Source organism: Zootoca vivipara, chromosome Z1 (assembly GCF_965207765.1).
Source record: "Zootoca vivipara chromosome Z1, rZooViv2.hap1.1, whole genome shotgun sequence".
NCBI lineage: Eukaryota > Metazoa > Chordata > Lepidosauria > Squamata > Lacertidae > Zootoca > Zootoca vivipara.
This window is the reverse complement of record NC_142583.1, coordinates 53603867-53675955: the sequence shown is the minus strand read 5'-3', so window position 1 is coordinate 53675955 and position 72089 is coordinate 53603867. Positions and strand designations below refer to the sequence as shown.

Below are 72089 nucleotides of genomic sequence, written 5' to 3'. Positions count from 1 at the left end.
CAGGAGCTGTGATTCTTCAGTGGAGGTGCACTGCATTGTCCTCCTCCTTCTCCTCCTCCTCCTCCTCTTCAGAAATATTTATGATTTTCAGTTATATGCATTTCAATAGTTTTACAATCATTCTAAAAGGTATTGTTTTGGTTTCTGAAAGACGGTCTTCGAAATCTTGGCATGACAATGGAAATGCTGAACCAATTGGGGGGAAAAGACTTAGGGAGAGGAGATGGAACGTAAAAAAGAAAGGGAAAAAAGTGTTATGTTTCCTTAAGGGAGTATAAGAATGGCTTGGAAAGAATTTTTAAGTTACTGTAAATTATTGCAGGTTAAGTGAGGTGTTTAGGCAGAAAGCTGCCTGCCCCCCTCTCCTTACTCTGAGGCACTCAGTGGCAGGGGGTGCCCAGAGGGGTGAGGAGGAAATGGAACCTTGGAAGTGCTGTACCCTGCAGGCACCTCTTGTGGCAGGAGGGGACCTGTGGGAGGGCAGCATGAAAAAGGAGGAGGATTGAGTTAATATTATAAGATTAAGATTTGAAGCTGAGTTGGAAAATTCGCCACAAGTAATTAAAATTTGCAAGGAAAACCATGAGGAAGACAACCGAGGGAGTCGCAATTAAGATGTCAAAATAATAAGAACTGGGAAGTTTGAACTCTTCCCAATTTTCTTTTTGTTTTTTTTTCTTCTTTCCTTTCTTTCTTTCTCTTTTTTTTTTCTAGGTTTATTAATATGATTATGAAAGAGTTGGGGGATGCAGATCCCCATAACTCCTTCCTCCCTGTTCTCTCAGTGGCAGGGGGGGGATATGGAGGGAGGAGGGAGGGGGGAAGCAGAACTCAACTCACAATTGGACCCCTTTGTTTCCTAAAGCACACGGGCCCTACTGGTGGCAGAAGTGGACCGGTGGGTGGAGGGAAAATGAAGGGACAGTGTTATATTATATGTCTTGTTTGTGTATTTCTTGTTTGAAAAATTAATAAAAATCTCTTTAAAAAAAAAAAGTTTTACAATCATTCTAACATTTCAAAGTTCAACTTCCTTCCCCCTCTTTCTGTGGTTCCCTAAATTTATTGTTTTATATTGCCTGCATATTCCAAATTAATTTCACTTATTCATTTATTCATCTACTTTAAATATACTGTATACTCTTATAAAATGGCAGGTTATTACAATAATCCTGCCAATGTTCTTATCTGTTTGTTTGTAAATATTCAATAAACCATTTCCATTCTTTTATTAAAATGTTTGTTATCTTGATTTCTTATTTTTCTGGTAAGTTTCACCATTTCTGCATATTCCATAAGTTTTTGGTATCCATTCTTCTTTCGTCGGGACTTCTTCTTTCCATTTTGGGGCAAATACCATTCTTGCCGCTGTAGTCACAAACATGAATAAATTTCTATACAGTTTGGGTAGTCCTGCCCCTATAATTCCCAAAAAGGGAATTTGCATTGTCATCTGAGACAGATGGATGCTGACATAATTTATTTGAAGTAGTCTTTTAAACATTGTATGTTGAGAAGGAGCATAGCCTTGCTGTTCCATCCAATGTTTAGTGGGTGCTGTTTCCTCTGTATGCAAGGTTATAGACTTTTATTCTGAAGTAAATATATTTAGGACTGGAACGCAATACTTTTTGTTCCACTCAGATCTGGAGCCTTCTCTTACCATCATCACCACTATATTTCCTGGTATGCAAGGAATGAGAATGCATAGGCCACTTCCAAACACACGGTAAGATCAACAAGCTCATCATCTGTTCCTGCCTCAGCTATACTTGCACATATTTGCTTGGGGACAAAGAACTGCAAGCAGAAGGGAAGGTTATTACCAGAGTTTTTCTGGGAAAAGTTCATGGGAAAGGGTGTTGACAAGTTTATCTGTGTATCACTGGAACTTACAAAGCTGCCTCATACATTGGTCCATCTAGCTCAGAACTGCCTACATTGACTGGCAGCAGCTTTCCAGGGCTTCAGACAGGGCTTCAGACATCTCCCAGCCCTACCTGGAGATGCCAGGGATTGAACCTAGGACCTTCTGCATGCAAAGCAGATGCTCTACCACTGAGCTACAGCCCTTCCCCAAAGTCATATTTTAAAGTAAGCTTGGCAGTAGCCTCAGTGATAGCAAGCAATGTGAATCTGCATCATTCGAGTTCAGGCTGTTGGTCCCAGTATTATCTGTTCCTGAAGTGGCTCCCCAAGCTTTGGGCAGATGTCTTTTCCACTGCGTTCCAAGGTCCTCTGACCCTGCAGTTTCCAGAGAGCAATTAACCAGACAGGACAACAGCATATAGTTTTAGAGTAAAAGAGACCACAACTTTTAAAGGTAAAGGTAAAGGGACCCCTGACCATTAGGTCCAGTCGTGACCGACTCTGGGGTTGTGGCGCTCATCTCGCATTATTGGCCGAGGGAACCAGCGTACAGCTTCCAGGTCATGTGGCCAGCATGACAAAGCCGCTTCTGGTGAACCAGAGCAGCACACGGAAACGCCGTTTACCTTCCCGCTGTAGCGGTACCTATTTATCTACTTGCACTTTGACGTGCTTTCGAACTGCTAGGTTGGCAGGAGCTGGGACCAAGCAATGGGAGCTCACCCCATCACGGGGATTTGAACCGCTGACCTTCTGATCGGCAAGCTCTAGGCTCAGCGGTTTAACCCACAGCGCCACCCGCGTCCTTGGTTACAAATGTGAAAGGTTTAGCATAGGCATTGGGTGAAGCCACATTATTCCACTCCAGCCTGTCTTCTTGGGAGTGCATCTAAGGGCAAACTCAACTTGGGATCCCCTCTGAGGGATCCCTGTCAGAGAAGTGCTATGGCCCTGGGCATTGGACAGAAGCCATTCCTCCCAGGTTCTTTTAACAGGATACCCTTACCCAAGGAGGGACAGGCAGAGGCTACAACCTCCTCTCCAGCCCAGCCAAGGCTTACCCAATGCCTAACCTCACAAAGTTGTGATGCTTGCCATGAGGCAGGCGAAAACCAAATGGCCAGTGTCAATTTGCCAAGTGGAAAAATTCCTGCTCGGCCCTGAATACAGCAGCCAACAATGTCCATAGCATAAGTCGTATGCATAAGTAAAAGCAATTAATTTAAGGAAGGGAGGGAGATCTGGTGAAAAAATTGGGTGGTTCAGGGGGAGAGCCATGTGTGGCCACAATTTATTCCCCTGGAAGTGGGCCTGGCTGGTGCTCATTGGCCAGCTAGGTCCACCCCCTAGGTAATACCCCTGCATTACCTGCCGGTACTGGCCAATCACCGGCAAGCATCCCCACCCTGACCCAGCCAGCTGCCAGATCACATGGTTATGGCTTATTGTCTGGCCACAGCATCACTCATCTTTGAATGTGATGGGACTTAGCTTTCAACTGCAGATACCAGGGATTGAAACCTGCCTCTTTTGCATTGCAAATATTGTGATCTACTGCTAAGCAAAGGTCCTTCCTCAGACCTGCTCTATTTCATACATAAACAGATACCAAATGACTTGGTACCTGCATGATATTTTGCATACTAACAATGGCTCATTGATTGATTCAACTCTCTCTGAAATTACTGAAGAGGAAGGGGGGGGGGGAAATACTAGTCAACAATAGCCACAAATGGAAAGCTTATTATTAGGAGGGCATGATTCATTTCCCACTTCTACATACTTAGGCAAACTTTGAAGTTTCCAAGTTCTAAAGGTAAGCTAAAAATAGACACAGTGCACATTGAGACAACATAAAGGAATTTGATGGTACATTCTGTGCAAGATGTTGTGCTCTTGTGACAGAAGTTCATGAAGTACAGATATGTTCTTGTTCTTTGGAAATAGTTATTTTATTTATTTTTACATTCATACACCACCCAAGGAGCTCAGTGTGGTGTAAACACTTCCTCTCCCCTCTGTTTATCCTCACAACAACCCAATGTGGCAGATGAGAGGCATTTTAAACCCGATTTGGTGAGTTGATGGGGTGGGTGTAGGTGATTTGGAGGAGAGACACAGGATATGGGCAAAGGATGAAACGCCTTCTTGATTCTCCCTTTTGATCGCTCAATCCCAAAGCTGCTTCCCCTTGGGTATAACACACTTTGGTGGTTTGTTACACAGGCTTAGGTGTAGTTGAAGCATTAAACATTTCCCAATCCCCAATCCCCAAATGCTGGAGGGCGTTTGCATGAGGTGGAGGTATCCCTCTGAAATGCACAGTTCAGTTCTGCTGCCAGAACTCCTCACAAGAGGAGCCCCACTGGCGAGGAGCATCACAACGCACCATCCCACACAGTAGAAGGGCAGATCAGTGGACACTCTGAAAATGGGGCCTTCTGAAGGTGTGGGAGGGATAGAGCTGGGCCAGCATTCTGAATCCTGAGCCAGACTTGCTGCTCTCAAAAGACAGCATCGGGTCCCATCTGGGCCTCTTTGCTGCGCCATCTTGGTAGTTGACTGGTGCATTTTCTCCTGCTCCCTGGCCAGAATGAGCAGTGGCTAAATTGCTCCAGCAAGTCCCCTTGTTGCCAGACAAGCATTTGCAGCCTTGGTCCTTATGCTTCTGGCTGTTTTAGATTAGTTTAGATTAATGTCACAGGGAACCTGTTTTTGAGATTCCGACACTGGGATCTCCAGTGCTGTGATTTTATTTCCCTCTATGTACTTTTCTTTGTGGTTGAATCCTGATAAGACAGAAGTACTGTTTCTGGGGGAAAGGGTGTGGGTGGGTGTGGGGGACTCCCTGGTCCTGAATGGGGTAACTGTGCCTCTGAAGGTGCGCAGCCTGGGAGTCATTTTGGACTCACAGCTGTCCATGGAGGCGCAGGTTAATACTGCGTCCAGGGCAGCTGTCTGCCAGCTCCATCTGGTACGCAGGCTGAGACCCTACCTGCCCGTGGACTGTCTTGCCAGAGTTGTGCATGCTCTGGTTATCTCTCGCTTGGACTACTGCAATGCGCTCTACGTGGGGCTGCCTTTGAAGGTGACCCGGAAACTACAACTAATCCAGAATGTGGCAGCTAGACTGGTGACTGGAAGCGGCCGCCGAGATCACATAACACCAGTCCTGAAAGACCTACCTTGGCTCCCAGTACGTTTCCGGGCACAATTCAAAATGTTGGTGCAGACATTTAAAGCTCTAAACGGCCTCAGCCCAGTATACCTGAAGGAGCATCTCCACCCCCATCATTCTGCCCGGACACTGAGGTCCAGCGCTGAGGGCCTTCTGGCGGTTCCCTCACAGCGAGAAGTTACAGGGAACCAGGCAGAGGGCCTCCTCAGTAGTGGCACCCACCCTCTGGAACGCCCTCCCATCAGATGTCAGAGAAATAAACAACTATCAGACTTTTAGAAGACACCTGAAGGCAGCCCGGTTTAGGGAAGCTTTTAATATTTGATGAATCATTGTATTTTAATATTCTGCTGGAAGCCGCCCAGAGCGGCTGGGGAAAACCGGCCAGATGGGCAGGGTATAAGTAAATAATATAAATAATAAATTATTATGATATTATTATTCCAACTCTACAGGTGTAACAGCTTACCTAATGGCCAGCTTTCCTGGATCACTGCAGACCAGGGTCTGTGGCTGTAAATTGTGAGGTAAACATGTTTGTGGCTGCTTCTGTTGTGACAAATCACACAATTCCCTTAAAAAGAACAAAACGGAACCAATTTTAAAATCAATCTCCATTGTTGTTCTTTGAGCCTTGGTGAGCTGCTGGTTTTGTTTTGAAAGGTGTCTAAATCATCCACTCTGCCCACCGGATCTTGCTTTTATGGCTTACGGGTCAGCTGAAATGTCAAGCAATCAAGCTGTTTGATAAGAGGAGGGATTGAGAGCAAATATTAAGGATTCATTTATTTTCCTAGTCTCCTTTCAGTCATTTCCAGGCTGTTTCTCTGTTAAGAAGTCAGCTGTGGTCATGTTTGGTAAAATGGAGAAACCGTTCATCTATGTTAGCAGGGGCGTAGCCAGGATCAAAACTAGGGGGGGCAAGCCATGGTCGTTCAGGGGCGGGGCCAAGGCATAGAAGGGGAGGGGCCACAAAGTGGGCAGGGCTAAAGGGCCAACGGGCCTGATAACATCGTGGTGGTGGCAGCAGCGGCCACCTTGTGCTTCTGGGGCTGGTAGCGTTGGCGGCTACCCTGCTTGGCTGGAGAGGACGGGAGGGTCGGGCAGGCGAGAGGGGGTGGCAGGGCGGGCGAGGGCGAGGCAAGACACGGCCGCAGCCACGACGGCTCCGAGGCGTTGCTGCATATCAGCATAATATTTCAACCATGGTTCAAGCCCCACCTTAGGAAAAAAATCCTGCATTGCAGGGGGTTGGACTAGATGACCCTTGTGGTCCCTTCCGACTACAATTCTATGATTCTATTGATATATTACCATAGCATATGCATCATTCTGCTTTCTTGAATTGTCCTACTCCTAGGCATAGCATCCAACTCCTAGAGGCCTAGGTGCCCCCCCCCCAATTACTGGTAAATACCGTATTTGAAAGAGTCATCCCCCCATGTTTATGGGCTTTCTATGTGGGGCTTATCTGCCCCCCCGTATTTTATTAAGGATGGAAGAGGGAGGGAAGGAAGGAAGAAATAGAGAGATAACTCATATTTGTGGGTGTCTCTGGATGACGCTGTGATGCTGGAACTCTGCAGCAAGAGGACAGGAGGGTCGGGCAGGCGAGAGGGGGTGGAAGGGCGGGCGAGGGCGGGGCAAGGCATGGCCGCAGCTCCGACAGCTCCGAGGCGTTGCTGCATATCAGCATAATATTTCAACCATGGTTCAAGCCCCACCTTAGGAAAAAAATCCTGCATTGCAGCGGGTTGGACTAGATGACCCTTGTGGTCCCTTCCGACTACAATTCTATGATTCTATTGATATATTACCATACCATATGCATCGTTCTGCTTTCTTGAATTGTCCTACTCCTAGGCATAGCAGCCAACTCCTAGAGGCCTAGGTGCCTCTCTCCCCCCCCCCAATTACTGGTAAATACCGTATTTGAAAGAGTCATCCCCCCATGTTGATGGGCTTTCTATGTGGGGCTTATCTGCCCCCCCCCCCCGTATTTTATTAAGGATGGAAGAGGGAGGGAAGGAAGGAAGAAATAGAGAGAGGGATAACTCATATTTGTGGGTGCCTCTGGGTGACGCTGTGATGCTGGAACTCTGCATGTACAGAAGCCTTGTAAGCAGCTTTCTCTCTGCTTGATTTACAGCAGGCACGTCCAACAGGTAGATTGTGATCTACCAGTAGATCACTGGGTGTCTGTGGTAGATCACTGGTAGGTCACTGGCACCCCTAAAAAAAGCTCACCCAAAATTTTCCTCCTCCCTCAAAAAAATTGAACTATGACCTGAAGCCCTAAACAAAAATGGGCCTCCCTCCCTCCTAAAAGAAGCTCAACAAGTTTGACCTAAACCCCCCAAAACAGGGCTTCCCTTCCTTTAAAAAAAAACTCAACAGCTTTGACCTGAACCCCCCAAAAGGGGGTAGATCACCCCCAGTTTTAAACTCTGAGTAGATCAGAGTCTCTTGGGAGGTGGCCACCCCTGATTTACAGTATACAGATGCAGGAGGAGGGGCAGACTGGAACACCAATGTTTTTATAAACATCACTGTGTCTGTCAAAGTTACAGCCCCCCCTTTCTTATTCACTTCTTTTTAGCCTTGCAGAGCCACCTTAGTCAAATTGAATCCTCTGAGTCTGCACCCTCATTAAATCGCCAATAGAACTCTTAATGCTCCTGAATGCTCATTAACAAGTCCCACTTAAGAACAATAGGGTGAAATGGTCAGCTATCAAATCTTGCCTGGGGATATATGCTCCATTGTCTTAACTGCTTAACTACTGGTAGCCACTTTGCTTTATTTATTTGATGTGTTTTTGTTACTGCTGTGTCCCCCCCCCCCAGCAAGCGGAGACTTAGCTGCTCTTGCTAAAGCAAAGCCTTTTCCACTTCAGTTTTTGGAGGGGAAAAGTGCTGGTTATGGTCTGTAAAATACATTAATTTTTTTGCTTCTAGGGGGGGCAGCTGCCCCCTCCTGCCCCCCTGCCTACGCCCATGTATGTTAGAGTTTCCGATACCAAATGTCCCTTAAAATAACATCAACACACACACCAGTGATGGGGCAGAGTTAGCAGCCTCAACCCATCTCATGTGGAATTTCTACATTATGATAACCACTGAACAGGGCATTTGCACCTATGGAATATGGTAGTGTGCTTTGCACTGATATTTCAGAATATTGATGTGCATTTAAATCATTTTGAATGGGTTCCTTGCTTTTTTAACACTAGATTCAAGTAATAAACATGCAAAGAATGAATGGGTCCTTTTTTTCTTTTCTTTTTTACTTTAGCTACAGAAATCTCTCATAAATCAAGTAGGCAAGTCTCAGGATGCAGTGTTCTTGCTTCCTAGCTGATTTCCCTCACTCACAATGGCTTAATGTGCTGGTGCAAGCACATTGAAAGATCAGGATGTGGGAATTATCCTGCCTGATGCCCTGAGATTTCACACTCTCTCCCCTACTCTCCTTTTCCTCACGTCCCCTAGAGAAAGCATTTGCTAGGGGGGGAATCTAATGTAATAACCTCCAAGGATAATAATGTTGTTCATCATCACTGATTACAAAATATTACCTCACTGAACTGAATTTAAGACTGGAAAGAAGAGAAGCCCAGAGAAGCCAAAGATGACAGATTCGTCAATCTCTAATGTCAACTAGAAGGGGAACCATGTTGAGACTTGGTGTCACCTAGCAGCAGCACATTAAGAAATGTTCTGTTTAAAGGCTAAGTTTAGCATATGTATTCCTTTTAGTGTGAGCAGTCCCTGTTAAAAGCTCAGTGAACCATTGGTGTGGAAATGATAAATCCCGCTTCTCCAAAAATGGTGTGAAAGAAATAGAAAGAGGTTTACATTCCCCTTGAGCAGTAACAGAAATGTGGATAGATTCCTTTTGCACAACAGAACATTTATTTTTATTTTTATTTATTGTTGCAGTTATATCCATCCTTTTTCTCCAAGGAGCTCAAGGTGGCATAAACAGCTCTCCCCCTCCCCACAACAACACTGTGAGGTAGGTTAAGCTGAGAGACAGTGACTGGTCCAAGGTCTTGCAGTGAGTTTTATTCAGGTCCTAGTCTGACATGCAAACCGCTATACCATCTTGGCTGTAAGTCCTGGAAGACCTGCTTCCCTGCCTTGCAGACATTTCTCACCTGGCCTGGGAGGCTGGCGCCCCGACTGACTCCAACTACAAAAGCTGAGACACTTGGGCTGTGGTATTGTTTAGGGATTTTATTGGGCTTTTTAAATGTGTGCTGTTATTGATATTCCTTTTTTTTGTTTCTTTACTTTTAATACTTACGGTATTATGATTTCTTGGAATTTTTTAAAAAACTTTTCATCTACTTTTTGATGTTTTATTTATGGCTCATGACTAATTTTTACGTTTGTAATTATGATTTTTTTAAAGCTGCCTTGGGCAGGGGTCGGCAAACTAAGGGCTGCGGGCTGGATCCGACCCAATCACCCTCTGGATCTGGCCCGCAAACGGTTCTGAAATCACTGCTTGGATCGGCGTGATCGCCATTTTGTCCAATTTTTTTTGGGGGGGGGCACAATTTTTTGCAATTCCCCCCTCCCTCCCTCACCACGGCGGTGTCTCCTCCCTCCTCCCTCCCTCTTCCTGGCTTCTCCCTGCCCTGCGGAAGAGGGCTGGGTTTTGATAGGAAGTATTGTATTTTGATTTTGTGTTTTTAATGTATTTTATATATTTAATGTTAGCAGCCCTGAGCCCGGTCTTGGTTGGGGAGGGTGAGGTATAAATATAATAATAATAATAATAATAATAATAATAATAATAATAATAATAATAATAAACTTGTTCTTTAGCTTGCGGCTTTCCCTCTAGACATCATGGCAACTTTCCACTCTCCACTCTGGCTTTGTCTTTCTAATTATCCATGAAGTGAGGGAAGGGCCTTGCCCATTTGCCATCTTGCACAAAGCCCCCTTCCTTTGTTCCCCTTAATGGCCCATCACCTAGGCGATCTCTTCACCAGCTTGGCTTATATTTTAACACTTGCTGGATTCAGGTGTTAGAAGGGGCTCAGCATACAGACTACTGTCCCCCACCCCATAACAATCCATCATTGTGCATTGTGAATCACTGAGAGGATATTTACTGAAACCTTTTCTGTATGTGCTACTGGTGCCCATGGATGCTGTGCAGAAACTTTTGTTTACACAAAAGGATAAATGGACACGAATAATAATAATAATAATAATAATAATAAATTTATACCGTGCCCATCTGGCTGGGTTTCCCCAGCCACTCAAAAGCGATAAAACATTAAACATTAAAAACAGGGCTGCCTTCAGATGTCTTCTAAAAGTCAGATAGCTGTTTATTTCCTTCACTGGTGGGAGGACGTTCCACAAGGCAGGTACCACTACCAAGAAGTCTCTCTGCCTGGTTCCCTGTAGCTTCACTTCTTGCGGTGAGGGAACTGCCAGAAGGCCCTCGGAGCTGGACCTCAGTGTCCGGGCAGAATGATGGGGGACGAGACTCTCCTTCAGATATACTGGGCTGAGGCCCAGTACATGAACCTGAGATCAGAAATGGCAACATCCATAACTCAGTGGAGGAATATTACAACCACCCAGTATACTCTCTAACTTACCTGAAAGCAGTCATTCTTGGACAAAGGAGCTTATCGGGAAGATGGCAATGTTAAGCTACTGAATTAGAATTCATTATGAGGCTGCTGTTCATAATCCCTGTACTTATGTGTATACACACCTTTGCATCCCAGGATAAGACTTCATGCATCTGCTTGCAGTCTACAAAAAACTTATGCCATAATAAGTGTGCTGGTCTTTAAGATGCCACAAGATCCTTTGTTGTTCTGTGACAAGAGGGGATTTAGTCAAAGGTGGTTACATTTGTAATCTGCATCTGCCAAGGAAAGCAGAACAGAATTACCCCTGAGAAATGATGACTCAGCTGAAGGTACCCAGTAAGGCTTCTGACATTTTAAAAGGTGGATAAAATACAGAAAGCTAAAAGTATACAAAAGAAAATCATTTAAAAATAACCAGACTTTAATTAAAACAATATGAAAAACAGATCTATTAAAGTACAGGTAATTAAAACCATAAGATACACTTATATGTGATTTTGCTTGAAACACACATTTCTGCAAAGCACATTTACCCTAATATAATATATATTAATGCTATTTTCACTGATACATGCATTTCTATGGGTTTCTATGGGTTGCCATATTTCAAAAAGTGAAAATCCGAACACAAAAGTTGTTGAACTATTTTTTAAGGAAATTCACAAAGATTTGAAGGATAGCTGCATTTTCGTTTTTTCATGGGTTTTTTTTTTTAAAAAAAATTGCAAATCAGGCAGGTTTGCCTTTAAGTGCAAAGTGAATGAAACTTCTCCTCCATCCATCCATCCCTGCAAGTCTATGCCCTCTTACTTGGGACTAAGCTTCACTGAGCTTAATATTCCATGATCAGTCACAGGCCAGTGCTGTATGTTAAACAATAAACACTCTACAATTATATTGATTGCACAAGTCAGCATGGAAATGTCAGTGGAATTATCCTGAAATCAGACTGCAAGTGAAGGAGCCCAGGTCCCCAGAGGGAAGATAGATTTCCAGATGAAGATATTCCTGATTCTGTGCCTAGTGAATGTTGCAAAATGGATATGGTTTCATATGCTAGGAGGTGAGAGGTTGTGAGAGCAAAGTCTGCCTGTATCCTTTATATCCTTTTTTGATTTTTAAAGGGTGTTTCCCAAGCTGCTTTTCATATTTGGAAAAGCAGACCTAGAGGAGGCAATCTCTGAGCAACCCCTGGATGCAGATGAATAATTCACGGTCTAAATAAATGTATAAATATAATATATTTCTGAAAGATTGAGGGCACAAGGAGAAGGGGACGACAGAGGAAGAGATGGTTGGACAGTGTTCTCAAAGCTACGAACATGAGTTTGACCAAACTACGGGAGGCAGTGGAAGACAGGAGTGCCTGGCGTGCTATAGCCCATGGGGTCACGAAGAGTCGGACACGACTAAACGACTAAACAGCAACAATATATTTCTATCACCTAGCTATGCAATAATTTTAAAAAGTGTACACCCCCCCCCCCCCGATCTACAGCTGGTGGCCAATCGAATGCCTGACAATAACCAAATAATCTTATGTGGCTTCACAACTTCCCAATGCAGGCCCAGCATGTTGGCTTTCAAATACTAACGGCGCCACAGCAGTGGAATACAAAAGTATGATTGCTCCAAACCTTGAAATCCAGAACATGAAGTCTATTTTCAGATGTATTTCAGAAAACATGCCAGATGTGTTTTGACTTATAAAGTCTTCTTCAGTGGCATGTAGTTCAAGGGCATTCTCTTGTGTGTGGTCTCACAGAGTCAATTCATATACAGTAATTCACCGGTTCAGTGAATCAATTCAAATTCACCGGTTGAGAAAAATGGTATTCTGCTTTGTAGCAATATCCAAGCCCCAATGTCTCTTATTTTTCACTTTTCTCATAGAGAGACGCTCCGTGCCACTCTCATATTTGGAACAGCAAATCCTGTTGGCCCACTGATGTAGCTCACTGCATATTGTCTGAAGAGATTAGCTGCTCTACCTTGCAAAACACCCCAGACCACAAGAAGTTATATTTAGGAGGCCTCAACAATCGAGCCAGCCTGATTTTAGCCAGCCAGCTGCACACAGTCTTCAGGCAATTTCAGCTTCTTCAACCACCTCTCCTGTAAAAAATAACACCATCCAGATATATTCGACACACAGCTTGCTGTATCGTTATGCTGCGAAGGGTACCAAAGGGTGCTATGATGCGTTTATATCAAAAGTCCAGGGCGTGACAGATTTTTGTCAAGGAAGCAAAGGTTACCTGCTGAGGTTTGACGCTTAGGCAAGCCCAAATAATCAAGATGAAGCTCAACTTTACAACCTAACTGCAAAAAGTGCATGTTGGGTAAATTTTCTTGCACCGTAAAATTTACTGAATGTGAACATGCTCTGGGGACAAGAATTATATTTTCCAGATACAAAATAACGTACTTCCAGTACACATATCATAATATTCTTATCAGAAATGTTCTGCCTCTAAGGAAGAAGAAACTTATTGGCAAAACATTGATCATCTGGAGGAGTCATTAACCTGCCCCTTGGGATCATCAAATCATAGGTCACCTCGGCATCCACAGATGTATCCTATGGTTTTTTTGGGTAGTTTTGTCATCATCCTGTGCAAAATTAATGAAGGACCCATGCCTTGAACCAGTTTTTGGTGGTGCTCACAAGTACTGAAGCTATGATTTTCATTGTGTGGTCTACCATTGAAAGCTTTAATTTGATGATATTTTCTCCCAGGGAGACTCAATGTAAAATCAGGGCTTTTTTCAGCTGGAAGTAACCATAATTCATTTCTGGCACCTCTCATGTGAGTCCCGGCACCTCTCAGGTGGGCACCATTGCCATTCTAATAGAACGAGGGAGGCATTCATGATGAATTCTGGCACCTCTTTTTCTAGAAAAATAGCACTGCATAAAATCATGCAGAATCATAGAATCATAGAGTTGCAAGAGACCACAAGGGCCATCCAGTCCAACCCCCTGCCGAGCAGGAAACACCATCAAAGCATTCTTGACATATGCCTGTCAAGCCTCTGCTTAAAGACCTCCAAAGAAGGAGACTCCACCACACTCCTTGGTAGCAAATTCCACTGCCAAACAGCTCTTACTGTCAGGAAGTTCTTCCTAATGTTTAGGTGGAATCTTCTTTCTTGTAGTTTGAATCCATTGCTCCGTGTCCGCTTCTCTGGAGCAGCAGAAAACAACCTTTCTCCCTCCTCTATATGACATCCTTTTATATATTTGAACATGGCTATCATATCACCCCTTAACCTTCTCTTCTCCAGGCTAAACGTACCCAGCTCCCTAAGCCGTTCCTCATAAGGCATCGTTTCCAGGCCTTTGACCATTTTGGTTGCCCTCTTCTGGACACGTTCCAGCTTGTCAGTATCCTTCTTGAACTGCGGTGCCCAGAACTGGACACAGTACTCCAGGTGAGGTCTGACCAGAGCAGAATACAGTGGTACTATTATTTCCCTTGATCTAGATGCTATACTCCTATTGATGCAGCCCAGAACTGCATTGGCTTTTTTAGCTGCTGCATCACACTGCTGACTCATGTCAAGTTTGTGGTCTACCAAGACTCCTAGATCCTTTTCACATGTACTGCTCTCAAGCCAGGTGTCACCCATCCTGTATTTGTGCCTTTCATTTTTTTTGCCCAAGTGTAGTACTTTACATTTCTCCTTGTTAAAATTCATCTTGTTTGCTTTGGCCCAGTTGTTTAAACTGTTAAGGTCATTTTTAAGTGTGATCCTGTCCTCTGGTGTATTAGCCACCCCTCCCAATTTGGTGTCATCTGCAAACTTGCTCAGGATGCCCTCAAGCCCATCATCCAAGTCATTGATAAAGATGTTGAATAAGACTGGGCCCAAGACAGAACCCTGTGGCACCCCACTAGTCACTACTCTCCAAGAGGATCCCTTTCAATTTATTGCCTCTGACTTTTACCCAATCCCTTCGGAAGAGCAAAGTGTATCAGCCCAGCCTGCTCTTCAGGTGTTAAAGGTGGATGGGCGTCTTCAAGCCTCTACTCTCCTTTCTTACTGTTTGCTATCTTTAAACTGTACTCGGGCATATGATGTATAACCAAAGTTTCCCGTAGTTGATTTCTGGGCTTGTTTCAACATGTTGGTGCTTACCCGTGTAGCCTTGTGCAGTCCCAGAAAACACTTTAGGATCCCTCCTGCCCTTTAACATAATCAGTTCCATCTGCTACACAAGTAACATCACAAGCGGGATAGAGCAGGGCATCACGGTACTGTACTGGCTTCTATGTTATGGTGTCTATGTCTCAAAGAAATCAGAGACTGCCAGTTCTTTAGAAGATAATATTAGCCTTTCCCATAATATTTCCCATGATATTAGACTTTCCCATTCAGAAAGGATTTGGATTGGAATAGCTGGATCTGTAGTTGGATTAGAGTTCATACACACCGTACGAAGAATGCTGGGAGCTGTAGTTTACCACCTTACAGAGCTACAGTTCCTAGTTCTCTTAACAAACTGTATACTATACACAGATAAGACATTAAATGTTCTTGTCTTTTAATATTATAACAAGCTGCAGCATTTGTTTGGGTTGCTCGGTAGTTTCAAACACTTTCATACTGTCCTGTCCTGTGAACACACACATACGTTTTGATCCATTTGGGAGCCCATCACTGCAGCCTTGCCTTTTCTGTGGGCTTTCCTGTGGTGCTCACCTCCTCAGAAGTGTGGGTCCTGCCTGGGGATGGGCAAAAAGTAATTCCTGCTCAGTGGTGTGTTCTCACCAGGCCACCTCCATCAGAGCATCCTTTGCTGTGTGAATCCATATGTGACCCCAGAGAAACTGTTTCATTCTTACTGTAAAAATATTTTCCGGAAAGCTTCAAATGGAAATTGATCTCTCTCCTTTCTCATGTTGTAAACCTGGCTTTTAAAAATCAGACTATCCCTTCACGGGCTTCACAGCGGCAAGGACTTCATTTCCTAGTGTGCAGCTTGATGATTCTGCAGTATTGTGACATTTCATTGAGTCAGTAATTATGGAAATTACTCCTAATGAAGTGTAAAAGCAAGCTGACAATTGCCACGGGGGGGGGGGGGTGGAGGAAAACAACCTCCAATCTTTGATTTGTTGAACAAAGCAGCAGAGAGTGACCTTTGAAGGAAAAGGCAGGGCTGATTTGAGATTCGCCTGTAACTTTTCCAACCTGTGTTATGAGTAAGTTAATTGACCTATGAATTCCCTGCTCTTCAGGTACATTCAAGCTGCTTTACTGTTTGTTTCTCAGTGAAATGGATTCTCCAGGGTCATAAAAGGACGCAAGCTCTGGTCATTAACTACCTATGGATGGTGGCCTAGGATCAGGAGTGTGGAATCTTTTGGGCTCTGGGGGCCAAATCTTTATCTGGCCCCATCCTATGCATATTGGAAAATAATATATGATAAGAATAATATTGGAGAAAACTGGATATTGAAACCTGCTTAACCTAAATCATATATCCCAGTTTTACAGCGGCCCTTTAAAGTACGCTTCACGCAGAGTATATGCAGTCAGAAGTTGACCTGGCTAAGAAAACACCACCAAGAACGTAGGGTATTATTTCCCTTATATGAAACCCCTTACTAGCTGCACACTTGTAAAAGTATGCAGATGAAAATACAAATGGTTGGGTTTCTTTAACTGAAAAACAAACTGACTCTAAAGAGACTTTAAACTAAAGATAAATGCTTTCTCTCTTAGCAATGTTATTACCCACTTTCCAAAACTCCCACAAAACTACCCAAGAATTAACAGCAAACTAGCATTATAACTAAGCAACTCTCATACTAAGATTCAACTAAGGAATCTCTTAAACTGAGAACAACTGAAAGAGTGATCTACTAAGGCAGGGGTGTCAAACTCAAATTCATCGGGGGGCCGCATCAGCAGTTTGCTCACCCTCAAAGGGCCGGTTGTATCTGTAGGACTATGTGTCCACTCTTTATTATTATAAATTATTGTCACTGCATTCAATTATTACTGTTTTTTGTAATAATGTAAGTAATAACTAGCTCTGAAAGCAAAAACATAGTCAGAATAATGGCAAGTAGGTATTCAAATGTACAATTATTGTACAATTTATTGAAAAATGATTTTTGGTAACAGAGAGTAATTTTTTAAAAAAACATACAAATATTGTCAAACACTGTTTATTACACATATGGCAAACACAAGGCATAAACTTTTTTTAAAACTTTTCTGACTAGATTTTACTCGCTTGCGGGGTTCTTCTCTCCTCTTTTATAATGGGCTAATTCTTGTTTTGTTTTTGGAACCGAGAGGAAATGCCTCTTAGACATTAGCTCCCTCCCTTCTTGGGTTAGAATGGAAAAGGTGGGGGAGGACTGCAGCTGACAAATATTATCCCTCCTTGCCATCGATCGGAGAGTGTATAGATGTGAGATCTTGAGGCCGGCTGCAAAGCGGCTGCTCCCCGTTGTCTCCTAGCTCTCTCGCTCTCCCCCTCAGAGGCTCCCGGCTTGTCCTCCTCCCCTCCCTCCCTCCTTCTCTCCCTCCCTCCCTCCTCTCTCTCCCTCCCTCCCTCCCGCCTTCTTTCCATCCATCCCCGCTTGTTCTCCTCCCCTTTTCCTCTCTTTAAAATTGATTTCAAGGCGCTGCCAGCCCGATAGCAGCTGTTGAGCTCTCCAGAGGGAAAGTGAGCGCTCGCTTCCCTGTCAATAGCCTCCCCACTTCTCAAACAGAAAACAATCCTCCGTGAGCTGAAACTGCCCGACCAGCCATCCCTCTCTGGTGCCAGCAGAGATCTCTAAGAGATCTCTTTCCCCGTCCCCAGCTCCTCAAGCCCCTTCCTTTGCATCAGCCTGCAACTCCAGCCTTGCCGCCTAACCGGACTTCTCTCGAAAGCAGCGGAAGAAAGGCAGCGGGTGAATGAGCTGATGGTACCCAGCAGCCCAAGGGTTAATCTGCCCGGGTGGGCTCCGGCTGCTTCTGAGAGCCTCCCTCCCTCCCTCCCTGCGTCTCCAGCGGCCACTAACCTTGCTCAATGGCTCAGGAAACGACCCACTCTTGCCGCCGCCATTCATTTCAGGGGGCTTTGCAGGGCGAACTCCCATGGAAATGAATGGCACTTGCGCAGTAGGGTCGATCTCTCTCTCTCTCTCTCTCTCTGTTCAGCTGGGGGGGGGGTCCAACAGGAACCCCCGGCACTCACGCGGCGGCGGTCTCAGTGGCTTAGGAGCCTTTTGGGCAGCGCGAACACGCTGGCTGCCCTCAGGAGCTCCGTGGCGCGCGCCGTGATGCCTCGCCGGAAGCCCAGCAAAGAGAAATTCTCCCGCTGCAGCTGGACTCCGCCCCCCTGAGCCCTATTGGCTGGCAGAGGGTATGATGCGGCGGCGGGGAGGGGCTGGTGCAGGGGGCCAACTACGCCCCCCTGCAGACGCGGGAGTCGGCCCCAGGCAGCACAGGGCGGCGGCGGCGGTGGCAGTGGCGGCAGCGGGCGGCGGGCGGGCTGCTCAGCGCCCCCTGCATTCTGGCGCTCTAGGCCACATGACGAGGTCTCGCGGGCCGCATGGCGAGGTCTCGCGGGCCGCATTTGGCCCGCGGGCCTTGGGTCTGACACCCGTGTACTAAGGGATGAATCAAACTGAAAGATCTAACTAAGAGATGCAGAAGTCTTTATGGCAGAGCCTTATATACAAAAAGCAGAGCCCACGCCTGTGAGCAATTAACAGAAACACTGGCACCTGTTTCTCTTAAACAGACAGTATTTACATTAGACCGGCTCTAAACTTCTAAAGTAACTTGACTATTCAAAAAATCCAACAATGCATGGGGTTCCCAAGTGCCTGATAGGCAGCTGACTGTCAGGGTCTTGGGAACCTCAGTGCAAAGGGCATTGCACAGTCTTTCATAACCTGGCATTTTCCACATGTTGCCAGACCTCAGCTCCCATGATCCCTGACCATTGGCCATGCTATCTTGGGATGATGGGAACTGGAGTCCCAAACTCTGGGAGGGCACAAGATTGGAGGAAATGTGTACTACATATTCATAGTGTTTAAATAAAATGTACTGGGACACACCACCCTTTCATATTTTTGTCTAAGCTCTTCTTACACAAGTGGTATAAATAATGGACTGGATCCAAAGCAAATTAGTCACACCTGTATCCCATTAAGACCAACGTGAAAAGTTAGTCATGACTAACAGAGGCCCTTGAAATCAAAGGAACATCCTTGTGACTACTTGCCCTGGATCCAGCCCAATATTCTTGTGATGCAAAAAGCATCGTTTGTTTCTCAGTGACTACAGTATTAGCACCAGGCATGAAGAGCTACACATTTGGAAAACCTGGGCACAATCCAAATTGAGTTTAACCCCTTTCCTCACTTTTAAGTCTACTCACAGCCTTGCCTCACTGTATCTATTTTCTCTGCTTTCACTCTAACCTTAAAAACTAATCTCCTGCTAGACTTCCACTGCTGTATACTATTAGTGGATGCCAGAGGCTGATTGGTACTGATGGGGTTGGTTGGTGCTGTGGAACTGGCCTCATAACAGCAGCATCTGTGCCTCTTACCAGGATGGTCTGGGGTGGGTGGTGCAGAGAGCGGGCACATTGGCATAGCCAACCCACTGCCCCACCCGCTGCTCCTGCTTGTCTTCGCGCTCCTTCATGGAACTGCCTCCATCTGGCCTTCTCTTAAGGAATGTTTAAACATTCAATCCCCCCATCCCGCTTGTGAGTTTTTCTCAATATTCATTGTTGACTAACTTGATACTTTTACCATTCGTGTGATGATTATGGTCCTGGTTTTTAACTTTTCTGTTTCCGTAAGCTGAAGCCACAAAAGGTATCTGCTATCTGCCCTTGTATCCCTGTTCTGGTCAGGGGGTCTTCCAGAATCACATGGGATTTGATGCCAGGAGGCATAGCTAGTGACAACCTTTTCCTTTCCCACTTTTATTTGACCTTTTTTTTAGAGTGTGAGCTTATGACCAGGGATGAATTCATTTCATTCCCGCATAGCGTTCAATAAACCATGGCAATGAATCCAGGTAAAGTAATGCCATTTAAATTCCCAATGATTTCTGGAGCAGAGTCTTCAACACGCCAGTGGGACCTAACATGTCCTTGGCTGGATGGTGTCCCAAGGTCCTCCCCATCTTAAATGTGCATCTCTATAGCAATTAGCAACTGAACAGCAGAACACTGGTAAGTGACTTTCATGGTTGCCATGACACCTGGCATTACAGATCTCGCCAAAGCAAAGCAGGGACATTCTTCTAATAAATTTCAGCATGCAACAGAGACACAAGGTGTTGATTCTATAATATTTCAGCAGCAAGAAAACATTTTCAAACATTTTCGTTTTCTCTCTCTACTTTTTTTTTACATTTGATCACGTGCCATCGCACATTGGTAAAGACATATACTTTACAAAATATTACAATATTAAACCTGTACAGACAAAACTGGTTTGAATTGAGTGGAGAGAGAAAAATGTCCTTGCAATGTACTGTACATTCCATTTTTTGTACAATCTTCACAGTTCCTTCTAAGTTAGTGTTCCTTGGACACTGAGCACTGTTATGGGACTGTTTCCGTCAACCTCCATGTTCTGTTCAGGAATGAACCAAAGATGGGCTGGGCTGAAATGAAGGACTCTTTCTTGATTTTGTACAGTCCTGTGGTTGATTCTCTATGCTTGGCCTTCTTGCCAGGTCTTGTGGTCATGAAGATCCAGAAAGCCTATTGATTGGCTCTCCAGGGAGCTGGGTTGCAATAACAGTAGAAAGGTGAAATGATTGTTAAACAAAAGGATACCAGATGAATATTTTTTCCCACCTAAAAACCCCTGCATTGAACTCTGGAGACAAGCTTCCTCCATCAACCAGGGAATTGTATAGGCCAGGTGGAACAATAGCACCTGAAGGCATGGCATCATGACTCAATATTCAACTTCCATTTCACCAGTCCCCTCATTTTGAGAAGGTCCCTCCTTCGAGGTCAACTATGACTGCATTTCATTTCCTTAGCAATTGTCCCTTTACTTGTCACATATTATACAATCTCAAAATCACCCTGAGCATTTGGGTAATCATTTATCTCCGGTATGAAAACTCTTGGAAGAAGATTTCTGTGACCTTAAATTATGAGGTATGGAATTGAGGTGAATTATTCATTTTCTTGCATCATCCTGGCTTGAATGGGGCTATGAAGTTACCGACTGAGAAATCCTGGAATTTTTCAGCAAGGGAGCCCACCCATCTGGCTAGGTTTCCCCAGCCACTCTTAGCTGTCATACAACACATTATTTGCATGCAGAACATTGCACCTTCAATTTACAATAACTCCAAGAAGGTTGGATGAGACCCCTGCCTGAAGTTCTGGAGAACTACTGCCAGCCAGTGTATTTCAGAGGTGGGAAAACCCAGGGGTTAATGTGGCCCTATAGGCATCTCTGCCTTGCCTTCAGGACTCACTCTAGGCCATGAAAGCAACATTCCCCCTTTTAGGCCATGCCCCTCCTGCACCCTTCTTTGGCAGGCGCCTTCTGTGCCAACTTTTAAACACCTGCTGAATACTCTTCTGTTCCACTGGGCCTATGCAGGCAATTAAGATTGCACCCTCCACTTAATGTATATAATGGGTAAGATTAAGCAATATAGCATACCCTCCAACATTTCTCTGATGAAAATAGGGACACCCCATTCCATAATGATAATTTTACTATTTATGCCCCACACATCTTACTGGGTTGCCCTAGCCATTCTGGGCAGATTCCAACATATATAAATAACATAATAAAATATTAAACATTTTTTAAAAAACTTCCCTATACGGGATTGCCTTCAGAAATGAAAATAGGGACACTCTAAAGAAAAGTGGGACATTTCGGGATCAAATCAGAAACCGGGACGGCTTCTCTAAATTAGGGACATCCCTGGAAAATAGGGACACTTGGAGGGTTTGATGTAGCAGCTTTCTATGATTAAAAAAACCACCATGGAAGGGTGAGTGGGAAGTCAATGGATAATATAAATGTTGTTTAAAAGAATTTGTAAATTCTGAAAACTTAATAAAAAGGTTCACTTTTAATGGTTTTATTGTTTGATTTATGTTTTTATATTGTTGTAAACCACTGTGATATATCCTTATGATACAGTGGCATATAAATATTTTATAAATAAATAAATAAATACTGTAGTGCTTTTGCCCGGCTGGAATGTGTCCCTGAACTGTGATAAGCTATCTTGCTTGTCTGGTTAGAAAGATATGCATATGTAAATGTGCACGTAGAAGCTTCTGACTATTGTATGAAATGAAGCTTGGTCTGTCCTTCCGCCCTTCCTTCTTTCCGAAGTAGCAAATTATTTTAGTTGTGCTTTTTATTTTTAATTACATCGTACAGTGGCTGGACTTGTTACGCTGTTCCCCACTCTGTCAAGAGGAATGGTGGCATAGAAATAAAATCAATCAGCATTTGCATCAGCGTCATTATCTGAAGAAGGGAGTAGGTGATGAGGTAGGAACCTGCTAGCCCTATACAGAAGCCCTTCTCTTGAAAGGTTAGCTGTCTCCAGCTACATAGTGAAGTCTAGACCAGGCACCGTCAAACTTCGGCCCTCCAGATGTTTTGGACTACAATTCCCATCTTCCCCCACCACTGGTCCTATTAGCTAGGGATCATTGGAGTTGTAGGCCAAAACATCTGGAGGGCCGCAGTTTGGGGGTGCCTGGTCTAGATCCATCCAACAATGCTAGGTGGAAGATTAGCAAAATCTGAATTTTAACCAGTTTTTTTTTTAAAAAAAGTTCTCGCCCATCAAATTAAATAGTAAAACTGAACCAAATGCTGGTAAAGGTTTTGTGCCATTGTAAATGCTAGCGTTTACAAGTCAGCAAGTTAGAGAAGAGCCACCAGTTGCCTTAATTTTCAATAAAATGTCTGCACGTCATGTGGATTGGAACCAGATGCACTGGATTGAAGGATTGTCACCAGAACTCAATGGATTGTCACCAGAACTCAATGGGACTTAAGTCAGTGGAATCCAATTTGCTCCAGATTCAGCCTGTTTTTTTTTAAAAAACCAAACATTCCATTTTACAATATGGAACCGTGCCATTAGACTGATGTAAACAGGTATCACGTCAGCATTGTATTTTCCAAAGCACAGAGACAAGTTGAGCTCAAGAAGGCTTATGATGACAACATATTTATGCACACACACATGCAATCAGTGCTTGGGATCTGTAGCTTAGTTGCCTTCCGGAAGTTTGGATGTTTAGTTCTAAGGCAGGCATGGCCAAACTTGGCCCTCCAGATGTTTTGGGACTACAATTCCCATCATCCCTGACCACTGGTCCTGTTAGCTAGGGATGATGGGAGTTGTAGTCCCAAAACATCTGGAGGGCTAAGTTTGGCCATGCCTGTTCTAAGCTAACACAGCATTGTCCTATGAGCTATACTCCTTTCTCCCACATCCACCTAAGACTTTAGGAATACTCGTCCACCGATGTATATGGGGAGTTGATATAACTCGATGCTGTTGACATGCCTTTGGAGCTCCTATGTGAGCAACCATTGAAGCTGGGTTCCTGTGAAGGAGCTCTTTTCTTGTGGCTAGACTTGGTGGTTTCTCCATCGCTGGGGTCAAACACCACCGACATGCTGGATTCCATTCTGGAAACTGTGTACAGGCTACTTTGCCTGGTAGGGTGGAACCTGGTCGTCTTGAGTTCCAGCTCATCGTAACTAGATACTTCGATGAAAGGACACCACTTGAAAGCTCTCTTGAAACCAGCTCTGAACCTGAAAGCAAAGAAACCCAGTCACTCGCAATGTATTTGTACTGCGGGAGATATCAAACAGCATAATGTTGCAAGCTTAGGCGCCTAAAATGGTGGGGAGAGGTGGCGGCATTTCAACATGTACCGGTAGTAGTGATGTATGGAAGTGAGAGCTGGACCATAAAGAAGGCTGATCGCCTTCTTTATTTTCCCAGTAGTGATGTATGGAAGTGAGAGCTGGACCATCAAGAAGGCTGGTCGCCGAAGAATTGATGCTTTTGAATTATGGTGCTGGATGAGACTCTTGAGAGTCCCATGGACTGCAAGAAGATCAAACCTATCCATTCTAAAGGAAATCAGCCCTGAGTGCTCATTGGAAGGACAGATCCTGAAGCTGAGGCTCCAATACTTTGGCCACCTCATGAGAAGAGAAGACTCCCTGGAAAAGACCCTGATGTTGGGAAAGATGGAGGGCACTAGGAGAAGGGGACGACAGAGGATGAGATGGTTGGACGGTGTTCTAGAAGCTACCAACATGAGTCTGACTAAACTGCGGGAGGCAGTGGAAGACAGGAGTGCCTGTCGTGCTCTGGTCCATGGGGTCATGAAGAGTCGGACACGACTAAACAACAACAACAACAACAACAACAACAGTTACTATGGCAGAAAATGTAATCAGGCTTGTGGGATGAAGGGGGAGTGGAAAAAGGGGAACAAGCAGCACAAAGGGATGTATCAGGGAACAAAGAAGTGTTTAACTGAGAAGGCACTCTTCACATGGATGTGTGTTACATGACACATGCACACTCATCAATGGGAGTTAAACATCTAGGGACCTGTTAGCATATTTGAGAAATGAACAGGACATGTGGAGGACACCTGGGGTGTACTTGTGCAAGACATCTAGAGTGCCAGAGGTAAACACTAAGGGAAAAGAGAGAAATTAGGTGAACCAATTAGATACTGAAGTGTCTATCATTAGCTTTTAAGGAACCCCAGTGTCTTAAGAACTGTATAAATATGAGGTATGTGTGATTTCATGGACTTGGTCTCCTGCCCTTGTGCTGGACAGGAGAGCACGGGATCCCTGGCTGGCAGGTCACCTCCACTGGTCAACTGTTTTTGATTGGTCTGCCACCACAGAAAAGTCTTCAAGAAACAATTCTGTGAAGCTAACCAGTTGAGTTTCTTAGCTTTAAGCTTTTAACTTGATTATTCAATTTACTTCTAAATTGCCTGTTTCCTGGTATAAACCTGCAATAAGCTTTAATAAATTCAATTTCTTTTGGATGCATGCCAGGGCTCCAGGTGTTTGTCTGCCTAGTTATGTGACCTGGACCCTGTGATCATCATCTGAGACCCTTCTTCGTGTGCCTCCTCCACAGGAGGTCTAGAAAGTGGCAAAACAAGGACAGACCTTTTCTGTGGTGGCTCTCCACTTGTGGGATGCTCTTCCCAAGGGAAGCTCGCCTGGAATCTTCATTACATATCTTTAAGCACCAGGCAAAAAGATTCTTTTTCTTCCAGGCCTTTGGCTAATTAAACAATCTATCACCTTTTAAACAGAGGTACTGTTTTTGTTTGTTATTATGGTATGCATTTTAGTGTTTTTATATTGCAAACCACCCTGTGATTTTTGCATGAAGTCCAGCTACGACCAGCTTAGCTTCTCCCCTGCAATAAAGGCTTAGGTTAGCTCTCTGGATTTGTAAAGAAGTGCTGATAAAAGTCAAAGGATTATAAACTGTGTATGTTTGATTCTATGTTTACAGATGTAGGCAATAAAAGAAGCTCTGGAGAGGGACAGATGCATTATTTTCTGTATTAATAATGCCATTCATATGTTTCGAGACTGAAACAAGGTGAGAAATGTAGTTCAGCTGGAGTGTTCCTATAACCACCAGAGGCAAAATGCTTTGTTTGAGTTAAAGCAGGTGAATCAAAGTCAGATGAGAATTAAAAAGCAGACCAGTGCCTTAACAGATGAATCGAAAAGCATAGTTCACATTTCAGGCTGAAGGGAGCAGAAAGTAAACGACGTTTTCTGCTACTTCATTTTGTGTCCCAAGTTCAACATCTACACATCTTGCAATCCGTTGCATCTTGCATAATATCGCAGGGGTGAGGGAAGCCGTGTTAGTCTGCTACAGTAAACACAAGGCGGAGTCTTGTAGCACCATATTGATGAACAGATTATTGTGGCATATGCTTGTAAATCTGTTAGCCTTTAAGGTGTGATCAGGCTCAGTCATGAAGGGTTGCTAATTAAAGAAATAATTCCATCCGTTCCTGGTTGGCATTTAACAGTATCGCTAAAGCAAAATGGGCTCCCATGCCATTAAAAACTCATGGCAGGCAGGAAGTCAACTGGTGAACTGTTTCCTAGCATTAGTTTGTAACATTTATATACCGTGTTTCCCACATTATAAGACACCGTCTTATGTTTATTTCACTCAAGAAAATAAGCCTATGGCTTATTTTCGGGGGGTGTCTTTTTTATTGTTACTATAAGTACGGTACCTCCTTACTGGGTCCTGCTGGCTCAGGGCTCGGGACGCGCAGCAAGCCGCCTCCTGCTGCTGCCAGATCCCGGAGGCGGCCTACTGGGTCTGGTTGGCCTGCATGGCCTGAAGCTGAGCGGCGGCAGGAGGTCCGCGGGTCCTTCCCTGCCACCAGGGCGCCGGCGGAAGCGCTGCTGGTCCCTTCCGTGCCGCCGGAACGTCGTGGGCTGCATGGCCCGAAGCTGAGTGGCGGCGGGAGGTCCGCGGGTCCTTCCGCGCCGCCGGGATGACGGATGGCAGTGGGAGCACTGCTGGCCCCTTCAGCCGGATGAAGGAAGCGGCCTGCCGGGTCGGTGCCCAGCAGCGCTGCGCGGAGCACCAGATCGAGTCAGTGCCCAGCAGCCCCGAGCTGGATTGAGGAGGCGGTGCTCCGTGCAGCGCTGCTGGGCGCTGACTCTGCAGGCCGCTTACTCGATCTGCTGCTCCGCGCGGCGCTGCTGGGCACCGACCCGGCAGGCCACTTCCTTGATCCGGCGGAAGGGGCCAGCAGTGCTCTCGCCGCCCGTCACCCCGGTGGCGCGAAAGGACCTGCGGACCTCCCACCACTGCTCAGCTTTGGGCCATGCAGCCCACGACACTCCATCGGCACGGAAGGAGCCAGCAGCGCTCTCGCCGGCGTCCGTCGCCCCTGCGGCGCGGAAGGACCTGCGGGCCTCCCGCCGCCGCTCAGCTTTGGGCCATGCAGCCCACGACGCTCCGTCGGCACGGAAGGAGCCAGCAGCGCTCTCGCCGGCGTCCGTCGCCCCTGCGGCGCGGAAGGACCTGCGGGCCTCCCGCCGCCGCTCAGCTTTGGGCCATGCAGCCCACGACACTCCGTCGGCGCAGAAGGAGCCAGCAGCGCTCTCGCCGGCGTCCGTCGCCCCTGCGGCGCGGAAGGACCTGCGGGCCTCCCGCCGCCGCTCAGCTTTGGGCCATGCAGCCCACGACACTCCGTCGGCGCAGAAGGAGCCAGCAGCGCTCTCGCCGGCGTCCGTCGCCCCGGCGGCGCGGAAGGACCCGCGGGCCTCCCGCCGCCGCTCAGCCTCAGGACATGGAAACTGGCAGGGATGGGGGATGGGGGAGCGCTTTCCCTCCTCCGCATCCCTCCGTGTAACTCTACCCTGCCAGGCGAGCGCTTGCGCTCTAAAGGAACGCAACAAGGTATGGCTTATTTTCAGGGGGTGTCTTAGATTTCACAACTGCTTAAAAATCCTGCCCTGGCTTACTTTATGACTACGTATTAAAAAGGGGGAAACACGGTATTCTACCTCAGAGGAGCATTTCAGTTTCATAACAGGCCTATGGGACCCAGGTGGCGCTGTGGTTTAAACCACAGAGTCTAGGGCTTGCTGATCAGAAGGTCGGTGGTTCGAATCCCTGCAACGGGGTGAGCTCCTGTTGCTCGGTCCCAGCTCCTGCCCACCTAGCAGTTCGAAAGCCCGTCAAAATGCAAGTAAATAAATAGGGACCGCTTTGGCGGGAAGGTAAACGGCATTTCTGTGCGCTGCTCTGGTTCACCAGAAGCAGCTTTGTCATGCTGGCCACATGACCCGGAAGCTGTCTGCTGACAAACACCGGCTCCCTCGGCCTATAGAGCGAGATGAGCGCCGGAACCCCAGAGTCGGACACAACAGGACCTGATGGTCAGGGGCCCCTTTACCTTTTAACAAGCCTATGAAGTAGATCAGAGTAGAAGATACATTTCACAGCTGAAGACGAATTTGAATTTTGATTTCCCAAGTTAATACCCATCACTCCCTGCTGTACTGCGGTGGATAGATAGTGTTTTAGGTGTCATGTTGAGCAAACCTTCATCAGCTGAATTTCCAAGTGTCAATGTGCAGGTTCCCCCCCCCCCCCCAAAGATGGCAATGCCATGCTGTGTCTGAGGATTCAGCTATACAGCTACAAATAAAATGTTTTAAGTGTGTTTTAAGTGCAATATGCAATGTGATGCTAGATAGCAATGGTGAGCCTTATGGAAAATTCAATGTATTTTTAAAAATGCTTTTAAAAAGCATTTTCAGAACAGTAATAATAATAATAATACCGTAATAATAATAATAATAATAATAATAATAATAATAATAATAATAATATATTTATACCCTGCCCATCTGGTTGGGCTTCCTCAGCCACTCTGGGTGGCTTTTTATATGTGTGTAGATTCCACCTGAGTTCAATGAAATAGGCACACGGTTCCTACTCATTATGTAGACAGAAGGAAAGTGGCGATAATGTGAAACAGCATGAATCGGATTCTGCCTAGCAAATTCAAAGCTACTTTATCATTCAGTGGGTTCCAGTGGCATCTCCTCCCTAGAATGTACTGTATAAGGCAGAGAGACGACTCAAGAAACCAAGGTCATCATGTGCTCTACTTTGCAGAGGCCTGCCCTCTGTTTGAAGGAGTCCTCTGCTTGAAACATAAAGTACCGCAAGATTCAAGGAAAAGTAGGAGGATATCTTGATTTGAAAATGTGAATAAGTGAAATGAAAATGACCACAATTGTCCGACAGGTTATTCCTAAATTGCAGCCACAAACGCCTCAAGGAATTCTGAGGCATTCTTACCTTTTATTGAGGCAGCAGTAGATAATCGGGTTGTACATGGTGGAGCTCATAGCAAGCCAGAAGGTGGCTAAGTAGACTTGCTGAATGTATTTCCAGCGGCCCAAGTTCTCATAGATGCCAGTAGCTATAAAATAAATGTGGTACGGCAACCAGCAGACTGCAAATGTCAGGACGACGACAATCATCATTTTAACCACCTGCAGAAAAGGAGAGGAGTTTTGGGAAAATGTACGGACATGAATGTCTTTTAATCATGGAATTTTATTTTTTAAATAGAACTAAACTAAAATACAGGGAACACACACACACACACACACACACACACACACACACAACAAGAACACTAAAATAAACAAAGAAACTCAATAATAATAATAATAATACTGCCCATCTGACTGGGTTGCCCATAGTATATCATGTTTGTGGGATAACAAGCATACAAATTGGTATCTGAAGAAGTGTGCATGCACCTGAAAGCTCATACCCATGACAAACTTAGTTGGTCTCTAAGGTGCTACTGGAAGGAATTTTTTTATTTTTTTGTTTCAAGCACACAAATGATAGCATATAGCAGTGGTGCCTCACTAGACGAAATTAATTCGTTCCACGGGTCAATTCGTGAAATGAAATTTTCATCTAGCGAGTCCCGGTTTTCCATAGGAATGCATTGAAACTTAATCAATGCGTTCCTATGGGCTCCGGGGGACTGGCGGCGGGGAAGGCAGGCAGGCAGGCGCTTGCTCTCTTGCCTGCCTGCCTGCCTTCCCCACCGCCTGTCACACGAAGATCAGCAGGCGCTGCTTGCGGGGCTTGTCAACCCCGGCAAACAGCGCCCGCCGATCTTCGGCTCTGTCCCCCAATGCGCTACGGCTCAGGGAAGCAGGAAGGGAGACGGCAACAGCCCGCAGCTTCCCGGGCTGTTGCCATCTCCCTGCCTGCTTCCCCAAGCTGAAGCGCCCGGGCAAGCCCGACACAGCAGGGGATCCCGCCTGTCACACAGGCGGGGATCGTAGGGGCTTCTCAAGCCCCTACGATCCCCACTGTGTGTTGGACGGGATGTGGGGGGAATGCAGGAAAAATCCTGCGTTTCCCCCGCATCCCGCCTGTCACACAGCGGGTATTGTAGGGCGCTTGAGAAGCCCCTACGATCCCCGTAGTGTGTCGGATGGGATGTGGGCGGAACGCAGGATTTTTCCTACGTTCCCCCCCATCCCTCCTGTTGCGTTCAGTGCCGGCGGAACACAAAGGGCCAAAGGATAGAGACTGAGTTAGTTTTCATCAAGTTACAGTCCCTGCAAGGCTTAGTGTGAGCAGCTGTTTTTCTGCAGGGCACTTTCTCCCTGGTGTGGCAAACATTGTTTTTTTGAGAAGGGAATTGCCCACACACAATTTACATTTGAATCTCAAGGCGCTTGATTTAGTGACCTCTAAAGCAGTGTTTCCCAACTTTGGGTCTCCAGCTGTTTCTGGACCACAACTCCCACCATCCCTAGCTAGCGAGACCAGTGGTCAGCGATGATGGGAATTGTAGTCCAAAACCAGCTGTAGACCCAAGGTGGGGAAACACTGAAGTAGGGCAACAGCAACTGAAGGCCACTGGGCCAAATCTGTCCGCCCTCTATGATGCCATCAACACATAGTCCACCCAATTTTCAACTGAAGCAAGGAAAGAGAGATACAGATGAGTATTATTTATGTCAAAATAAATTGACAGTAGGCAATTTTTTTTTGGGGGGGGGGGTAACAGGGAGCTTTGGGTCAGCAACCTCCAAGGTGGCTGGAGGGTAAAAAAATAGTTGTTCCCATCAATGAAAACATGAAAAATTAGTTATAGTGGAAAAGTTTGGTTTTGAGGGCTTACTATGTGTCAGCCATGTAAACATTCATCCTTAAATATTTATCTGGAAGTGCAGTTGCACATCTTAAGCAGTAATATTTACGTGCTGCTCAGCAACACTTGCTCTCCGGGTAGTTTGCAGTGAACAGCAGCAGCAGCAGCAACAACAACCACAACAAATAATCGAAAGCAATTTAAGCACTTCCATGAAATTAGAACAAAACAAAATCAGCAACAGCATGAAACAGACTAAAAGCAGCAATCTCAAACAACATCAGTACAAAGGTGAAAATAGTACTTCTAGATTTTAACATTTTAAATGATTCTATGGTTACAAGACATGGTAAAATAAATAAATGAAAGACTCCAGTCAGGGGTGGAACCACGGAAAAAGAGTTTCTATTGTTTTGATTGCTCTTGCAACTGCAATGATTAATCTATTTCCGCACAAGAAGTTTGAAGACATGCTAAATCTTTGCTTCACCGCTATGAATTTGGACGATTTGGAAAACTGCGTCTTAGAATGATAGAATCGTAGAATTGTAGAGTTCGAAGGGACCCCGAGGGTCATCTAGTCTAAGCCCCTGCAAGGCAGGAATCTCAACACACAGTCCCCATCCAATTTGAAACCATACCAGACCCTGCTTAAGCTTTGCAAATATGCTAGCTGTTTTATTACTGCACTCTGGGAGGAATAAAACTAGTGCTTTTCCTCAGTGCTACTTTAGCCCTATGAATATAGAAAATTATAGTCCAGCTCTCCTCTTACTGCAATAACAACCACCTACCGTATATTTTAACAGTATGCATTTATTTATTGCATTTTCTCCCAACACAAGAACATTTCTTTGTAAAGGGCAGGCAGCATATACTTAAAGAGAAAATATTTTGCTTTTGTTCATGGACGGCTTCTTTCCCTATCATTGAAGCCCATTTCAGATTGAAGCTGCTAAAATGGAATAGGAAACCTGTGCCTCTCTAGATGTTGTTAAGACTCCCTCTTTCATCATCCCTGACCATGCTGGCTGGGTCTGAAGGGAGCTGGAGTCAAAAAAACTAAAGTGACGCAGGTTCCTGTTGCTAGTCATAAAAGAGATGAAGGAAACATGACCTCAGTACTTACAAACTGAAAACAAATTATTTGTTTAGGCCAAAAACAGGCATTACAGTTGACGCATGGCTGCTCCTCAAAGCAAGTGCCTCCATGTCATTTCCTCCTCTCTGCTTTGGTCACATGTTTTGCATTACTAAACATTATGGGATTGCATTATGAGTTTTCCCACCCTTCCTGCCCCTTGAGGAAAGGGGGTCTCCCAACACGATGATGTCACATCACCTTTTTTTTTTTTGCACCACTAGCAGTGCAATCTGAGGCTTACTTCCAGGTTAGTGTGTATAGGATAGCACCTAAATGCAATTGCTGCAGTAGCTGGTGGATTATAACTGAAAGGAAATACCATGCAAGTAAAGAAGAATGGAAGGCAAAGATGTCTATGGCAATATCTCCAAGAGCCAACTTTGTGTGGTGATAGCAACGTAGAAGAGGTTGGGATGAAAGAAGGAAGGAAGGAAGGAAGGAAGGAAGGAAGGAAGGAAGGAAGAAAGAAAGAAAGTGTGTGGCTATGCAACACTAGGGGTGTTCTATGAGGGTATAATTTGTGTACCTATGTGCCCGTTAGCTGAGCTCTACAAATCAGCATGTGTGTGCATCTATAGAGATAGATTGTGCTTATGTTCAAAGTAACACATGAACGAGCCTTCTGTTATACATAAAAACATATGGAAATGTTGAATTAAGGGTGAAATCCTATGGACCTCCAAAGGATGTGAGAGAGGTCTGTTGCTGTCCAATGCTAGATCCCACAGGGAAAGCAGCAAGGCTGATCAGAACCATGGATAGCTCCAAGTGAGCCACTTGCTTCAACTTTTGTTCAGAGCAGACTGGGAGCCTTTAAGTCACTGTTTCCTGACTATCTCCTCCAGACTCTATCAGCTAATGGAGAACTTCAGAGCTTTAAAGCACCAACCCACATTACTGAAGACAGGAATGCTTCCTCTATTCCATAGCCTTCTGCTGGTGGGAGGCATCTGGTTCCTCAGGTGGACATATTTGCATAAGCAATAAATTTCTACCAGTCTCCTGCAAACATTTCTCTGCATTTACTTCCTCTAGCTATTCTTAGTGTACATGTAAGTTTCTCTACTAGGGCTACCTGTCAAATCCTTTTATACAATGCTGTTAAATTAGCTCCATTAAGATCCTTCCAAAAGCTGGCAATGGTGCAGCTACAAAATTAGCCAAGGAGGGATTTATCAAGCCTGTATTATCATCTGTAAATTAATTCAGTAGCACAGGCTCTGGGGTCTTCCTAATAGATTGCTAGGTGATTTTACCCACGCTGCACCTTGACTTGGACAAGCCTAGCAGGGCTTAGGAAGTGGTGACTCCTCTGCTAAAGACTCCACTCCATCGTTACTCCAAAATGGGGACGACTGGGATCAGGCAGACTGTGTGCCTGCTCAGTCTGCGGTCCAGCTGCTGGTTTTGGGTTCTTAATCTTTAAATTAGACTTGAAGTGGACAGCTCTTCAAAGAGAATTCTGCCTTCTGCAGAGTAGGACACACGATCACGTCAGGTAACAAACAGCCACTCCAAACTTTGTTCTAAGCTCAGCTCTGGTGCCACTGTCCCATTTTCAACCTTTTATCCATCTTACGTTCCAGAAATGCTGACTTGTCTATAGTATGGCATCATTAGTGGACTGAAAAAGAGTACTCAGTACCGCAGGCAAAATTATTATTATATTGTCATAAATCATCCAGTAATTTTCACAGCAAATTGCATTTCTCCACTCCATTACTTCCATTCTCAGTTGGTTAGGTTGTTCCTTGCACTGAGCTGGCAGGCATATGGCTTCAATCAATCAATATGATCAAGCACTTGGTGATCAGTCTGGCTGTTTCTCACCAGCTTCTCCAAAGTTCTGCTTTATTCTAAGGAATCAGCAGATAATTTATTTATTTTTATCCAGCAACCTGACGTGTCACTTTGAAAATCTGAAGTGTATAAATGAGTGCACCTTTCCATCAATATTTTCCCTTCCTGGAAACTGTAGTTTCTTAAAGGTGCCAAGAATTGCGAGGAACTAAAATTCCCAGAGTGGTTGAACACTCAAGTCCTCTTCCCAGAGAAGTCTGGGAATTGTAGCCCAGGGAGTCCTCTATCAACTCAGCTCCATTAACAAAGGTGCATTGGGTGAAGCCATGATCATTTAAAATGTCATGATATTGTTTAAAATGTTTAGTGCAGATGGGGCCCTAGACTTAACATGCACCTTGACAGAGGTGAGGGGCCTTCTTTTCTATTGAGTGTCACATTCCCTTGGAAACGTACATCCAATTTCTTTCTTTACATTTTTTGGGGGGCCCCAAGAGAGTGGGGCCCTAAGCTACAGCTTGTTTAGCTTATATGTAAATCTGGCACTGGTCTCAAGAGGATTACAACAAAATTGCAAAGCTATCAAGTTTTTCAATCCCCTCAGCAATAAACTATTTCTTTGTCCTTTGGGGTTGCCTTTTAACAACTGCAGTAAACTTTGCACGGAAACTGGAATTGATGGCCCAAAATGAAATACTGGATGCTTGCAAAGGCTCATGGCAGAGAAGCACCTATCTTTTTCTATTTGAAAATAACATAGATGCAGGGATACTTGAGACTCAGCTCCCGCAGCCTAATTAATATTCAGCCCACTATCAATCCATGCAATTGCTAATTGCATGAATGATGCCACCTCTAGTTTGGTTCTGAGCTGCATGAAGCAATTGTCAATATTGATAAGAGAACCCCATTAAAAAAATAAGAGTGAAAAGACAGAACTTGTTTGATACATAAAACACCGTTTATTTGGAAGAGGCCTCTGTTCTTTGGGAGAAGTCATTTGGTTTGAATGAATCACAGGGAAAGTCAAGGTGTGGGTTCATATCCGCATTGCTATGCATTAAATCCATTTATTACCAACTTTGATATCAACAGACCTTTTGCCCTCCCGATTTCAATGTTAAATTAAGAGCTGGAAATTGAATTAATTGCTATTCTGTTAGCAGAGTGCAAGGAAATGTGTTTCATTGCCTTTAGTAGTGGGATGGCTAAATAAATAGTATGCAGCGGCAGGAAAGTTGGCGTTAACAGGTTTAATTCAAATTAGAGATGCCTGTGGGAATACAGATGAGATTTCTGAAAAAATGCTCTTTCTTTCCGGATGTTTGGAACAAGAAATGGAGAGGCAGGTGGTTATTATATTGCCAGTGCTAGGCTACTGAAAGGAGGAAATACCCATTGCATACAGAATTCTAGAATCTGCTCAACTAGAGGTGCAGAAAATACTCCCAAGCATATGTGATGACTGTTGGCGGCACTGCTGATCACCGGAGCCAGCCAAAAGAGATTTTGCTGCCTGTGGTAAATATAGGTTTATGGTTTTCCTCGCTCCACACAAACCATGAGTGGTAACCAAAGCTTTGTTCATGGATTTACAGCTTGTGGTTTTTCTGGAGGAGACAAACTGAGCCCGAATTTGGACGACATGCTAAGCCAAACTATGGCTTCTCTTCAGAGTAGCACAGCAGCAGAACCAGAGGGAGGAACAAAGCAGCCACAATATCCTCTCTGGGAACCCACTGGCTTGCGGTAAACCTTGGTTTGGGCTCTATGATCTGAACCAGTGGTTTGCTCAAGGCAGGCCAGTGAACTTTTTAAGTCTACTTCAGGCATTACAACTATGAAGGGGCAACTAGAGTAGAAAAGCACTCTTGACTTGTGCCAGCTTCCTTGTTTTCTGGTGGAACTTCTGCAGCAATGAAGCCCTCCACATGTTTGCTTCCCTGCCCTGGCTGGCTAAATCAGTGAGATCAGGGTAGGGTGTTTGGACTTTGGAGGTGATTCATGCCTCCTTGAAGGAAGGAGTGATTCTTAAAAGCCTTAAGGTGGTGCTCCAGTTCGTTCTTAAATCCATCTCAGTCTGGCTTTAGGTGCAGCTAAGGAATGGCAATAGTCTCGGTGTGTGATTTGGGCAATGGAAGTGCTGCCCTGATCATTCTCCCACACCTTACAGGAGCTTTTGAAACCATCCACCATGTTATTCTTCTGGGTCACATATCAGGGTTGGGCTTAGCATGAAGTGCATTACAATGTGTTCAACGGAGCATACATCTGCAGGATTTCCTCCTTAGAGATTTCTTTGTTCTGAGCATTGCTTTCAAATAAATTTTCTTCTGCACTTGTTCTTTAATGTCTGTGGCACAGTGAGTGATTTCTCATTTTATCACCACCACCAGACCTTTGACAGATCCTTAGCAGCAGAAGGTCTTTTGCTAACAGAAAAGGAGATAGTCACACTAACCTAGAAAAAGGTCTTTTAAAGAATTTGGCTGTTGTTTCTTTTTTTTAATATATATATTTTTATTGATTTTTTTACACATATATTTTCCAAACTCCACATAACACCTTATCTTATACAACATTTTTTGGATTCCCATCAACTACATCTAGAGATTTTCAATCTTCTCACTTAGTCCTGCATTTCATTTTTCACTATTACTTTGACTTCCATAACTACTAGTCCTTTTCATAAGTTTTATCTGCAATATTTCATATAGTCCTCCTTACAAAACTTCTTGCAGTCCTACTAGTGTATTCAATTGTTTACAATTGATTTTCAAATAGTTCGTATATTTACGCCAATCTTCTAGGAACCTCTGATCCTGCCGGTTTCGAATTCTTCCTGTCATTTTGTCTAATTCTGCATAGTCCATTAATTTAATCTGCCATTCTTCTTTCATCGGTAATTCTTCTTGCTTCCATTTCTGTGCCAGTAATCCTCTTGCTGCTGTGATTGTGTATAAAAACAATTTGCTATCTTGTCCCAGCTCCTGCCCACCTAGCAGTTCGAAAGCCCATCAAAGTGCAAGTAGATAAATAGGGACCGCTCCGGTGGGAAGGTAAACGGCATTTCCATGTGCTGCTCTGGTTTGCCAGAAGCAGCTTTGTCATGCTGGCCACATGACCCGGAAAATGTCTGCGGACAAACGCCGGCTCCCTTGGCCTATAGAGCGAGATGAGCGCCGCAACCCCTGAGTCGGACACGACTGGACCTGATGGTCAGGGGCCCCTTTACCTTTACCTTCATCTTGTCTACTAATGTCCTCACCAATAATACCAAGTAAAAATGCTTCTGGTTTTGGTATATTTCAACATCTTTTTCATCTCATTATATATCATTTCCCAGAAGCGTTTAACTTTTTTGCATTCCCACCACAGATGATAAAAGGTTTCCTCTTTTTCCTTGCATTTTCAACATTTATTACTTTTGGCTGTTGCTTCATTATAACATTTATCCTATAAGCTGAAGATAATGGGAAGCTTTCTAATAGATGATGTGGTACATGGTGTTCCCATTCTCACTCTTTACAGACCATGCTAATGACCTAAACGTAGCATTCGAGAATGGTACTTTCAGCATATCTTTAGCCAGTTTTGATGTCTGTCTGTCTGTCTGTCTGTCTGTCTGTCTGTCTGTCTGTCTGTCTGTCTGTCTGTCTCTCGTTCCTTGTGATTCAATATAAAGCATAGTGATCAGCTCTTTCGGAGAAATGAGTGTTGATTTACTGCACATAGGTCTACAACCTTTCTGAGTCCAGGGGCACATATAGGCAACCTCTTGGCATCACAAGAGAGACACTGATGATGCTAAAAACCCACCCACCCACTGCAAAACAAGCAACACATTATAAATACCCTCCCCCCCAAAAAACAAATAAAAGACCAAAAACATGAACAGAGCAAACAAGTCTTGCTGGGGGAGAAGGACCATAATTGAGTGGTAGAGCACCTGCTTTGTGTACAGAAGGTCCTTGGTTTTATCTCTGATACCTCCAGATAGGAATGGGGAAGTCTCCTTGTCTGAAAACTTGGAGACCCGCTGCCAGTCAGTGTAGACTATTTTGAGCTAGATGAACCAATGTTCTGGTTTGGTATAAGGCAGCTTTTTATGTCCTTATCGCTCCAACCCCTACCCCCAAAGTGAAAAGTGAGAGCAAAAAGTCACATTTTATTTTAGCAGGCACAATGTGTGTGGGCAATGTGTTGGGGATCCCACATCTAATGTGTTGGGGATCCCACATCAGTAATCTGGAGAAATGTGTAATTTCACTCATTGAAAAATTCTAACTTGTAATGTGGATAACTGCAAGAGAATTTTTTGTATTAAAATGGTTTTCAAATTGTATATCTGAATTTGAGCTTTTGGGTCAAGCTTAAACTTTTGAAGATGTGCTCCAAATGTTTTTGTATCAATGCAATATGGATAGCTTTGACATTCAGTTACCAAAGTAGGTTTCTGCCTCTCAGATATGACATTTGCCCGCTCTTAAACAGCAGAAGGCTGCAACTAAATCTTGCACACAATTAAGCTGCCATCAAGCACCAGAAAAAACTGCTGCTGAAATAGTTCTAGGATGAAGGAGAGAGCATCTGTTTTGCACAAGGTGCTCGATGCTCCAGCAATCTGTTAGTAGAGCAGAAATTAATTTGCCACATAAAAACGAGTCCGTCAAACGCTGCCCACCAGCAACCCTTTATCAGCACTGCAGCCACAACTGCAATGGGAGGAGTAGAGATTTGAATTCTAGGTAAGCTGTCACTCATGGCTTGAATAGCTATAGTGGCAGCTAAACTCACAGACTGAGGGGTGCTTGGGAGGGGGGAAGCAGGACAGCTCTTTGCTCACCTCTCTCCTTGAGAGGCCTTCGTTCAAACTGCCACTGCTGTTGGAAGAGGTTGTGCCCGACCTGGAGAAATGTGCTCGTTGTGCTCAGAAGCCAGGAGACAGTGTGATGTAGTGATTAGAGTGAGATTAAGGGCTTATCCATACATATATCTTGCCCAATGTTTTCCAGGCACAGGTATGAGCTCTGAAGCTCCATGTCCAAGTGCTTTCCCCTCCCTGCCCCAGAGCATTTCCTGCAAAAAAACAAAGCTGCTCTTTAAAGCTGAAGTGCAAAACTGGTAATTTGGGTTTTCTGTGGATTGCTGTTTGCTCCAATTCAGCTTTAAAGAGTAGATCTTCATGGGGAAAGCTCTGGAGCAAAAGAAAGAGTGCTCGGACACAGAGATTTGAAGTGTGGACCATGCCTGGGAAGCACAGAGAAAAGGTAAGCGTAGATAAACCCTAGGACCTGGGAGACCAGGGTTCAAATTCTCTGTTGGCTATAAAGCTCACTGGGTCAGTCAAATTCTCTCAGCCTAACTTACCTCACAGGGTTGTTGTGAGGACAAAATGAGGAGGATGAAAATTTTGTGTACTACGTTGGACTCCTTGGAGGAAAGGCAGGATAAAAATGCAATCAGAAAAACAATATGTAATCCATTTGACTGGGATTCTGAAGTAGGGAATGGGTGATATGTCAATAAAAATGCTACTGAATTTTCACGAGGGTTTAAGAACTGGACTTAAGACTGGAGAAGCTGGAATTTACAGGTTCTCCCATGTCTTGTAGTTAATCCTATACTCTGCATTCTCAACCTTCTTAGTTTCACTGACAAAATGAAAAGGAGGTAGTAAAATGGCTCATCCAGTCCCCTCCAAATAGGTGCTAGGCACAGGAATACTGGTGAGACCCAATTTCTCTTTGCACACCCTGTATCATTATCATTATTAATTTAATTTCTATACCACCCTATACCCAAAAGTCTCAGGGCGATTCACATAAAATATCAAATACATAAAATCAAAACAAAAACAGCAACCCAATAACTACCCCCCCAAAAGAGCCAGCATTTTAAAAAGAGTATAGGAAGCTCATCAAGTCAGGCAAAGGCCTGGTTAAAAAGGAACGTTTTTGCCTGGCGCGTAAAGGTGTATAATGAAGGCGCCAGGTGACCTTCCCTGGGGAGAGCATTGCACAGACGGGGAGCCACTGCAGAGAATGCCCGTTCTCATGTTGCCACCCTCCTGACCTCTCGAGGAGGCACACAAAGAAGGGCCTCAGAAGGTGATCTCAGGGTGGGTTCATATGGGAAGAGGTGGTCCTTGAGGTATTGTGGTCCTGAGCTGTTTAAGGCTTTATAGGTCAAAACCAGCACTTTGAATTGGACCCGGAAATTAATTGATAGCTCAAACCATCTTGCTCTGGTGAGCAACATGGCCACTGAATTCTGCAACAGCTGAAGTTTCCAAACTGTCTTCAAAGGCAGCCCTACATATAACACATTGCATTTGGTAACCTTGAGGTTACCAGAGCATAGACAACAGCAGTTAGGCTATCCCTGTCCAGATAGGGCCACCAGCCAAAGCTGCTGGGAGGCACTCTGGGCCACTAAGGCCACCTGAGCTTCAAGTAACAGCAAAGGATCCAAGTACGAACGACCCAAGCTACGAACCTGCTCCTTCAGGGGCAGCCTAACCCCATCCAGAGCAGGCGACCTCCCACCCATCTGGTCTAGGAACCCACCCACTAACCCATCCTCAGTCTTATCTGGATTGAGTTTCAGTTTGTTGGCTCTCATCCAGTCAATTACTGAGGCAAGACACTGATCCAGCGCTTCCACTGCCTCACCTGAGGAGAAATAGAGCTGAGTGTTATCAGCATACTGCTGACAACGTACTCCAAACCTCCGGATAACCCCACCCAGCAGTTTCATGTAGATGTCAAACAACATGGGGGATAGAATTGAGCCCTGAGGAACCCCACATTGAAGGTTCCACAGAGCTGAAAAGCACTCCCCAAGTGACACCATGACCGTCCAAGTAGGACTGGAACCACCGCAAAGCGGTGCCACCCACTCCTAGTTCGGAGAGTTGTTCCAGGAAGATACATGGTCGATGGTATTGAAAGCCGCTGAGAGGTCGAAAAGAATTAACAGGGACATGTTTCCCTTGACTCTCCCTCGACAGAGGTCATCATACAGGGCGACCAAGGCAGTTCCTGTGCCAAAACCAGGCCTAAAACCCCGATTGAAATGGATCCAGAAAATCAGCTTCTTCCAAGAGCACCTGGATCTGGTCTGCAACCACTCGCTCCAGAACCTTCTGTAGAGGTACCAGGAACTCAGCCAGTGCAGGCCACACATCTTTTATTTATTTTAGATTGTATTATCCCTCATCTCAAACGTTGACAGCTGGTAAGAATATTTTTATTAAAACAACAAGATGGAGAGGCAGATACTGTACGTTTTAACAGCTTCCCCCCAAAAAACAGGCACACACTGTCCTCTAGCCGGTCCTCAAAAGCCTGTGCAATCAGAAAAGATTATAACAGTCACACCTGAAATTGAAAGTGCCATGGTTCCTTCCAGAGTGACCAAAAAAATAAAAAGGAGGTGGGAAACCCATCAGCCAAACATTTCAGGCCATACATTATGCAAAAAGCAGCTCAATCAGGGAGAAGCAGGACTTCATTAATGTCATGGATGAAAGTCAGGTTGATAAATGGCATCATCATTTTAACCAAGGCCATTGGGAGCTCTTTCATTAGTGCTTAGGATATTTCTTAAAGCCATAGCAAAGTCAGAATCAACAGCAGAGAAGATAGGATACTGACATCCTGTTATCATAGTGGATTTATTAGAGCCAGGCTGTTCAGTTTAGTTACAAGTATAAACACACACACACACACACACACACACACACACACACACACACACACGTATTATCTATCTATCTATCTATCTATCTATCTATCTATCTATCTATCTAATCTATCTAATCTATCTAATCTATCTAATCTATCTATCATCTACCTACAGTCATACCTCTTGCAAATGCTTCATGTTGCGTTTTTTTGGGTTAAGAACGTGGTAAGCCCGGAACTGTTTACTTCTGAGTTTTGCCGCGTGCGCACATGCAAAAGTGTTCTGCATGGTTTGCGCATGCACAGAAGCGCTCTATCACGCTTCGCACATGCGCAGAAGCGCCACTCTGGTTACGGACTTTTTGGGGTGTGATCGGCACCCCAGAACGGATCATGCCCGCAACCAGAGGTACCTATCTATCATCTACCTACCTACCTACCTACCTACCTACCTACCTACCTACCATCTCTATCATCTACCTACCTACCTACCTACCTACCTATCTACCTACCTTTCCTACTTTCCCACTTACCAGCGTAGGGCTTAAGGTGCCTATAAATGTGACACACCAACTGCAGCAGTTACTGGACAGAGACCATTTATCTACAATGATCCATTCACTTATAATATCAAGGGCGGACTACTGCAGCCCACAGCATGGAGCCATCCCATCACACATTTTGCATTATTACATATCCCAAGGGCAAAAGGATGAGGCAGTGCAAAAGCCATGCATTCTCTATCACTGTCCTGTGCTGGTCCTTGGAGTAGCAAGGCAGTGATGCACATTGGTGGTCACACCAAGGAGAGCTGAGAGTTTCAGGGCCTCCGTGTCCTGACCAACTCTTCTGTGCTCCCACTTCCTTTGGGGAGAAGGAGAGTTTCAGCCCTCTGGCCTGAAGATGGATGCTTCTCCTGCACCCCATGACCTCATGCCTCCTGTGCTGTCTGCACCATTGGAATGTGCATTACAAAACAGGCAATCACAACCATAAAGCTACAGGAATTAATCCTGTACTAACCAAGCAAGAATTAGAATTAGTGGTACATTACCTTCCTCTTGGCTTTCAGCTGCTCGTGATATTTGTCAGATGTATCGCCAGGGATCTCTCCGCCCCAAAGGGTAATTCCAACGATTGTGTAAGTGATTCCCATGACAAGCAGTGGAAAACAATAGACAAGGGCGATCACAATGATGTGGTACCTGCAAGAGAGCAGAACTGAACTGATGCATCCTTGGAGAAGGACCCTTCAGAAGTTAAGCATCTGGTTGTATTGGTAAAAACAACCAGGCTTCATTTGAAGGATGGGGAAACATGGGCAGTGTGCCCATTCAACATTAGGAATAGTATATTAATTTCTTTTTCACACACAACATCCCTTCATCTTGTGTAAAGGGAACAAGAAAGGGAAAAGAACTTCCATCCAAGATTGGTCCATTTGGGTGAATGGAGCATTGCGCCACCAACCTCGGTTTGCCCTCAGCCATACCTACTCGCTTGCCTTCCCAGGGAGTGACCCTGGCTGTTAGCTTCCTTTTCCTTAAAGGTAAATGGACCCCTGACCGTTAGGTCCAGTTGCGGATGACTCTGGGGTTGCGGCTCTCATCTCACTTTATTGGCCGAGGGAGCCGGCGTACAGCTTCCGGGTCATGTGGCCAGCATGACTAAGCCGCTTCTGGCGAACCAGAGCAGCACACAGAAATGCCGTTTACCTTCCCGCTGGAGCGGTACCTATTTATCTACTTACACTTTGACGTGCTTTTGAACTGCTAGGTTGGCAGGAGCAGGGACTGAGCAACAGAAGCTCACCCCGTTGCGGGGATTCGAACCGCTGACCTTCTGATCATCAAGCCCTAGGCTCTGTGGTTTAGACCACAGCACCACCCACATCCCTTTTCCTTAGTCAGAGGCTATATCTTTAAAGCACACCTGAAGCACTTTCTCCCCACCTTCCCATAAGGCTGCCAGGGACAGATTACTCTTGTCAGCGGTCTGAGCTTCCAGAGCTGTTGAAATGTGGCTAAGGGCTGCCCAGGATTATGTATGGACCTAGGGCAACTGTTTGCCCACCTACGATCTAAGGATATGTTTGATCCTATAGGAGCTCCTTCTTGACACCCGGGATCTTCTGATGAGGGCCTGCGGTTAATGGATTCAACTTCCCAGCTGACATTGCATCCATGGCAACAGAAATGATGAAGGAAGGCCACTTGTTTTCCTCCTTTACCCCCACCTCTCCACTAAGGACTTTCACTATTAATTCAAGCTATGAGCTACGCAATCTTTGGTTTGGTCCAGCACAATAGGCTATGCTCTTAGGAGGCCCACACAACAACAGCAAAGCATGCAAAAGTGCATTGCCATTTAAAGTGCGACTTACGTAAATCGCTGTTTCATGCCGCCTGGCCACGAAACGTAGCATAGAGTCCTTGCGGGCATCACATTCGTCTTGGAAAAGAGGCACTGTGGCAAGGCAAGCAGGAATGCCAGAATCCATATGCTTGCAATTACCACTTTCGTAGCTGTGGCAGACAATCTAGGTTTCAAGGGGTCAATAATGGCCATATATCTGTGGAAACAAAATTGGCAGAAAACGTTACAAAATCAGGAATGGTGTGACTGCTTTCTCTTTCATACAATACAATGCAGGAAATGAATATGACTCTCTTGTGATGTCTCTCGCCACTCCTCAGTGGTTGGGCAATAGGATGGCTACAGTGCCACAAGGCAGAAGATAAATAACTGAAGGCTTCAATGAGCCCAAAGTAATAACCCACAGAGGAACTGCCCAGTAAGTCGCCCACTTGATTCATTGTTCTGGCCTTTCCTCTTTCCATTTCCCCTGCAGAGGAGTGATTATGTCTTGCCTTGACATTGCCTGGGACTGGATCCTCTTGACTCAGCAGAAGCCTCAGCATGCTCCCATAGGGTCATGTGTGACACAGCTGCCCCATTCATTGGAATGTATGTGCATATGTCTGACTCATGTAATCATCCCTCTATCACAAAAAAGTAATGGAGACAGAAGATGGCTCAAATCACACTCACCAATTTACAGTGGGTGTACCAATGCCCATACAATTACTAGAGCTCCCTGGGAAGAGGGAACTTCTTTTCTTAACATTCTTTTCTTCTTTTCTTTTGGCCTCACACTGTAACTTCCCTGTTTGCTATTTCAAGACCAATATGCCTTTCTTCCTTTTTTTTTCATTACCTCTGAACATTTGCACAACAGGCAGATTTTTATTCCAGTTCGTTTTAGTGTTTTTATGTATCATTTTTTATGATGTTCATAAAGCGTCAATGCCCTTTTGTGGATTCGCTCTTGTCTATGTTGCTGTTGACAGCAGAACTGGTTTTGGTGGGGCACTAAATCTAAGCGATGGAACAAGCTGTATTATTCTCAATATTACCTTGTAAATATATATGGTAGATCAGGATAGTTCAAAGGATGGTCATTGGTTCTGTGTTTGTAATCACAAGTGCCCGCCTATCTGGCTAGACTTGCCAGAGCACATAGAACTCCCTGTTGCAGGATTGTATAATAAACAGCTGTTACCCTAATCAAACTGTAACAGAGCTGAATGTCTATTCAATGTCCATTCTAGAATCTACTGGGACATTTTTTTAAAAAAAGATGAGGTGAGCAAAATTTCAGATTTTTATACAGTAAAATTAAGGGAAACCTATCAGTTTGCAGGACGCAGGTGGCGCTGTGGGTTAAACCACTGAGCCTAGGGCTTGCCGATCAGAAGGTTGGTGGTTCGGATCCCCACGACGGGGTGAGCTCCCGTTGCTCGGTCCCTGCTCCTGCCAACCTAGCAGATCGAAAGCACGTCAAAGTGCAAGTAGATAAATAGGTACTGCTACAGCAGGAAGGTAAACGGAGTTTCTGTGTTCTACTCTGGTTCGCCAGAAGTGGCTTTGACATGCTGGCCACATGACTTGGCTTTGACATGCTGGCTACATGACCTCGGTCAATAATGCGAGATGAGCACCGCAACCCCAGAGTCGGTCACGACTGGACCTATTGATCAGGGCTCCCTTTACCTTTACCTTTTATCAGTTTGCAATGCTGGTACAGTTGGGACTGGGACCAAGGCTTGCCCTTTCATTGGAAATTTATCCAATTGGTCCAAAGTATCAGTCCTGGAAAAGATGTTGAACAGCTTCCAATGGGGGTCTGTGTTTCTCCAGAGGAGGGAATGTAGCCCATGCTTTGCAGCTGGAAGGTTGCCAGTTCAATTCCTAACATCTCCAGTTAAAGGGGGTTCAGGTGATGGGTCCGTTTCCATCACCTCAGCCCAAGACCCTGGAAAACGGCTGCCACTCAGGATGGACAAGATTGGGCTAGATAGACCAATTGTCTCTCACCTGCAATCCTATGGGAATCCTTTTCCTGTCTTGTTTCTATTGTTACATTTGTGTTTCACTCTTACTCATCCACTGTCACTCACCCCACCCCACCCCATTGCTAGGCACAATGCACCCACCTCATAAGAGCGTGCAAATGAGAACCTGGCGTGGGTTGCTGATTCTCTCTTTCCCTGGCCAGGAGATGGAAGGAGCAATGAATGAGAGGGTGTTGACCTCTAGCAACTCTAGCTCATCACAGGGCACTAGAATCATAGAGTTGGAAGAGACCACAAGGGCCATCCAGTCCAACCCCCTGCCAAGCAGGAAACACCATCAAAGCATTCTTGACATATGGCTGTCAAGCCTCTGCTTAAAGACCTTCAAAGAAGGAGACTCCACCACACTAGGCAAACAGCAATTTTATTTTTTATTTTTATTTTTGCAACGAAGCTCCTCTGTTTTCTTACCCCAAGGAATATTATCACTTTTGTACATTCCTGTTTGTGAAATAACCTTGAATTGCAAACTGTGCTATAAGACAGGTAACAAAGAAAGATTTCAGCCCTGATTACTTCGCGAGTGAGTTATTTGAGAAACATGGGTGAAAAAGCATTTCGTTTGGATGAGATGATACACATCTGGGACATGTGCTTTAATTGGTTAGGTGGTTATTTCAACATTCTGTTGCTGATGCATCAAGGAAGTTGTTCTGTATACTTAAGGAGTGGGGAAAACACACATGCCCCAAGAACACACAATCTTTGTTTGCCTCCAGCAGTCAGTGACCTAAACTGGCAAATTAAGATTCCTATTCTCATTAGGTAGCAGAAAACAAAAGTTCCACAGACTCATTACTGCAAAGAGTGGCAGGGGAGAACTTTGTTGTGAGTTGCAGTGTGTACGCTGGAGGGAAATAAAACAAATAGTCTATAAAACGGTGTCTCGTGAAAAAAAAGATTTTAAGAAGGCATATTTCAGAAAGAGAATCTTTTAGTACCCATCTCTTTGGAAATATCATTTGCAGAAAACACTGTAAGACAATGACTTTTTATGGAAACCCAGGAGAAATAATCAACTCAGGTTTCCCACAGTTTTAGCAATATAAACATCAAGAACATCTGTGAAATTACATTGTTTCTGTGCCAGCATACCCACAGGACATAAAACTGTGCAAGTGTATGAGGCTTGGATGTCATTTCAGGAAAAAATGAACATTAACTTAGGTATAGGAAGTAGAAAAATGTGGAAGAAAAATGCATGGGCAACCCCCTCTGCCCATCTAGTAGCCTGTAGAAGAACACATGTTCTGCATGCAACACATCCCAGGTTCAATCTTTGGCATCTTAGGATAGACTGGGAAGGTCTTCTGCATGCTAGTCTATGTAGGGCTGGTGCAGGGTCCATCCACGCCTCCATTTGCCCTGCAGCCTTTCCCTTGAAAAACCTGTGCTTTACTGCTGAATCAGACCAAAGGTTACAGAGCCTGCTGTGGCTGTAGAGACTGATATGGGAGAGACATGTTTTGTTGCAGCTGGGGCAGATGAAGGCATCCTGTTTTGCTGCTGCAGATGCACCTGGTGGTTCTTCTCTCTGCGCTCCTCCCAGCAGTTATTCCTCCTCTGGTCAGTGTTACGGATGCACAACCTGTCTGTCTGTCTCCAGGTGCTGAAGTCGTCTGCAAGGGATTCCCACACTGTGGGGTTGATCTTGCCAGCCATCATGTCATGTTTGCAGACCTCTCTGCAGTGCAGAGTTGGTCTCCCAATGAGCCCGGTGCCTGAAGCCAGCTCCCCATAGAACATGTCCTTGGAGATCCTTCCATCTTCCATTTTGTGGACATGACCAAGCCAGCATAGATGTTGCCGAGTCAGGAGTGTGAACATGCTGGGAATATTTGTTTGGGAGATGACATCTTTATTCGAGACTCTGTCCTGCCATGTGGTACCCAAAAGCTTCCTGACAGCACATGTGGAAAGTGTTGAGGCGATGCTCCTGGCAGTTATAAGTTGCCCCACGACGCACTTCCATAAAGCAGCGTGCTCAACATGCAAGCCTGGTAGATCTTCACCTTGATATCGCATGTTAGCATCACATTCTCCAATACTGTTTTGGAGAGGCGAGCCATTGCTGTAGCTGCCTTGCCAATACACTTGTCCAGGTCAGTGTTGATGGAAGATCCGGGTGCTGGTTATGGTGGAACCCAGGTAGACAAAATTGTCTACCACCTCAAGCATGTGGTCACCAATTCTGATGCATGGAGTCTTGACCCTCCAGCCCCACCTCCAGGATGTCCTACAGATTCAGGAATGGGTCTAGTAGGAGGGTACCCCTTCAAACCTGCAACTGGCATTGCACAAAGTGACGCATACAGTATCCATCTTCCATTTCAATGGATCTCGCTCAGGACCTTTTCCTGATCCATTTTGGCCATGGTGATCCATATGGATCATTGCTTTTAGCCGTGTTATTTTTGCTTTAATGGCAGAAATGTTAAGCTCCCACTCATATGGAAATTAGAGTCATTTGCAGAATAATTTTGATACCCTGTGCACCGTGTCCTCATATTTGCTATTAATACATGAACAAACTGCCAATGGAATCCATACCATTTTGCTCCTTTCAGTGGCTTTTGGTGGTGGTGGTGGGGGGAGTAAGTGGCAATTATTGCTGATAAATATTAATGCCATACTCCAAGCTTCGTAGTTGTCCAGGATATGGGGAAATGATCCGCTTGTAAAATATCAGCAGTAATAAAAAAAAAACACTTAGCATTTTTCATAGTGATCCCAGTGCGCTATTGACTCCAACTCAATTAAGCTTCTCAGGCTTTTTGTGAAGTAGGAAAAATAAAAAGATTGCTTCATTTGCTACTGTATTTGAAATTGCTATAGCATTTGAAAAGCTAGTCTGAACTTCTGGTTTCATCTACTCAAGGTTGGGTGGTGGGAAGGGACGGGGACGGGGGGCTGATTCCATCTCCTACATAGGAGAAGCAGGCAGTGTGTTTTGGAAACCATTAAGGCAGAGGCCACCAACCTTTGGGAGCACATTGCAAATGGGAGAAACTGTTGTGAAGCCACACACCCACACCCACCCACACCCCACAAGCAAACACAGCCATCTGTTCTGTGGGTTCCAATAAACACTAGGACTTTGCAATCAATTCAACCAAATCAGTTGTGGATTGTTCTGGAGCAAGTCAGGCCCACCCAGAATGATTTGGAGCACTCCTGAGTACTCTAGAGCTGAGAAACGCTCTGTAAGAAAGCCCTGGTAGCGTGTCTCCAAAGTGTTGTAATTTCTTGTTGTTATTTAGTTGTTTAGTCGTGTCCAACTCTTCATGACCCCATGGACCAGAGCACGCCAGGCACTCCTGTCTTCCACTGCCTTCCTCAGTTTGGTCAAACTCATGTTGGTAGCTTCGAGAACACTGTCCAACCATCTTGTCCTCTGTCATCCCCTTCTCCTAGTGCCCTCAATCTTTACAACACCATTTAACATGAATGTCAGTGTGAGGAGAATAGGAGGACTTTGCTCACGTGCAACTCTAGCTTCCAATCCACAGCTAGAATCTCACTAAACACTCTGCAATCACAGTGCCTTGGGGGTGGGGGCAGAATCAAACATTAACAGTGGCTATCACAATAAAACATTGGCGCTATGCTACCTGTCTGAAACTTGGCAAGGTTTCTCTCCTCTTGGGAGGCTACCACTTCTTCAAATTTCATGCACTTATGACCAAAAACAACAAAGATACAGCTGTTTTGGTTTCCTAATGCAAATGAACCATCAAAAGACAGAGGATCACATTTAGATGCTTTGCAAATCACATATGAGCTTGGTAAATGCCAAATCACAGAGGGGAGATATATAGCACAGATTTTTTCAGTCTCTTGCAGTTGTGGAATTCAGTCCTATGCAAGATCTGGCAAACACCATCCCTCACTCCTTTTAAACAGGCATGAATACCCATCCAGTTCCCCTTACAGTAGTTTTTTTATTAATGAAATGTAGGATTATCAGGATTCTAATCCATCCGTGCTAGCGGCTAAGATTTACAGAATGAGTTAGCATTCATTCACACTTTCACTTGATCTGTATTTTGATTGTATTGTGTACTAATTAATTCCCATGGGTCTGAGAGTTTTTCTTGTTCTGTCGCTGTGCTTTGAGAAAACCCAATCTGACCTGCTGAAATGAAGCTCGGTTAAGCAAAATCTCTCTTCAGATTTCCTGCGCATCTGATCAGATCTGACTCAGCAGGTGAGAGCCACCTTTTGCAAGGCACAGCAGCAGAACACCAGGAAAAGCTACAGGACCCAGGGGAGTTAATCAGTACACAATACAATAAAAATAGAGGTCGAGTGAAAGTGTGGGTGTGCCTTTAGATCATATGCCTTGGTTGCTGTACCAAGGAGTGACTACTATATGCAGTTCAAGGAAGAAGCAATCTGCTAGACATTTGAGAATCAACCCAGGACAACTCCTTCCCACCTTTAGAAGAATATTTATTTATTTCCGACCATTTACAATCTACTCAATTGCAATAATCTTTAAGCAGTGTGCAATATGTGGACTGATAGCAACCTAACCTGTGCCACAAAATCCACCCAAATTGCCAGTGGGAACCATGTTGGCCAGTTGCAGTCAAATCAGCAGAGAGCCCTGTGGTTTTATGATGCTTTCATGGGCAACAGAACGTTTCATCAGATGCATTAAGTTAGTTGGCAGAATGTGTACACACATTGTATATTTAGACACACAGACGTTCATACATGTAAACAGTGAGCTCCAAAGGCCACAAAATGCTAGAAAAAAACCACTATGGACATTTTTATTCATATATTGTGTGCTTGCAAGTCTCCGTCTGGGCATCACAAACAACAAGAAGCTATTTGGGACCTCCAATGAAAGGTTTCAGTGTGGAGTGTTCCTGTTCATGGTCCCATTTCCCCATGCCCTCTCCCTGGATACTCCATTATGTTCCACTTTTTTGGGCCCACTGAGCATGCCCAGTCCTCATTGAGCTGAGCATTTTTTTCTCTCTTTCTCCTTAGGGTATTTCCCACACTCCTAAATTTATTTTGTCCTTCCCCAAGCTTGCTGATATGTGGATGCCACTGTTCTAGCTAAATAAGGATTCACACTCATCTCTGTCCTTCAGAAAGAAGAGGAAGTTATGATTAGGACCACTAGCCATGATGGCTATGCTCTCCCTCCACTGTGGATATATGCCTCTGAATACCAGTTGCTTGGAATCACAAGTGGGGGAGCATGCTGCTACATTGCTTGCAGGGCTTCCCATAGGCATCTATGTAGCTGGTCACAATGAGAAGAAGATGTTGGACTAGATGGGCTCTGCATTGCAGGATGTTGGACAAGATGACTCTTGGTATCCTTCTATGATTCATCTTATGTTGGAACTACAACATCCCTCGCCATTAGTCATGCTGGCTGTGGCTGATGGAAGTTGTAGTCCAGAATATTTTGAGGGCACTGTGTTGAAGAAGGCTGCCCTATGCTATAGTGAACCAAAGTTTACTGCCATGCCATGTGCCAAATGGCCCACTGGAGCCGAGAGCTGCCTTGCTGAGGTCTCACACCAACTGTGTCTCCTGCTTGGTCTCTTTTATTTTTTAAAAAATCCTACCAGTAGCACCTTAGAGACCACGAAAGCTCATACCGTGCCAATGACAAACTTAGTTGGTCTCTAAGGTGCTACTGGAAGGAATTTTTTTTATTTTGTTTCGAATACATCAGAGCAACCCAGCTGCCTACCTGTAATGGTCTCTTTTATGTTCAGCTGCTTGGGGCAACTCCTGCGGGGAGCCAGCCAAGCAATTATCTGAAGAGCTATTATTGCACTTCGTCCAAGTGTACCATTGCCGATCCCACGCAGAGGAGGTTTCCTGAGCTTTTGTTTTGACTGGAGATAACGGCTCCTTGAGGAGGAGAGAAAAGTTTTCACCATGGTAAACCTTAGCCTTGATCTCTGCAGGCTCAGCAATGACTCATTGGCCAAAGAAGAATAGCACCCAGGTGACTGGCCTTTTATGGAGCACTAGCAAAATAAATAAATGAAAAAAAGAAACTTACTGAATACTGAAAATATATCAAGGATCTGCTAAAAAAATTTTTTTGTTGGATACTGACCAATAAAAATAGCTTTCCTCTGAGCATGCACACACAGAATGTTTGCCCTTCATTAGTGAATGATCACAGCCTGGTTTTGCTTGCATCAGATAATGAATTAATTCTAACACCCATCCGTGGGACATTCTTGGATTAATCAGGAGAGCCCACTGGCGGAGAAAGAGGAGGGGGGAGCGCACCGCCCGGGCAGCGCGATCCCAGGAGGGTGCCATCGCAGCTGCCCTGCCCCCCCCCGCCAGCGCTGGGTGCCCCGTCCCCAGGACGCGCCCCAGCCCCGCCCCCGCCTGCTCTCCGCCCCCCTTGCCGGAGCATGGAGCTCCGCCACTAGGAGAGCCTGCCTCTGAACATGCACAGAATGCACCCCTCATTGCCCAATAAGCAGGCTCGTTTCCCAAGCATTTCGCCATCTTTGGAAGTAGAGTCGTTGTTGTTGTTAGTCGTTTAGTCGTGTGTCGGACAGACTCTTCGTGACACCCCATGGACCAGAGCACGCCAGGCACTCCTGTCTTCCACTGCCTCCCGCAGTTTCCTCAAATTCATTTGATTTTTTTAAAACTCTCATTTTAAAAAAAGAAATCAAGCACTTAAAGAAGGGATCGGTGCCCTGCTGCTTCGGACTCTCCGAGAAACCGAAGTTTGTGTCCTTTACGCAGTAAATGGCAGCAACTCTGAACCTACAACAGCACAAAATGAAAGGCAAGCGGTGATGGGCTCTCTCAAGCACGCTCCCATCCGCCCAAGCAAAGCGATGGAGCCGATCTCATTCATGAGCGGAACCCTCCGAACGTATCCAAAGGAGACTCGCATGCTTGTTAGAACGTTCCACAGCCGCCCTAGACACTCCCACTAGCCCGCCCAAAGCCACAAGTAGCTCATTGACAAAAAAGGGGAGAAAAATAGCAGGAAGCGATCAATTAACCTCAACAGTTGCAAGGACGGAGGCAACAGAAAACACTATTTCTAAAATGCAGGGCAAAAACAACAACTCCTCCCACTGTCTCTGAAGAGATGGTTCTTCCCCTATGACTGCTGCTAAAATAATCATAATCGACTCGTAAGAATACAGAGAAGAGGGAGATTTGAACGGCTTGCGCAGATAGGATCGCCTGATCAGAGCGGATCCTCTGGCAGCGAGGGAGGGCTGGCAAGTATAACAGTCTGCGAGGTTAATGAAAAGGGCCGGGAAAGGAAGGGGGATAATCAGGCTTAAGAAAGAAAACGCGAAAATAAATACATTTTTACTACAGGATTATAGCTGACCTACTACTGTTCACAAGCTTGATAGGGAGTGTGTACTGCGGCGGAGGGGAGCCGGGAATGGCCGAAAGGGTAAGTGATGCACGTAGGTAGTAGCAATGACTAAAAGCCGAGATAAAGTGGAGCCTCCATGGACAGGCGCAGTAAACCCCCGAATATCAGATCCTGGGAGGAAGAGAAAAAGACCCAGTAGTTCCCCGCTTAGGAGAGCCTGGAAACACGTGGCCAGGCGCGTTTACAGCACCCGACTTTTGGTCCAGTTAGGGCAATTGCTGTGTTAACTTTCAAAGATGCTGGTAAGATATACATCACAATCCCTTTACCGTGTAGAAAAAGAGAGCAAAGGCATTGGGGGAGGGGGGGGGAGGGAAGGGAAGGGGAAGGGACAACCAGATTTTCGCGGGGACTCGAGCTGAGCAGTGACACCCAAACGGAGCGAGCGACGGAGGTTCCGACGGGGCGCGCCTACCTCTCCCGCCTGCCTTCTCCTCGCGTCTCCCGCCCGCCCCGGCCTTCCTCACCTGTCCACCGCAATGACGGTCATGGAGTAGATGCTGGCGAAGACGGCGGTGATGGGGAAGAAGTTCTGGAAGCGGCAATAGGCCTCTCCGAAGTACCAGTCTCCATGGAGCGCGTAGATGAAATTGACGATCGTGTTGAAAGCGGCCACAGAGGCGTCGGAGAAAGCCAAGTTGACCAGGAAGTAGTTGGTGACCGTCCTCATGCGCTTGTGCGCCAGGATGATCCAGATCACCACCACGTTGCCGAACACTGCCACGGCCACCACGGCGCCGTACGCCAAGGACCATAGCGCTATGCACCACGACGGCTGCACGAAGCGGTTGGAGAAGTTGGCGGCGGGCGCCAGCGGGAACGAGGCCGCCGACCAGTTCCCGGCCGTCGGGGATACGCTCTCGTTCCAGCTGCCCAGCTCCGCGCCAGCGCCGCCGCCGCCGCCGCCGCCGCTCCAGTTGGCCGCGGGGATCGAAGTCATCTCACCCCTCAGCGCCTTCCCCGGCAGAGAAACCGCGCGCCTTGCGCCCCTCCACCCTGGAGAGCCCGGGAAGGAAGGCGCAAGGAAAGAGAGAGGGGGGCGCGCGCCTGGAAGCGACAGCTGCGGTGGGGGCAAAGCCACTCGAGGATCCGCGACGTCCAAGTGCGCTCCTCGCGCGCTTCTCTAGGTTGCTCAGGAATGCTGTTTGGAAAGGGGGAGCGCTCCGCTGCCGGCGCCACTTTTATAGGCGTCCGTGAATCCGGCGTTGAAGCTGCTCGGCTTCATAGGCTGGGGAGAGCTCCTTCACTCCCCCTCCCCACCTTTCCATCCGCCGCGCGATCCCTCCCCTTGGCGAGCTTTGGCCAACGGCGTGCGTTTCAAGCGGTCGTCGACGATGAAGTGGCCGCGGACCAGCTCTGTGGACTGAACGGCGGCAGAAACGGAGTCTGCGCTTAGGTAATGGGAGGCTCCGGAGTTAAACGGAGGAGAGGTGCATGACCTCAGACCAAATAAAAAAATTCCTCCCAGTAGCACCTTAGAGACCAACTAAGTTTGTCATTGGTATGAGCTTTCGTGTGCATGCACACTTCTTCAGATACCCCAGACCGTGATACTTCCAGCCCAGCCGAGTTTGGGAAACATAGGAAGCTGCCTTATACCAAGTCAGACCATAGCTGCCAAGTTTTCCCTTTTCTCATGAGGAAGCCTATTCAGCATAAGGGAATTTCCCTTTAAAAAAGGGATAACTTGGCAGCTATGAGTCAGACCATGGGTTCATTTGGCTCAGTTTTGTCTGCACTGACCGGCAGCGGCTCTCCAGGGTTTCAGGAAGGCATTCCCAGTCATACCCGGAGAAACCAGGGATTGAGCCTGAGTCCTGGGACCTTCTCCAGGGGCTCTCCAGCTGCGTGGGGCCTCTGGCTTCTGCCTTAGTCTTCTGTCGACGGCACCACTGCTGAGTTCTTTCGTTCTATATCCGCTGTGCATTAGCAGATATTCTCCAATATTCACCCAGCTTCCACTGAAGTCCATTGTACGCCCGACTTTTTCTAACACGGCCTGGCCATGCTGTGATTTCATGAACGCTTTAAATAAATCTCCTGGATGAGAGCAGGGGTCCTTTAAAAACAGACACCAAATAAACAAATGCCTTCTGCGTTTCATCAAGGAGTCTTTATAATACTTCGAGGCTGCAGTCCTATTCTCACCTTAGGCAGGTGTAGTTTCAATGATATCAATGGGACTTATTTCTGAGCTGAGATCTATACTACTGTATTGCAGAAAATCAGATTAAGCCGTCCTGTTGCTTCTGTGCAGATCATCATAGTATTGAGTTTTGGGAACCATTAGTTAAACCATTTCCCCTTCCCTGCCATCATTCTTTATGCTGAGAAGCACATACCGTATTTGATCAGATGCTTGTAAGAACATGATGGCTGTGCTCTGTTTCCAAGGTCAGAGGCAGTAATGCTTCTGAATGCCAGTTGCCTGAAATCACAGGAGGGAATAGAATAGAATGGAAGAATAGAATAGAACTGCAGAGCTGGAAGGAACCACGAGGGCCATCTAGTCCAACCCCCTGCAATGCAGGAATCTTTTGCCCAAAGTGGGAGACAGTCAACTTTATTGTATGTAGCCAAAGACCTTTACAATATACAGAATATAAAATTTTCAAAGCAATACATGAACTAAAGGAGAAATTTGTTATGGAAAGTCACAGGGCCACTGTGAATAGCCATGCTCCAGGGGTAACATGTCATTAGATTAAAATGTATAATTCATTATAATTCTTGATACGGTTAGAATGCAGCCCCTTGACTGTCAGTGCAAAAATATTATTTGTATTTCATTTATTTCATTTATATCCCACCTTTTTCTCTAGGGAGCTCAAGGCAGCACACATGGCTCTTCCCCTCCTCATTTAATTTAGCTACCAAATGCATAATGTACAAAGGTTTATCAGCTAGAAGTTTGATTGCCCCTTCCTGAAGTGACTGATCCAAGTACAACTGAAGAATAGAACTCAAGGCGGAACAGAAAATAGTGCAGAATATTGTTAAGAGTTTGTGGGCGCCAGACACTCATAATTTCTGGATTTAGTAAGTGTTAGAATTTAATCAATGCTTGGAGAGTTAAACTGGCAGTCAGACTCTTAAGAGCTGGACTCAGCTTCCTGTGTTCAAGAGATCACCTGAGAGATGGGGCATTAAAATAAGGTTACCAGATTTTTTTCAATGAATCCGGGGGCACTCTAAATAAATAAATAAATAAATACTACACATTCGGGGCATTGATGCTGCAGCTATGGCGGTGGCAGAAGGGCCGCCGCCACCTTGGCTTCAACCGCCATGCTCCCCCTTCCTCCGAGGCTTCTATCTCGGCTTCTTCATGAGCCTGGGCAGCCGCTGAGTTGTTGGTTCTTTGGTGGTGGTGGGGAAGCAATGCATGGTGGGTCAGGCATGGAAGGCGGAGAAGGCGGTGAGGCTCAGGCAGCATGATGCCTCCCTTCCCATCGGAGCAGCCCCAATCCCATTCCTACTTGCGTGCAAGCAGGAGGGGACGGGGATCCCTCAGCTGGGAATGGAGGCTTCCCATTGCCTAACTGAGAGATCCCTGCCCCCTCCTGCTTGCATGCAAGCTTCGATAGGCAGCATGAAGCCTCCCTTCACAGCTTAGTTGTTGGGGTCAGGGAAGGTGGAGGCAGCCCGGAAGCTGCATCTTAGAGCCCCTGCACCACCATCATATGGGGACTTCCAAGCAGCTCTTGAAGCCAGCCAGAGTCAACTGATCCGGGCTGCTGAGACTGCCGCTACTGCATTTCCCGAGGACATTAGATGAAATCCGGGGACATTCCGGGGATGGAATTTATCCGGGGACTTATTCGCAAATCCGGGGACTGTCCCTGGGAAACGGGGACGTCTGGTAACCCAACATTAAAAGAGAAAGAAGACAGTGAGATGGGCCATCAGGAAAGGAAAGACTCTTGAGCTCTGAGACAATTAGCAGAGATAAAGCAGAGTGGGGAATCGGGGGGTTGCAGTTGGGGACGGTGTGGGCTGGAGGGAAATAATTGCAGTCTGTAAAACATGGCAAATTGGAGAGAGGCCGAGTCATGGCTGGTGTCTTTTTGAATCCAAGGCTGCTGTGGCCATAGGAGAAGCAAGAACCTCTTGGGGTGTCAATGCTGTAAGTCCCTCCATCGTAGGCTCAGGTTGTATATATATGTAAATAAACCATATATCATAAAGACACCACAGACTCCACTGTGCCTCATTTCCAAAGCAAAGATGAACCCTGGGTAAGTGCCTGGAACCCTTGGACTCTCACACCACTTGGAGACTGGGGTGGCATGTAACAATGTCTTCAGTCTGATTATAGCCAGAGGAGAGACTGCTCTTCTGCTCAAGTCCTGCTTGAAGATTTCCTACACCAATAAGAATCAAACCAAGAACTCAATTAGTACAATGGTGCTTTACTCCCAAGTAAATGTACATAGGATTGCAGCCCTGCAGCCAATTCAATGGTCTTTACACCAAAGTATATGTGTTTATGACATACAGCTCTACTTGTTTTGGTTGTTTTTGCTGCACCCATCTTTTTATTGTCTTTATTTGGTTAAAATACATATATATATACATACATAAGATCAAAAAAGAGAAATAAAAAGTTAGAACAAAAAAGGAGGAGAAGAAGAAGAAGAAGAAAGAAAGGGAAAAAAATAGACACGGCGTACAAAACCATAATTTAAATTCATATGAATTCATTTCTCAAATTTCTAAATAAAGAAAACTTCCAATTCTTCGCATTGTATTTGTGTTTCTTCTTCTTCTTCTTCTTCTTCTTCTTCTTCTTCTTCTTCTTCTTCTTCTTCTTCTTCTTCTTCTTCTTCTTCTTCTTCTTTTACTTAGCGCACATCCTTCTATTACTCTGCTTAATCTTCTTGTATTCTCATCTCATAACAGTTATTGAGTATACTTTACAAGGATCAGTTTAGTTCCGCAAGGAGGTTATTATTTGAACAATATGTTTTTAGATATTCTTTAAATATTTTCCATTCTTTGTATACTTTCTGGTTTAAAAGCCCTATTACTTTCCCTGACATCTTTGCCAGAATTACTCATCTTGATTTAAAGATTTTTCTCTCCTTCCACTCTGCTTGAGTCTATATCTCAATGAAAAACACCCCCACTAAAATCAGTGGGGGAAATCCCATTGATTTTTTTTAATAGGATTCATTTGCTCCCTACTGTGATGTTATTAGGGATGGGAATTGAAGGTAGCAGTGACATCCTTCTAAGACAAATTAAATAAGGCTGCCATTTCCCATTGCTGCCTCTCAACCTCAACCACCACAGCTTCCCTGGAAAGGAAGGTTAATTTCTTAAAAATGATTCCGGAAAAAGAAGGGTTGAGCTCTCCCTTATTAGAAAGCAAACATGGTCAACACATAGTTTTAAGGTGTGCAATTTGTCGCCACTATTCATCATAATTTTGGAAAGCAGTAAAGTTTTGGCTCATTGACTTTACAGTGGTACCTCGGTTTAAGTACACAATTGCTTCCGGGGAGCCGTACGCTCCCCGGAAAGTACTTAAACGGAGTGGCGATAGCACGTGTGTGCCAAGCGCCAATAGAGCACTTCTGCACATGTGCGTGCCATACAGATCGCTTATGCACACGTGCGCATTGCGCAGGCATGTGCGCGGCGCGGAACCCAGAAGTAAACACTTCCGGGTCTGCGGAGTACTCAAACTGAAAGTACTTAAACCGCAGCAGACTTAAACCGAGGTATGATTGTATCTGGTTTGTATTGTCCACAAAGATGGCATGTTAGAACGTATTATAGTAGACAGGTAAAATAGACGCGGGTGGCACTGTGATCTAAACCACGGAACCTCTTGGGCTTTCCGATCAGAAGGTTGGCAGTTTGAATCCCCGCAATAGGTTGAGCTCCCGTTGTTCTGTCCCAGCTCCTGTCAACCTAGCAGTTTGAAAGCACACCATAAATAAGTACTGCTGTGGCGGGAAGGTAAACAACGTTTCCGTGTGCTCTGATACTCGTCAAGGTGTCCCGTTGTGCCAGAAGTGGTTTAGTCAAAAAGCTGTCTGTGGACAAACGCCGGCTCCCTCAGCCTGAAAAGCAAGATGAGCTCTGCATCCCAGAGTCACCTTTGACTGGACTTAACCGTCCAGGGGTCCTTTACCTTTTACCTTTGGTAGACAGGTGATGGCACTATGGTTGCTAACTAACCAATGACCTGTCTCAGGGCTTTTCAGATAGGCCCAAGGCAGATTGGAAATGTAGGTCCCATTTCAACAATCTTGACCCCCTCATAATTGTAGGCCCTTGCCAATTGGTCCACCTGCCCCCACCCTCTGTTCTGGCCTGACCTGACCACCTCCTGTGCATTTAGCAGTTGCTTCCTGTGAAGGTAATCAACAGGTGAAGCATTTCACAGCATGGAGATAGCATGAGGATTGCAAGAACCTGTCTCATGGCCGTAGCTAGGATTTATGTTGGGGGGCAGGGCAGGACACCCCCCTGCCATCACTCTCTGTCTAGCAGATTCAGAATGAAATGTCTCATCAATGGTTGTTTTAAATTTCTTTTGACCCTAAGTGCTTAGAAAAATCTGTCAAAATCTTTCTACAACTTCTACTTTTTGTTAAGTATTTTTATTTATTTGCTTGATTTAGGGGCGGGGGGTGCAGCTGCCCCCTGCCCCCCTGTTACACCCATGACTTGTCTCTTTGAGCTATTTTACACATGTGCAGTCCCAGTATTGTAGCATCCCTGTGGGTACTCCCACACAGTATCATAAGAAAACATAGTGGCTAGGACTGAGGATGCCACTAGCCACAACAAGCAGTAACAAAAAAAATTCAAGGCAACCACTCTGGGCAGTGGCTTCAGGAGAGACACCATGTGATCAAGGTCCCTCTCCCCAGTGCCACATGGAAGATCAGGGAGTCATAGACCCTTGACTTGCCCAGGTTAAGTAAAGATCTGCTCCCCAGGGATGAGAACACCTTGTGCCACTTGGCTGCAGCAGTCTAGGGGAGCGATGTTTCTTCCATTACCATCAATAGCTCAGTGATGTCATGATTCATTTTGAAGTGTACAACTTCATCACAACAGGTCCCCTAGCCAAGCCCAAAGACAATCCGAAAATGCAGGCTTGATAATATATTAATATAACCAACAAAGCAGATATTAAATTCTAATGGCAAAACGTTTCAGCTTTTGCCTTCTTCAGCTGCTCTGATGTGAATCAAAGGGTCGCAGCACCCTTTGATTCATAGAAGAGTAGCTCAGCAACGGGGAAGCTGAAATGTTTTGCTATAAGAATGTAACACCCCTATTTTGCTACTCACTGTGATAAATGCATGGTTTCAGTCATTAACTACACCCTCTGAAGATGCAGAGCAATTTTTCTGTAGCTCACTCTCACCCTCTCACACACAGACGACATAGCCTAATTCCCCATTTATTAGGATAAGCAAGAATGCAATCCTATACAGGTTTCCTGGGGGTAAACCCCATTGAGTTCAGTGGGGCTTGCTTCTGATTGCATAGGATGAACTTGTAAAACATACTGAGATTTAACAAAAGCCACCTGAACTGCAACCTTTAGCATTTACAGTAATTAGAAATGCAAACGCTCTTGCAAAGAAGTGTTTTACTGTTTAAGCTGCTAGTGTGAAGTAGCAATTGCATCAAAGGAAAGGATAGAAGTACACAGCCATTGCTTGATTATTTTTTCATTCTTAGGCTTTCTCTAGTCTAGGCTAATCTGTCACAAAAATTTGAAAGCCTCGTTATCACCTCACTCACCAGAGCAAGGAGGGACCACCAGGTACTCCAACACTCTAGTGGATGATGTCATCATTCCTGCCGTGAAAAAACAATGACCATTGATCTGTGCTTCCTGCATTTCCACTCCACTGCACCATTGACCAGCACAAAACCTTTAAAGAGCACCAGTTGGAGCTGTAGAAGCTGTAATATCTAGCACCAGTTACCTCTGCCTTCTTCTTTTTTTATAATAGAAGAATTTTACAGGTTTTTTGTATCTTAGTTTTCTTTTGTCAGCAGCTGCCTTGGAGGCCTGTTGTCAAGCAGAATGGCTTAAAAATTGGAGTCAACACCTTCTGGTGTCTCTGCAGAGCGTGCTGCTGTTAAAAGTGGTTGAAACACTGGCTGCCTTTCTTGGCATCTGAGAGGTTTAAAGAAATTCAGGGAGACAGCACAATCAGGGAGAGCCACAATCAGGTCTTTTGCTTACTGAGGTGTTTATCAATTAGAAGAGGAATGTCAATCAGAAGGACCTTCCAACTAATCAGTAGTAGTTCTAGATCTCAGGATGGAGAGACATTTGACAAAGAAAGCCTGTCATGTGGAACACAGAGTCGTGTGCATATAAATCTGTGGCTGGGATTTATTTATTCATTCAACTCTTCATAATCCACACTTTTCAGGTATATATTTATCAAGGCAGCTTATAATATAAAAATGGCAATAAATTAAGTCTAAATACCTATAAAACATAATCAAAACATCGGTAGATTCTGGTGGGTTAAAACAAAACACTTATAAGTCTGTCTAAGCAGTATAGTTTTCAGAAGATGTTCGGAATAAGGCAGGGACGATTCCTGACAAACCTCTATTGGCAGGGAGTTCCACAGGGCAGGCCCTGCCACAACAAAGGCTGAGTCACTGGTGAAGGCCAATCGAACCTCAGGAGCCTGGGGAACCCTGGGGAATTCTGCCCCATCAGAATTTTTCAGTGATCAAAGGCAATGGCTGTTCCTTAAGAGATGGGTGTACTTCACAACATTTGGTTAAATTGTGGAGCAGGGGTAGTGGTGGGCGGGGCCAGAAGTCAATGTGGGAGGAGCAGCAAATGTAAACTTTGCCTTTGGACAATAGGCTAGTTTCTGCACACATTCCTCGCTGTCCTAGGCAAGCAAGAGGCATTATCAGAGTTCAAGGTCAAATCCCAGCCAGGCAAAAACACTCCAAGAGGATGCAAAGGAGGGCTGAGGAGCATAGCTGCCAAGTTCTCCCTTTTTTTAAGTGAAATTCCCTTATGCTGAATAGGCTTCCTCACGAGAAAAGGGAAAACTTGGCAGCTATGCTAAGGAGGGTTGTGGCTTGGGCAGAGTTCCAAGGACCATTTTGGGGGTCTACCACTACCAGCATTACAGCTGGAACTATTTCTATGATTTAGCAGGTATACCGGGATCCTCAGCACTTGATATTCGCCAGCAGTGGTGCACCAGCAGATGAGCAATTCCACCCTAGTCAAAACCCTTTTGGACAGCATATTGATGAACAGAGTTGCTTTCTTTTAATTACTGTTTTGTTCTTTTTTTGCGGGGGGGGGGGGGGCACTTGTATTTTGTGTTGTTATAGAAATGTTTATGTCAGCCACTCTGGGATCTTTTGTGCTGAAGGCTGAGATGATTCTCAGCAAACAAACTAACAATACTGTGTGCTCTGACGCTAACCCATTATTCTACCCACTGCTGACCTTCGTTAGTTCTGGTAGGAATTATATTTCACCAGACAGTGTTGGGAGATATAAGGACATTCGCACATGCTGCTCATTCATTTAATGCAGGGCTCCCTTTCCTTCGGCAGGAAGCGAATGGGAAGATGACATTCCTTCTTTGGTTTCGGGGATCCATTCATAAACTAGAATCCCTCGTCTGACTTGCCAATGTCAGCTAGCTCTGCCTCGCTTGATCTCCCGAGGCTTTATCTCACTGCACCAGCTCTTTGTGGTTTAATTTTCTATCACAGGCACTTTGAATTCCTTTGCCACCCTCTCGCACCCCCATCCTTCAGCTGAATCGCAGGTTAGAGAGCTTGAAGCACTGTCGTTCTTGGCAGGTGTTTTGACAGATGAAAAAATTCTTGCACACTAGGGGGGGCTTTCTGCTTCCTCCAGATTCGCAGTTTGCTCATCTATTTCATTCACAAATGTCCCGGTGATACCTTGTTTGCTGTGACAGCTTATTTGTGCTAAGCTATTCTCCTGGGCTTGCCAGCCCTACCTGGCTTCCGAGTCAAGATAATTTTCATTGTATTTATTTATGGAGCTGTTCTCATCAAAACTGGTTGGATCCACAGAGCGGAAGCTTATTCCTGCTTGTTCTTTTGTGTGTGTGTGAGAGAGCGAGCGAGCGAGCGAGCGAGCGAGAGCGTATATATATCATGTTTCCTCATCATAAAGCCTGGGGAACTGAGATGCATGTTACTTATTTATTGTTTCCTTTTATATACTGGTACTACATTGTTATTCCACCTTGGCTCCCGATGAAGTCCAGGGTGGCAAACAGCAAGTGATAAAACAAGAAGCACTTCTTAAAAACAATTCCATTACAGGTGAGACTGGGAAGCATAGCTGCCAAGTTATCCCTTTTTTAAAGGGATTTTCCCTTATGCTGAATAGGTTCCTCGCGAGAAAAGGGAAAACTTGGCAGCTATGCTGGGAAGGGTCTCAAATTTAAAGGGTTGTTGAAACAGCTGTGTGTGAGAGAAGAGGAACTGCCACTCAGTGGTGGAAATTATTTTCTTAGGGAACATCAGAAATATGGTCAATGTATTGCCTAATAATGGGAACAAACTGACCTGTTTGCCTGAGACAAATTCTCTCTGTAGTGTGTGTGTGTGTGTGTGTGAGAGAGAGAGAGAGAGAGAGAGAGAAAGAGAGAGAGAGAGAGATGGGGGAGCGGAAGAACCTGTGTCCCTTCAGATGAAGCTGGACCACAGCATCTATCTATCACCTCTGACCATTGGTTCTGCTGGATGGGGTTGGTGAGAGATGGAGTCCAACAACAGGTCCCCACTGCTGCTCGAGAGACCATAAAGGCCCTTTGGATTGCATCACCAGATGGCTGCTGTTCCTTTGGCCCCAGAGGGTTTTGCAAATTTCTCCTTCCCACTGCTGACTTAATGCCCTCCCCAGGGAACAGTAGTTCTGAGAGGGGCACTAGAAGCAGCAAACTGAAGATTCACAGCCCCAGTCTCCACAGAAGACTTTAATTTCCAGGTGTCTTTGGAGAAAGCTATGGTTATTACATCAAAAAAACCAAGATCATGGCCGCTGGTCCCATCACCTCCTGGCAAATAGAAGGGGAAGAAATGGAGGCAGTGAGAGATTTTACTTTCCTGGGCTCCTTGATCACTGCAGATGGTGACAGCAGTCACGAAATTAAAAGACGCCTGCTTCTTGGGAGAAAAGCAATGACAAACCTAGACAGCATCTTAAAAAGCAGAGACATCACCTTGCCGACAAAGGTCTGTATAGTTAAAGCTATGGTTTTCCCAGTAGTGATGTATGGAAGTGAGAGCTGGACAATAAAGAAGGCTGGTCGCCGAAGAATTGATGCTTTTGAATTATGGTGCTGGAGGAGACTCTTGAGAGGCCCATGGACTGCAAGAAGATCAAACCTATCCATTCTGAAGGAAATCAGCCCTGAGAGCTCACTGGAAGGACAGATCGTGAAGCTGAGGCTCCAGTACTTTGGCCACCTCATGAGAAGAGAAGACTCCCTGAAAAAGACCCTGATGTTGGGAGAGATGGAGGGCACAAGGAGAAGGGGACGACAGAGGACGAGATGGTTGGACAGTGTTCTCGAAGCTACCAACATGAGTTTGACCAAACTGCGGGAGGCAGTGGAAGACAGGAGTGCCTGGCGTGCTAAGGTCCATGGGGTCACGAAGAGTCTGACATGACTAAATGACTAAACAACAACAACAACAACAACAACAACAACATGATTATTACACTGGTGCAAGGCAGATATGTTTGTAGTGTAGGAATGCCCTAAGTAGAAAGGCATGATTACATAAAAATGCCTTATGTTTCTTCAGTCACTTCCAGACATCCCTTAATAAGATATATTTGGTCTGTAAGACCAACTAGATGGACATTTTGGCAGGAGAAAAGTTTATCTACATATCTTATATATACAAATGAAGAAATGAAACGTTATTCCAGTAAGGAGAATTCTTAAGTATGCAGTGATTCTTTTAAAAAAACCATTTTTATTAGCTTTTGTATAATAACATAACATCCTTAATCTCCCCTCACGATTAAAAATATTAAGTTATACTTTAACATGAGGGTTTCTTATCAGTCCGTACATATTATCCCATAGTCCAGCATATAAAGTCCTGGACACAACAGACACACACAAAAATCTTATCTGTCACAGACATGCATTCCCAGAAAAGAGTGTAGAACAGATTGCACTGTCCATGATAGCCACATCTGCAACAATGCCTTGGAGAATTTAAGACTAGTATAATTTGTACATTGAATAGATGGCCACCATACCCTGCATAAAAAAATCAGTTTTTCTCTTTTTAAAATCACTTTTAAATTATGAGTCATTTTCTCAGCAATGGCCGGCCGCATGTGTTGATTCTTAATCATGGAATCTACACGCCAGCCTCTGAACCCTCCACTTGTATTAGTCAGAAAGAAGCTTGGCAAACCTTGGTCTTCAATTATGAAGATTTCTGTATGCTGCAGCCGTTGCCCTTTAACATTCAAGTTGGGTAGCGATGGAGGAGGATCTCTCTTTGTGAGAGCAGCAATGGTTACAAATTGCACACATTTGTGTGTGCATGTGTAGCTCTTTCATGGCAAAATATAAATCCGGCAATAACTGTTATTAAAAGATTTTTGGTTACAGCTGTAACTGCCGGGTTTATTACAGGGAACAGGAGGTTTCTGAAATAATAAAAAGGGGGATTAGAACAATATTTTTGGCTATGTTCATCTGCCTTGGCTATATTACCGCTTTCAGTCCTTTTGACTATGCAGAGAGGGAAAGGTTGCACTTCATCCCTTAGGCAGCAAGTCAGGAAAACCATCTTATTGCATCTGTGCATCATCCTTGTGTTGTGTTTGGGGAATAATTAGTACTGTTCAAGGCATCTGTTTTCTGTCCTGCCATGAGTTAGTCTTCATTTACTGAATATTACTTATAGAAGGCAATTGGATTTCTCGGTGGAGCCGTTCAGCACATCACACGTCTCCTCCAAAGCTACTTAGTCAGTGGGAGGTTTGTTCCTTGCAACAGGCTGTTGGTTAGAGGCCTCTGTTGCAAACTTCTTGATTGGCATACCCAGGGATTCCTCCCCCCCCCAGCTGGAACTCAATGGAACTCATTTCCGGCACCTCTCAGGTAGGCACCATTGTCATTATAAGAGAACGAGGGGAGGTGTTCATGGTGAATTCCAGCACCTCTTGTTCTAGAAAAATAGCACTGGCCATACCAATCAGTTACTGGAGTTGAATTAGCCACTGATCAGGCCAGCCAAGACATTTTGCTCCCTGTGTTGCAAGGCAGGACGGCACTCTCCTCCATTCTGGGCCAAGAATTTGACCAGACTGGCCAATCAATATTTGCTTAACACCGGAGGAGGGATATCATCAGTAGTATAGGGGCAAATTCAGAAGAACAGGCTCCCTTCATGATAGCCACAGCCCCTTCTAACATTACACAACTTTATATGATTATGCAACCATCTAGTAGTAGTAGTAGTAATAATAAGAAGGGATGCATTGCAATGATCAGTGTAGCACTCCGTGTGCTGCGGGTCTACCATTTTCTGTGCCCATACTTGGCCAGGTGATTTGGAGTGCTCCAATACCTTCTTTCAGAGTGACTTAAGTGGTGCTTTTCCTGAAGTTCCACTGTATGTAACCGAACTCGTACAGCGTTCTCCTGAAATTGAAACATCTGTGTTTTCAGTGAGTTCTGGGACACGAGAGAGGGACCATGCAGAGAGCCAGTGTAGTGTAGTGGTTAAGAGTGGGGAACCGGGTTTGCGTCTCCGCTCCTCCACATGCAGCTGCTGGGTGACCTTGGGCTAGTCAGGACCGTCTTAAGCACCCCTGGCGCCGTGGAGCGACGGATCCCTCCGGCGCCCCCCCGCCCCGTTTCCCAGTGCGGTGGGCGGGCGCAGCACGGTCGTCAAACCGGCGGACCGGGCGGGCGCAGCTCGCAACGCCCTCCTGGCGGGCCGGCGCCATGGTGCCCTGCGCCACTGGGGGTCTACCTACAGCCAGCCCTGGGGCTAGTCACACTTCTCTGAAGTCTCTCAGCCCCACCTACCTCACAGGGTGTCTGTTGTGGGGGAGGAAGGGAAAGGAGAATGTTAGCCGCTTTGAGACTCCTTCGGGTAGTGATAAAGCAGGATATCAAATCCAAACTCCTCCTCCTCCTCCTCCACCTCCTCCTCCTCCTCCTCCTCCTCCTCCTCCTCCTCCTCCTCCTCCTCCTCCTCCTCTTCTTCTTCTTCTTCTTCTTCTTCTTCTTCTTCTTCTTCTTCTTCTTCTTCTTCTTCTTCTTCCACGCTGCAGAAAGAGAAGCAAGTCTTTGACCCCACCCCTATGACCCTGGACCACTACAACATCATACACCATACCTAATGGCAGCAGCTACCTTGGGAGGTGAGGAACAGGTTAACTTAGGGTACACAGAGGGAATGGTGCGGAGGACTGCAGCCACCCCTCAGCACCTGCTGCCTGAGGCAGCTGCCTCACTTTGTCTAACAGTAGGACCAGAGCTGCCTCTGATGAGGCAGACCAACTTGTTCTCACATGGCCGAGCCTATGGGTTGTGTTTTTTTTAAAAAAAAAACACCAGGAGAATGTATTTAATCATTTCATGCAGCTATAAATTCCTGCTAGAGAAAATCTGGAGGTATAAAAAGCACCTTTAAATTATTTTCACCAAGGGGTCCTTACTTCATGCGGCTTTGTTCAGAAATGAGGCTGTTTTCTAAAAGAAAGGGATCCTGTTATTAGAATCTTTCCCCAGCAGGAATAGCTTCCTTGAATCAAGTTCAGTTTCTCAGTGTATGAATCACTTACTTTGCCGGTTTTAGTGGAAGGAAGAGAGACTGTCCCTGAGGACTTTGCTGCCTGTAGAGAAATATATTCAGGTCAGTGTGAATGCCAGGCAGTCAAACTTTGCACCAAGAAAGGTGGGTTTTGCAATCTGTCTAAATAATGCAGACTGTGTCAACCTGCACATTGTTTTCTTATTTTGTATAATTTATTCTATCCACTGTAAGTTATAGGAAAGGGCAAAAGGTTTCTGTAGAGCACTGAAGCCTCATTTCTGATAACTGGAAAGCTTATTAAGTCACCCATGTGACTTTTAAGATTTCAATAGACATTGCTCACAAACCTTCGAGTGTATCTTTATATCAGCAAGGACTAGAATCCTTTTTAAAAACACAAGTTGGGATTCTCAATGAATCTGAATTCTGCACCCATTATTACATCGTGAACTTCTTCTGCACGTCTGAGTAATACACACCACCTTGGTCATCATATTTTATATCTGGGATTTGTTGCAAGTGTTTTCTTTTTTTGCATGAAATGAAGAGTTCATTTTTTAAAAATATATATATCTAATTTCACACACACCACCAAACCAGCATTGCTCCAGAAGAAGTAGAGAGGAGAGCTATCTTATTGGTTTGGTTCTGGCAAATTAAATAAAAAAGTATTGAGGCATTGGTGCCCATTGATGCTGAAAAGACTATTGTCACTATTTGGAGGGACCTGGTTTGAACAGAGACATAGGATTCTTATCTCATTATACATGATAAAGCGATCTTCAGCCATCCCAACCCTTGCTTTTTCATGCAAGACCATTTGCAGTCGTTTACAGTCGTCAACAGCTATCAGTCAGTCAATCACCCATTTCCACCACCCTTCTGAGTGATACCCCCTTCCCACCCTTTCCCTACATAAGCGCCTGGGGACTTCTGCTTCAGTGTATCTGAAGAAGTGTGCATGCACACGGAAGCTCATACCAAAATAAAAACTTAGTTGGTCTTTAAGGTGCTGCTGGAAGGAATTTTTAAAATTTTGTTTCGACTACGTCAGACCAACATGGCTACCTACCTGTAATTAATCCTATGTAGCTTGACAGTTCAAACCATAGTCAAGTCAATCACATGGACCGAGGACCAATCAAGGAGATCTGAGCAGCTTATTCAGAATGAACATACAGAATAGATGCATATATTATCTGCACTGCGGTGCTCAACTAGGCCAACTGAAATGGCTGCTTGTGTCTTCTGATGCCCATCTAATGGGATGTTGTTCTGATAGGAAGCTGTCTTGAACTGATTCAGATCATTGGTTAATCTAGCTCAGTGCTGTGTACACTAGCAGTGGCTCTTCAGAATTTCAGGCAAGGTTCTCTCCCAGCCGTACCTGAAGATTGAACCAGGAACCTTCTGCTCAATTTGACAAACAGCGCAGAAAACTAGGCAGTGTGTACTTTCCATAGTAACACTTCCCTGTCGGGGAAATTGCTGACATGTGAGAGTGAAGCTTGGTAGGTTAGTTTTTATAGGAGCAGAGAAACTAGTGAATTCATGGTAGATATATGGAACCTGGATGGGTTCAAGGTTAAGCTAAAGGATCAAAAATGTTTCATGGATAAGGAAGGGCAAGAGGAGAAGAAAATAGGTAGGTCCAAGAATAATGCATAATAAGGTCTTGAGATTCTTTCTCTACTGATGAAGTTTTAAATATTATAACTTGGACTAGATTCTCCAGACTGCCTTGGGAAAGGTGTCTCTTTAATTTATGGTGACCTTTAAGAAGTGGCTTGACCATACATGGATTATGATCAGAAATTTGTAACTGGAGAACATTTTGAGAGCATGAATGCTGCATTCATTTTACTAATGTAGTGTGAATTATGATGCAGAGGGCCAAAACGATGACCCTGTAAAATTTTATTTGTGAGTTAATCACTCAGTTCTCTTGTGGAATGAAGTTAATGGTGGGCGTAGGTACATGCATACAAAAGACAGTGAGATTTAGGTAAAATTATTCACTTATGCATCAGAATCTTTAGAGGTCACTTGTGATCTCTTGTGGAAGGTTTTAAAAGAGGATCAGCAGACCTTGTTATTAATATATGCCGTGCTTCTTCCAGCCAGGTCTGGAATGTCTTATTTTATGGAGTGTACACACCTACACCTACACACACACACACACACGCCTCATCAATTACAAGACCTTGTTATTGATGTAGAAATACCACCTGTTGGTCTGTAGCTGCATGACTTACTCTATTTATTTATTATATTTATAGCCCACCCTTCCTCCCAAAAGAGCTCAGGACAGTAACATATCTGCATAAAAATACAATTAAAAATAAAATAAAAACTATACTTTGTTAAGGATGCTGACAGTTGTTAGGCAATCCGTATCTCCTCCACAGAGCCACAATTCCCAGAGTTCCCTGGGAAGAGGGATTGAGTGTTAAATCATTCTGGGAATAGGGGTCTCCTTACAATTCTCAGCCACCCTTAAGAAACTACAGCTCCCAGGATTCTTTGGGGAAGCAATGGCTGTTTAAAGTGGCACGATACCACTTTAAATAGTGCAGATGGGGGTCTATGCCTTCACACAACTCGCCTTCAATTTGGAGTTAGAAAGGGGAAGTGAGCTAGCCTACCCAGACTGGCAGTCAGCATAGCTGCCAAGTTTTCCCTTTTCTCACGAGGAAGCCTATTCAGCATAAGGAAATTTCCCTTAAAAAAAGGGAGAACTTGGCAGCTATGGCAGTCAGTCAGGAGAGGAGTAAAGCCTTCTCCTTTTTGATGACAACTTTTGCAGTGGTTCTGTTGAAAGGAATATGAGACAGAAATATTATTTGTCTCACTGAGAGAGCAGGCTACACACCTGTGTTATAACCAAGGCATAACAACGTGTTTATCTTTCCATGTTATTTATTCTGAGTAAAACAGGATACTAGGGAGCAAAATGAAATTAGGAAGAGGAGGGGTTGAGAGAGACGTCTGTAATTAAGATCTGCAAAACCTTTTTCCTGTTTTGCTTCAGGTTCCTGACAGAAATCCCAATCATTTCAATTTGTTCTCCTAATCCTGACTAACAATTCTATACATGTCTCCTCAGACGTGTCCCATTGACCTCAATGGGAATTACTCCCATGTAAGTGTGTGCAGCTAGGATGGGGAACCTGGTGCCATCCAGAAGTTGTTAGGCTCCAACTCCCACCATGCCAGACCATTGACCATGCAGGTTGGGAGTGATGGATGTTGGAATTCCAACAACATCTGAAGGGTTACAGGTTCCCCATCCTTGCTGTGCAGCAGCCATGTGGAAACTGTGGCCCTCGAGATGATGTTGAACTCCAGTTCCCATCAGTCCTAGCCAACATAGCAAAGGATGACGGGAGCTTGAGTCTAACAACATCTAGTATTATTAGCTTGTGTCTAATATTATAAGATACCCTAAATCTGACATGGAGGGAAAGTCTTGTGAGATAAGCTGCCTTTCCTTGGAAGATGAACTCCTCACTTTTCTCAAACTCTGGAATGCCGAGCAGCTAGGCTTCAGAGACAAGGATTCTCTTAGCTACAGTATAGCTGGCTATCTTGATATTATTTAGCTTGATCTAGAGGCAAATTAAGGGGTGGTGAGGGAAGACAGGCAATCCATTTTGTCAGCGAAGTGATTTAATCTGTTTTCTTTTCTCTTTGAGCTTCCCATATGTCTCTGAATCACTGTTTCTAGTCAGCCGGGAAGCAAATTAACAAAAATAACAACACCCCCCACTAAAGTAATATAGAAATGTGGACAGACATTGCCTCTTGTGTCTTTTGTTCCATTTCTGAATGCAGTGTTGATTTGTTTGGTTGCCCAAGGCAATCAGGAAGAAAAAAAAAGATGTGTTTCATTTAATGCTGAGTGTATGGTGTTGTTCTGATGTGGTGTTTTTCTTCCATAAAAAAATTAGGGGTTGGATGGAGATCAATCGTCCTCCTTTGAACTTACAAATGGCAAGGGTTTGAATCAGAAAGTCACTTGCAGAAAAGATCCATAGGCATTCTTGCAGATCTTTCTCACAAAGGGTTTAAAATTCTGGCATAATTTTGCACAAGCATTCCTCCCTGGCTGTTGACTGGCACTTGGGTATAATATCCGCCCTCACCCCTCCCCTCAGGTGGGCGGGGTTTGCGACACTGTGCGGAGCTTACCTGGCCAGTGCCACCCACCTGGGCGAGTTGGCCTATGACCCGCCACCCGGCCAGGTTGGACAAAGGACACCTGGCCGGAGGGGGCGGAGGGGGCCCATTGCTATTTTGTGGTACTGTACCATGGTATATTAGCAAATTTATGTTATGCAACTAAATCACATTTTTTCCTCTTGGAGCCCCTCATCAAACTACCAAACTGGATTTTTTTGTGGTCAGAAAAGTGATGGGAA

The 72089-nt window shown here is 45.1% G+C and overlaps 1 protein-coding gene and 1 non-coding gene across 2 annotated transcripts; both read right to left on the bottom strand.

Annotated features, from left to right (window-relative positions):
• Positions 1-2001: 2001 nt before the first annotated feature.
• Positions 2002-2070, bottom strand: TRNAA-UGC (transfer RNA alanine (anticodon UGC)). Its single transcript has one exon. It is a non-coding gene; the product is annotated as a tRNA-Ala (tRNA).
• Positions 2071-23039: 20969 nt separating this feature from the next.
• Positions 23040-54326, bottom strand: TACR3 (tachykinin receptor 3). The gene is made up of 5 exons (XM_035111997.3): positions 53328-54326; positions 43421-43609; positions 42092-42242; positions 28575-28771; positions 23040-23482 (listed from the first exon to the last, which is right to left on the bottom strand). Exons 1-5 carry the CDS (start codon positions 53798-53800, stop codon positions 23167-23169), a joined length of 1326 nt encoding a protein of 441 aa, XP_034967888.3. The 5' UTR covers positions 53801-54326; the 3' UTR covers positions 23040-23166.
• Between the last annotated feature and the right edge of the window lie 17763 nt (positions 54327-72089).

Excerpts from the sequence above, each read along its gene's own strand:
- TACR3 (XM_035111997.3), bottom strand. The coding sequence starts at position 53,800 with ATGACTTCGATCCCCGCGGCCAACTGGAGCGGCGGCGGCGGCGGCGGC. Across the intron at positions 42,243-43,420 it reads GGCATGAAACAGCGATTTAC|GTACCACATCATTGTGATCG; the intron begins GTAAGTCGCACT and ends GCTCTCTTGCAG. Across the intron at positions 23,483-28,574 it reads TACTGCTGCCTCAATAAAAG|GTTCAGAGCTGGTTTCAAGA; the intron begins GTAAGAATGCCT and ends CTTTGCTTTCAG.